This window comes from Pinus tabuliformis, chromosome 5_2 (assembly GCF_031772625.1).
Source record: "Pinus tabuliformis cultivar Carrire ecotype Pingquan chromosome 5_2, CPIR1, whole genome shotgun sequence".
NCBI lineage: Eukaryota > Viridiplantae > Streptophyta > Pinopsida > Pinales > Pinaceae > Pinus > Pinus tabuliformis.
In genome coordinates this window covers 549,705,516-549,777,604 of record NC_142306.1, presented here as the reverse complement: position 1 = coordinate 549,777,604, position 72,089 = coordinate 549,705,516, and the positions used below count along the sequence as shown (strand labels likewise).

At 40.3% G+C, this 72,089-nt stretch overlaps 1 protein-coding gene and 1 long non-coding RNA gene across 2 annotated transcripts; one reads left to right on the top strand and one right to left on the bottom strand.

Annotated features, from left to right (window-relative positions):
- Positions 1-37,013: 37,013 nt before the first annotated feature.
- Positions 37,014-39,497, top strand: LOC149160117 (putative ubiquitin-conjugating enzyme E2 23). Its single transcript, XM_089436625.1, has 5 exons — positions 37,014-37,935; positions 38,055-38,124; positions 38,264-38,403; positions 38,516-38,827; positions 38,921-39,497. The coding sequence occupies exons 1-5, from the start codon at positions 37,771-37,773 to the stop codon at positions 39,209-39,211; spliced, it is 978 nt and encodes a 325-aa protein (XP_089292751.1). The 5' UTR covers positions 37,014-37,770; the 3' UTR covers positions 39,212-39,497.
- Positions 39,498-39,751: 254 nt separating this feature from the next.
- LOC149160116 (uncharacterized) lies at positions 39,752-40,609 on the bottom strand. The gene is made up of 2 exons (XR_016261778.1): positions 40,145-40,609; positions 39,752-39,978 (listed from the first exon to the last, which is right to left on the bottom strand). It is a non-coding gene; the product is annotated as an uncharacterized LOC149160116 (long non-coding RNA).
- Positions 40,610-72,089: the final 31,480 nt, after the last annotated feature.

Below are 72,089 nucleotides of genomic sequence, written 5' to 3'. Positions count from 1 at the left end.
TGGACCAGTTAAACGAACTAGATGAAATGAGACAAGATGCAATTCTAAGGACCGATCTAGTTCAGCACCAAAGAAGGAAATGGCATGATCGACATATCAAAGAAAAGAAGTTTCAAAAAGGTGATTGGGCACTCTTGTTTGATTCAAAATTTAAGGACTTCAAAGGAAAATTTCAAACTCATTGGCTTGGGCCATATGAGATTGATGAAGTCTTTAATAATGGAGCAGTTAGAGTGAAGACTATTGATGAACTTCAAACTCCCTTTATTGTGAATGGCCACCGGTTGAAAGTTTACCACAAGCCACTCTCAAAAGAGGAGTTTGTTAAGTTATTCCAAAGCGATTCTGAAATGAGGCTGGTGGAGAAGAATTCTTCTCCCCCATCAGCCTAATCTCTGTTTCTTTCAAATTCAATGAAAAAAAAAAAAGAAAAAAAAAATATAAATGTATGAGCCTGAAAACCAATCTCTGATTGGCAGTCTCATGCAGAAAACATGAGGTGAAAATCAGGGTCACCTGACACCTCATGTTTTCCATCTCTCTCTCTTTCATCTCATTCCATTTATTCCATCTCACCATTTCCTTCCATCTCACCATCCTCACTCCACCTCACTGCTTTCCACCCACTCATTCATTCATTCATTCCATCTCATTTCATTAATAAAGTTTTTTTTGGCAACTAAAGTATTTTATGCAGCTGGAAGACTTCATTACAGTTCCTGCAGCTATTTGACAATTCTGCAGCCGTTTAGCCTTTCTGCAGCCTTCTGCACCTGCACAAGAAACACAGTCCGTCTGAAGAAAATATGTACAGTTCAAAATCATCAAAGACAAGGAGGAAAGAATCATGTGCTAGCAATAAAGTTAACAAAAGGTTAGTAGCAAATTATCAGAAGCCAAATCAAATGCGGATCTGTCCGAGGTATGTTTAAAATTTTAAACCTATAGTTATTTCATTACGCGGAATTTTCTGGATTATGTCTTGTTGGCCACTAATTGTAATGATTACCCATTTTCTTTTCCCATGCGACCACAACTCTACGAATCCTCCACGTCTATCAGCTCATAATACCCATGATTTTTGAAATCACATATGGCTGTTTCTGTCATTAAGGTCTCGTACCCTAATGACGTAACCTACCGTATTACGTCTCTCAGTTCTCATCCCGCAGCCATGTGTCAATCCACAGCCGGAATCGGAGAATATAGCCGTTCCATTCATCATCTCGAAACCCTCTGCGCTCATAACACTCCATTCCTCGCTATCATCTCCCTTATTCCGTTTCACTCACTACGATTACCTCCATAAACCATACTCTGTCTTTCCCTCTGCTGTATAGCCAGTAAACGTGTGATACAGTTGTATTACGACTGCTAATCACCGTTTCACTGTGTTCACGTTGTTATCCACCACTTAACTCTGATTCAAGCCGTGAATTCTCGGTGTCTGAGGCTGTTGATGCACCCATATATCCTCTGTTCCACAAAGTCTGAACAGGAACCGAGGAATTACTGTGTAAAGTCACCATCAAAGTCGTGTTTTAAGCAGAGCTGAGGAGTCGATGGGAAAACTTTTAAGAGCTGAACCAGAAGGTTCGAAATTCTTGGAGGCATACCCTCAGGTTGAGGAAGCATTGCAAAAAGCCAATTGGCTACAATGCATCAAGAAGTTCAAGGGCTACCACAAAGAAGTAACAAAAACCTTTGCAAGGTCATTTCAGGATAAAAACAGTCAAGTAGAGGTGGGTGATTTAACATTTGCAGTCAGTGAAGGAAGCATAGCAAGGGCTACATCTCTTCCACAAACCGGTGAGCGTTGGTTCAAAAACCGGGCAGTCCAGGATCAACAATGGAAGCGGATTTTTAAAAACCCAGGTATGAATACAAGTGTTTTCACCAAAGGAATCCCTATCTCTCATGTTAAAGAAGAATGGAAAGATCTACTGTTATTAGTGCAAAAGTTTTTTACATGTGAAGGGAGATTTGGGGTTTTATACGTCTATCATGGGAAAATTATGCAGCAATTTCAAGGAGAACATGATATAAATCTTCCCTACTTCCTATTCCAAAGCCTTAGGAAGATGTGTTCCATGGCTCAAAAGAATCCACGAAACATAGAAGCTTACCTCTGTCACCATAGTCTTGTTAAGTTATTGATAGAAGAACAATTAAAAGAAAAACAAGACACATGGGAGAAATTCCTTGTAAGGAACCATTTTGAAGAACCTGGAGAATCTTCTATACCTAGGAAAAGCAGAAGGAAGAGAAAAGAAAGTATCTCTGAGACTGTTCAAGGACAAACTGTAGAGGAAATAGAAGTATATCATCCTGAACCTGAGATTGAACCTACTGAAGACAATGCTCAAGAGATTATCTCAGAAACCCTCGCTGAACTTGCCAAAGAAGCTGCCAAAAAGAGAAGAGAAGATAAAAAGAAACAGAAACAAGACAAAGGAAAATCCGTAATTCAAGAAATTGATCAGACTCCAGAGCATTCTAGTGATGAAGAAAAAGATAGCCAGCCCTTAGCACAAAGGGTAGCTAAACTCCATGAGAAAATTGCCCTCTCCAAGAAAGTAAAAGTACAGAAACCAAGGAAAAAGGCACAAAAAGAAACACAGAGTGCTGCCACTATAAGAAGGAGTAGTAGATTGTAGAATAAAAGGAAAGCCACAAGGACACTCTTCGTTGATCTAAGCACACCTGAGAAGGGTGCTACAAAAACAGACCTTGAGGATAGTCCACAACGTGAGGCAGCTACTCCTCCAAGGGAGGACAGTCCATTTCAGCCGGAGTTTGAAACTGAAATTGAGCATGCACCCAGTCCAAGAAAATCACCAATGATTGATCCAGCGCAGCAAGAAGCATACAACTATTTTGAAACATTGGAGCAGAACACTGCTGGCCCAAGTAATGTCATACCTCATGAGCAGCAAATAGACTTACTCAAGCAAGAGATCTATGAACTTGAGGTGCTAAACCATCACATAAAACAGAGAAATGAAGAAATGAAGCAGCAAGCTGATATTGCCAAAGCAATCCAAGATAACACCTTTCTTCACATGAGCATGTGGCAGAAGAAACACAGCAGACTCAAGAAGAGATGTAGAAGGCTGAACAGAGCCTTAATCAATTTGAAATTCAGATGCATGTTCAAGAGACCAAAGGTTAATGTTTCCACACAAAGGAAGAGGAGGAGTTTGGATGTCTTAGCTGAGGCATCCCAGCAGGTGGATTGAATTGTGTTTTCATTGCATGAGGACATGCAATACCCTCGGAGTGGGGGTATGTAGAGCCTCTATTCTACACCTACTTGTCTACCATTTTCCTCAGTTTTTCCTTATCTTTCCTTCACTTTTGCCTCATTTTCACTATAAAACCACCCAGATCATTACAGTAAGTGTCATTAAGAATGATCGAGCAAGTTTTGCTAATGGATGACTATTTGTTTAGATTTTGACTTATTTGCAGGAATCCCGCAGCTATCTGATGATCCTGCAGCTATCTGAAGATCCTGCAGCCTTTTTGTTAAACGCAATGTTCCACGTGTCGGTTTGCTAGATGAGCCACATGGGCACTTAGGTATCAACGTGCTCGAGGTTCCTGTCCCATTTTTCCAGCCATCCACGTCATCTTTACCCATGGTCAAAGTTGGTCAAGTTACGGTCAACTCAAGGCTGTTTAACGGTGATTGTGAGCTGCTTGGTCACGTCATCTTAAACGGTGACTTGTCCACGTTCTACAGGTGGCAGGGGACATGATCCAACATGGGATTCATTACCCATGACGACAGAACCACTAAACTCATCCACGCAGCCGTATGAAGTGTCAAGGGACCATAAATATGCATGACAGTTTGTTGTTTTTCAGTTAATTAGCTGTACGAGTAGGCTATCTTAGAAACCTCTATAAATAGCTGCGTCTGTGTACGCTCATTAGACTTTTATCAGTTGTAATTTTCTGAACTTGTGTTAAATTTAAGAGCATTGTGAACTCTGTTTTTTAGTGCTATCCTAGCACTCTGTTTTGTATACTTTTTGCAAATGGAGGAATAGACATAGCACCGTTTTGAAGTTTCCAGATCTTTGAGTTTTCTTGTGGCTGAATGGACAGAGGGCCCCTGCTCATCTCAGCCTCTGTAAAGTATTTTATGTGCAGTATTTCTTTATTTTCTTATTCATTTCCTTAAGCATGTATAGTTTCATTTACTTGTTTTCCTTTCTTTCAAGCTGATCAGTGTTATTTCTTTGCAGGTTTCTTTTAGCCCGGGATTTATTTTTATGTGTGTGTGTTTGCTTTACAAACTAATGGTATTTGAAGTTGACAAATTCAAGTGCTGCCCTTGTTTTTATAGCTGATTTTTAATCTTATTTCTCAAAGAGCTGCTAACACATGAATGATCTTCATCATAAACTGTTATCTTTTAAGATCAGAATATCACTAACTTGCAGCTAGTTTTGAGTGCTTTCTAGACTGTTCTTTCACTACTTTCTAACCATACTTTGCATAGTACATATGGCTGAAGTAGAGAGTTAGGAAGAGAAAAATACTACCACTAGTCTTTAAAGTAAAGTTTTGATTTTAAGTGCTTCTTAGACTATTCTTTCACTACTTTCTAATCATACTTTGCATAGTACATATGGCTGAAGTAGAGAATTAGAAAGAGCAAACCGTTATCATTAGTCTTTCAAGCCGATTTTTCTCACTTTTCTAATTCAACTTAAGCTACTTTCTATCCGTGCTTTACACAGTACATGTGCTTTGAAGCATCGAGTTAGAGAGAGATAATCTTTATTTTTGGGTTTTAAAAGTGACTTTCTTTTCTTTTATTAGCAGCAGCTTGAACGGTGTCTAGTGCCATTGGAAGTGGTCATTTGCTTTCTTATTTCAAGTCATTTCAGTTCACTTATTCCTTTCAAGCATTTCCTTTCAAGCAAGTAGTTAGAGATCACTAAACACACACTTTCACTCATTTAGGATTCACTCTACACACACACCATCACTCACTTGTTTATAAATTATCACTCCATCTTAGGAACATAATTAACCACAACAACACCCCAACGATAAGAAAAACTCTAAGAGGTTACTTAAGTACATATAGTACACCTTCACTTCATCAGCTTACGAGCCCCGGGTTGACAATAAATACTAGCAATTTAGATCACACTAAATTGACTAAACAAGTAGATTAGTTCTTTCCTGCTTTTATTTCAATTCTGCATTTTCATTTCAGCAAGATAGTTAGTTGTAGATCAATCTGTTTCAGTTTTTGCAGGTACCAGAAAAAAAAACAAAAGCAATCAAAAGTCTTTCCATTTCATGCCTCGTAGGAATCGAGATAAAACAGGCAAATTCTTACCCAACACCCCCACCACATCACTGAGTCACCATTCTCTCTTCTGTGGCGACAGTGATCCAGAAGAATCTATAGGTGAACCTCCTGAGATATACGAAGATCCTATAGTAGAAGAAGAGTTAGAGACCACTCCATCTGAAGCTATGGCTGACCATAGGGGAGAAGATGAGAGAATAGAAGGTGCCTTCCCCATCCGAGAGACCAATGGAGACATGAAAATAAAGAACATTAGCCCCTCCGCTTTACCTCACTTCCATGGGCTGACTACTGAAGATCCTGATACCTTCCTGTTTGAGTTTTCTGTCCTTTGTCGAACCTATGACTATACTGAAGATGAGCAGAAGCTGAAACTCTTCCCCTCAACCCTTAAGGATGCAGCATTACGTTGGTTCATGGGCTTACCTGGGAACAGCATCACCACTTGGGATCAGATGCAGCAAGCTTTCAATACCAAGTACAGGGACTACTGTAGGTCTAAGAAAACCAAGGGAGAAATTTTTCGGATGACCATGGAAAATGATGAGTCCTTAGAGGATTACGAGGAAAGGTTCCAACTTAGCTATAAACGGGCCAGGTGCACACTTGACCCTGAATCCCTCAAGTTGGTTCTGCTCCGAGGAGTCCCGGAAGACATCTTAGATACCCTTCACATGCTAGCTGGAGAGATATTTACCAACTACCTTATGAGGACATAAAGACTGTGTTTAGAAACCACTCTAGGGCAGACCGAAAAAGAGGTAGAGGAAACCTCCTCTCAGCTGGTATTCCTTTCTCCAAACATGAGTTTGCAAATCATTTAGAGGATCTCAAGAGTGAGGTGAGACAGACCATTGCCATGCAACTTGATACATTCCGAATCCAGAAGAAGAAAGAAGAAGCTGAGAGGGCCTTGGCTATCTTCTGCCCTAGGTGTACGATGAAACATCCCAAGAACGAATGCCCATTACATTCGGTTGAAGTATGTTTTGTTTGTGAGGAGGACCACCCCACAAACCAATGTCCAACCTTACCTGGGCTTAAGGCCATGTACCAAGGGACAGAAGCACCCACTGAACCTCTCTATTTCCTCAACCAAAGGAGGCCACAAGGACCTAGACTTTACCAACAGGGGATGCAAGGGACACCCCAAGCTTATTACAACCCCAACCAATCTACTCCTATGCCTTCCTGGGGTCCCCCTGCTCATCCTTCCTGATCTATGCCTCCTCCATGGTCTTACCCACCTCAGTACCATACTCAACCCACTACTCAGTCTTATCACTCACATGCCCAGCCACAGCCTCAGTGGAATGCACCTCAATCGGGGTGGAGGCCCCAGTACAATACTCCTCCCACCATTTTGCCTCCACCACCAGTTCAACCACAACTATTACCTCTTGCTCCTCCAAGGCAACCCCAAATGCCTGCTCAACCGAACCCGAACCCCAACAACAGACAGGCCCAGCAGGTATATACTGGGGAAACATCATGTCCTACCTATGCTGTGGAGATCCAGGTGATCAATCTGCGATCGGGAAAGACTCTTCTGAATCACCAACCTCCTCCCCCAGAGGACAAGGAAGATAAACAGGAAAGTGAACCAAAGGCCATTCCACCCTTTCCTGAGAGACTAACAGCCACCACACAACCCAACCCAGAGGAGGATGAGCTTCTGGGAGATCTCAAACAGTTGTGTGTGAAAATACCACTTCTCCAAGCCATCAATGATGTACCGATATACAACAAACTGGTTAAGGAAAAGTGTTTCAGACACCCAGGCAAGCGAAAGAGAGATGCTTCAACCATCAATGTCATAGGACAACTGTCTGATCTTATGGTGGGACAAGTCATCTGCCCAAAGTATCTAGATCCTGGGAGTCCTGTAGTAGATGTCCACATCAATGGCACCATCATACCTCACACCTTGATTGATCTGGGGGCTGCCATTAATGTGATGACCAGGGATACCATGCTGAAACTCAATCTTCAGGGTTCCTTGAGAAAGACCTCGACAGTCTTACAACTAGCAGATCACTCCACCGTGACTCCCGAAGGGATTGTAGAGGATGTCTTGGTCTCTGTTGACTCTTGGGAATGCCCTGCAGATTTCTTGGTTCTGCAACCAAAGGCAAAGCTTACTGGATACCCTCTTATTTTGGGAAGGCCTTGGTTAGCCACTGCAGATGCTTACATAAGCTGCTGTGCAGGAAACATGACCATCAAAAATGGTCCTATGTCCAAGCAGCTAGTCCTATACCCTCCTGCCCAACCCTCATTAGAGCATGACTTACCACTTTGGTTGGAGGAAGGGGAAGAAGACGAGGTGTATTCATCACCTTTGTGCACCCTAGACACCGCTAGGGGAGATCCCCCAACCGAGGATGATTTGATTGAGACCTTGATCTAGAATCCACCTCCCAGTGCACTGTCCTTAGAGGAATTGGTGGAGGATGCCCAAGCCAGCACCTTAGTGGACCTTTGTGCGACCAACCCTGTCACTCCCAGAGTCAAAACTGTGGAGTTCGGCCCTGAGAGAACGTTAAAGATCAGCTCCTCCCTATCTCCTTCCCAGGAAAAGGAGTTGTGTAGTCTGTTGGCCAGTCATCTAGATGCTTTTGCTTGGAGCTATAAGGAGATGAAAGGAGTCCATCCTTCGGTCTGTACCCATCACATCTACATCAAAGAGGACTGTAAACCAGTTAGGCAACCCCAGAGGAGAATGAATCCAGCCCTTAAGGACATCGTCAAGGAAGAATTGTAGAAACTATTGGATGCCGGATTCATTTACCCCATCTCATATAGCGAATGTGTGTCCCCCCTGGTGTTGGTTCCCAAGAAAAATGGGAAGTGGAGAATCTGTGTGAACTACCGAGAACTGAACAAAACTACCAAGAAAGACCATTTTCCTCTACCTTTCATAGATCAAGTGTTGGATGGACTGGCGGGAAAGAAGTTTTTCTCTTTCCTGGATGGGTTTAGCGGGTACAACTAGATCCAGATCAGCCCGGAAGACCAAGATAAGACCACCTTCACTTGTCCTTGGGGTACCTTTGCTTACCGAGTTCTTCCCTTTGGACTATGCAATGCTCTTGCCACCTTCCAGAGAGCCGTCTTGAGCATTTTTTCTGAGCTGGTCCATGATGCGGTGGAAATCTATATGGATGACTTCACTCCTTATGGGTCCAACTTCCAGGAAGCATTGTCCAATCTGGGAAAAGTCCTAACCAAATGCATTGAGATGAACCTGTCCCTTAGCCCTAAAAAGTGTGAATTCTTGATGACTGAAGGGACCGTGCTAGGCCATACCATTTCTTGCCAAGGGTTACAAGTGGATCCTAACAAAATTGCTCTTATCAAGAAGGTTCCACCTCCTCAGAAGGTAAGAGATGTTCGAAGTTTCTTAGGATTAGCAGGGTATTATCGGAGATTCATTAAAGACTTCAGCAAGCTAGCCTCGTCATTGTTTGGCCTCTTAGCAAAAGATGTGGAGTTTAAATGGACTGTCGATTGTCAGAGGGCTCTAAATGAATTAAAGGACAAGTTGGTGTCTGCCCCAATCTTGAGAGGTCCAAACTGGGCCCTACCTTTCCACATCCACACTGATGCCTTGAACAAAGCCATAGGGGCAGCCTTAGGACAAGTTGAACAAAAACTTCCATATGCCATTTACTTTGTTAGCAAAAACTTATCCAAGGCAGAACTGAACTACACTGTAACCGAGAAAGAATTCTTGGCCGTGGTCCATGCACTGAACAAGTTCCGACATTATATCATCGGTTATCAAACATTTGTACATACTGATCATGCTGCAATTAGATATTTAATGAATAAACCAGATGTGAATGCTCGTATTATTAGATGGTTACTTTTGTTGCAGCAGTTTGATTTGACTATCGTTGACAAACCAGGTAAAGAAAATGTTGTTGCTGACTTTTTGTCTAGATTGGATTTATCTGCAGATGAGGATGGAACAGTGGATGACCAGATGCCCGATGAACATCTGTTTTCTATTTCAATACTCTCTCCATGGTTTGCTGATATAGCAAACTACCTTGTTTCAGCACAGTTCCCTCCGCACCTATCCTCGAGAGAGAAGAGCAGAATCATCAGAAAAAGTGCCTCATTCACTTGGATCGGGGGCAACCTGTTCAAGCTTGGCCCTGATCAGATCTTAAGGCGTTGTGTAAGGGAGGAGGAAGTATTTGATATCCTCCTCACCTGTCATGATGGGCCTTGTGGAGGACATTTTGCAGCAAAGAGGACTGCCTTCAAAATCCTGCAGGCAGGCTACTATTGGCCCACGCTTCATCAAGATGTCAGAAGGTATATCAGCCAATGTGACCGATGCCAAAGGATGGGGAAACCGACTCCGAGGGATGAAATGCCTCTCCAACCTCAAGTGACTCTTGACCCATTTGAGAAGTGGTGTATGGACTTTGTGGGTCCAATCAATCCTCCTTCGAGGCAGAGATCTTACATCATTGTGTACACAGACTACCTGACAAAGTGGGCAGAAACCAAGGCAATCAAAGCAGCAACAGAAGAAAAGGTCGCTGAGTTCTGAAGAGAAAACATCTTCTACAAATTTGGCTACCCAAGAGAGCTAGTCACTGATCAAGGAAGCCAGTTCACCTCCAACATAATTGAAGACCTACTAGCTCATCACAAAATCAAGCATAGGACTTCCACCCCCTATCATCCTCAAGCAAATGGGCAGGTGGAAGTCACCAATAGAGCATTGGAAGGGATCTTGACTAAGGTGGTGAGCAGCAGTAGGAAAGATTGGGCAGATCGCCTGGTTGAGGCCACATGGGCTTACAACACCACTTGGAAGACCACAACCGGCTTCACTCCTTATGAGCTGGTCTATGGGAAGAGAGCTTTGCTGTCAATTGAATTCGAGTACAACACTTTGAGGATGGCAGCTCAGTTGGACCTAGATCTCAGCCATGCCCAACAAGAAAGGTTATTGCAGCTGAATGGATTGGACGAGCACCGAATGCAGGCCCTTCTTCACTCAGAAGTGGTTCAACTTCAGAAGAAGGTGTGGCATGACCAACACCTCAATGACAAGAAATTTCAGCCGGGAGATAGGGCACTGTTGTATGATTCCAGGCATAAAGATTTCAAGGGAAAGCTGAGAACCAGATGGCTAAGACCATATGCAGTGGAAAAATGTAATGACAATGGATCTGTACTTATTCGGACCATTGATGAGGAGGCCATCCCTATGCTTGTCAATGGGCATCGGTTGAAGATCTACAGAAAGCCTCTGTCAAGGCAAGAATTCATCAAAACGGTGGAAAAATCAGTGCTGGTCATAGAGAAGGGTTCTGCCTCTGTTTTGGGCACACCCTAAAGATCTTAAAAAAAAAAAAAAAAAAAAAAAGAGAAAAAATAAATAAATAAAAATAAAGATCCTTGGGTGAAAACCTTTCTGAGGCGCCCAAGGCAGATGGTAGGGGTGAAAACCTCATTGAGGCACCCCTGCTGTCTTTCAAAAAAAAAAAGAAGGTTTGAAAAAGACCCTTGAGTGAAAACCTCTCTGAGGCGCTCAAGGCAGATAGTAAGGGTGAAAACCTCATCGAGGCACCCCTGCTGTCTTCCAAAAAAAAAAAAAGAGAAAAAAAACAATAAACAAAAAAAACAGGGACAGCAAGTTCACAATGTGGCAATGCATGCAGGTTGCAGGTATTCTATGAAGGAAGAGAGGTCCCCCAACTCAAAGACAAGGGTCCTTATTATGCTACCAGGTGACCTCACCAGCACCCCCTCCGGAAACACTCATCTTCTCCAAGGTATGGGCACGATTTGATCACAGTTTAGTCTTCTACAGGAAGCTACAAAATTTCTACAGGAAGTTCTGTATTTCTACAGGAAACTTCCTGTAGGAGTTTTGGACGGCCCATAACTGATTATGTGGGGAAATCTAACGACCGAGGTCCGGCATGGAGGCATGCAAGCTACTATTTTCTCCATCACACACTGCTGTCACCTCCTTCTACCACCCCAGTCGCCATGCAATGGAGATACCTGCACAATCAAAACAGATCATTGAATTATCAGAGGAAGCGCTTCTCAAATGAAGAAAGATGCAGAGATACCATGCAATACTTATCCAAGGGCCCTGCGTTTATGGCTGAGATGCCACCGTCTCCACTGTTCAGCATGCACCCGAGGAGGAAAAACTGCTACAGGACTTCCTACAGGAATCCCGTAGCAGTTCATCCAGCTAGAGTATACACCATTAAATCGTCTGCAACATGCAATAATAGAGCAGGCACATGCACCACCCGCAGCCAGGTAACAAGCATCGTAACCATCAGCAGCCTGCGGAAAGGAAGGACCTCCGGGCCTATGCAAATAGCAGCAACAAGCAAATCTAATCATCATCGTCCTGAAGCCTGGAAAATCATGTCGCGGCCGCACAAGTAAATGCCTCGCCCTTTCTTTCGTCGAATTACATGAATAATACTTTAAAAGTTTGCAAGTGTGAAATGAATGGGTTGAGCAGTCGTATGGCCATTCGACTGGCCACGTCGACCAGTCAGATGGTCTAGTCGGATGGTAAAATGGTGGTCGTGGCAAGAAGAACGGGTAGTGGACACGTGAGAACCGTCCAGTCGGGGAGAAGTGCGTTGTAACAGAAATGACGGCGGCGGATCTATGGAGAATGATGCGGCAGTCAGGGAACTCGCAGTAGAATGATTATGTGACGTCGTCCAACGGTCCGGCAGGGACAACTCACCCCCGCGCCACGAATTCCGCCGGATTCAAATCTATCGGCTAGATCGCCACCCCACGCATTTATCATCAGCCGTTTAGAAGTCGAGTGAGAGTCCGAATTTATCTGAAGCTCGTCACTCCAAGTCTTCGGCTTGTTCGAGCATCTGGTAGCGGCACAGAAGGAGCAGAACCACTGCAGTGCTCTTCAGAACCCGTGCGCTGTTTCTACAGGAAAGCTACGCTACAGGAAGCTCACTGCCACGAGGAAAATTGGGCTCTTCACGTCAAAGGTGGCGAATTGGAAAAGGTAAGCCTGACCTGTGCCTCCCATGCAATTGGTTTCGAGGGTGGTGGAGTCGACGTGCTACAGTCTGATCATAAAAATTGCAAGTATTGTCTTCCGTTTGCATGAATTGTCGTCGAAGTGTATGTAAGGTTTTCTACAGGAGGTGATTTTTAAGGCTCATCTGTAGATAGTCTTCGCGAATTGTGTGCGTGGCTCTGTCCCAAAAGGCTAGTTTTTGAATACGCACCCGCCACCTCCAGCTAACAGAGCAGGTTTTCACCATGCCGGGTGGATTCATCAGAAAAGAACCGACCGACTCAAAGAAACTAAGGGAGAACCCTGAAGTGGTAGAGCTGTTCACTCGCGTGCAATGGATGTCGTTTTGCGACAAATTGCAAGGATATGATGATGAGGTGGCAGAGGAGTTCTTGCGAGCTCTGAAACCAAAATCCAAAACACTGGCCACTGTCAATTTCAGGGGTTTGAGTCTCAGACTCACCCCACAATTCATCAGCCGAGTCACTGAGCTCCCAATGGGGGTACCGTGGGACAAGGAGGAGAGGAAATTAGGCCAGAAAGCTAAGAAGGAATTCTTTCCACCAGAGGAGCAATTCTCAGAGGATAAGAACGGGGTTCGCAGAACTAGCTTACTGCCACTTTGGAGCGAGGTCAGCCTCCAAATTATGAAATACATCACATGCGAAGGTCGGTTCAGCATTGTGTATGGGTACCATTTCCGGCTACTCACTGAATTGAGACATCAGATGGACCTACCTGCAGAAAACAAACTAAGTATTCCCTACTTTCTACTGCAGTCTATGACAGAATGTGCCACCAAGTTGAGAGAAGGCACACCAGACCAGGTAGCCCACCATGGGCTCATTAAGCTCCTCGTGGAGGATGCACTTCACACATACAAAGTCCCTCTCTCGTGGGAAGCCTTCCGAAATCTGACTAAGGATGGCGATATAAAAATGTTGACCGAAGAGCTTGGTTCCTCCAGCAGCGAGGAGAAGGAGTCAGTACCCACAGAGAAGAAAGAAAAAGGCCAAAGACCCACGGCCAAAGTACCGAAGAAAGAGCAAAAGGAGAAACAAGAGAAAAAGGTTGCCAAAGAGAAGGATGACACACCCATATTAACGCCCAGAGAGAAAAGATTACAAAGTAGGGTGGACAGGACTGAGCCAGTCCATGTCAGTAAAGGCACCTCGACAGCAGCCTCGACCAAGTCAAAAAGCAAAACACACTCAGCAAAACAAACTAAAACGGTGCCACCTGTTTCTACAGGAAAACCAAAACCGGCTTCTACAGGAAGCCAGAAATCAGCTGATAAAGGGCCTTCTACAGGAAGCCCTGAAAAAGGAAAACCCAAGGGAAAGAAAGCCGACATTCTTGCAAGGGAGACAGCAGCCGTGTTGGCCGCCCTTAGTACACCTCCTAAGCCGAAGGAAAAGAGAAAGAGGGAGATCCCTCTGTATTTTAAATCCCAGAGAAGTGTAAGAATAAAAACAGGCAGGCCACAACCTCCGTCAAGCAGCCCAATTACTATAGAGGATACCCCTACTTCGCCCAGGGAGAGGTCCCCCTCAAAGATATCAGTCACCTATGAGAGGGGGAGCCCGAAAACAACTACTTGGAAAGAGAGGTTGGACCAGTTGGCTTCAAAAGCCCGGCTACAGAATGCTGAGACTGCTCTACAGGAAACCTTAGCCCGGCTTAAGGAGAGAGGATGGAGGGAGAAGCACCCTCATCACCACCGAGGGAAGACGAAGTAGAGCCACCAAGAGAAGAAGAGAAAGAGCATATTCCGGAGCCTAGTCCTCAGCCAAGTCTGAGCTCATTTTATAATTTCTTGGAAGCTGGAAAAATTATACCACAAAAATTCACTATGCCACTTTTCTTTGCGTTGGAGGAAGAAAGAGTGAGAACGCACACGTGGATGAAAATAGCTAAGTCAAAAGGCATGGCAGATATAGGCCCCTTGGAGGAACAACTCAAGGAGGCATGGAAGGAGTTAGCTATGGCCAAACACGTGGCAAATTGCCAGCGGGTGTTCCTACAGGAAGAGAATGAAAAACTTAGACTGCAGCTACAGGAGCTGAGGAAAGGAACGGGCACATCCTCAGGGGACATCACAGCAGAACAGCAAGGCAGAGAAAGACTGCAAGTCGGTCTTGGGGAGCCAACCTCGCATCTACAGGAAACAGAACTGCAAGCACAAATTGAGATACAAGCTCTCAAACAGCAGTTGCAGCAGAAAGAGGCACAATTGGCCTGCATGGCCAGTTGGGCCATGGATGCTATACAATGCAGACAGCCGGCCAAATCCTATGGGCTGTACCTGAGAGACCAATGGCTACAATTTCAGATTAATACATTAGCACAAAGGGGTATCTCTCAGCTCCAAGACCCGCAACAGTTCACTGAATTATGCAATACCAGTTCATCAGAGGATAAGGCCAAACTATCGGAGTTCTATCTCCATAATTTGGCCCTTCCTAATGTGACTTCATGGGATCCCAACACGGTCTTAGGGGATATGCAGTTAATGGCATTTGCCTCATGGTTGAACCATGAAGACAAAAGAGCAGCAGAAGTCAAAGCGGTCATGAACCGAGAGCTGAACGAGCCATTACTAATTAGAGCAGAGCCAGGGGATCCAACTGCATTAATATCGGCACACCAACACTTATCCACCGACCCTCAAGCTTCACTGAAATATATGGATCAGCAGGCCCAGGCCATAGCGCATTTCGAGGATATGGAGAGACTGTTAGGGGACAACTGTGTTCAAGCTTGCACCCGCCGATGGAACACATTGGCCCACAGTCTAAAGATCAGAGAATATCACACTCCAACTCGAATGAGGGAAGCTCTAGTACGGGTGCCCCTCTATAAGAAATCCATTCAGAACCTCCAGGCCAGCTGGATTGGCCTCAAGCTAAGCCCACCTCTACTGTTAGGATTGATGGAAGGCAGCACAGAGAAAGATGAGCATGAACAGTGGGAAGAGGTGGAAAGAAAGGCTGGGTTCCATGTCAGGAAAGAGGACACTACTGCAGAAGTTTGGGATGTGAGGGTGGCAGTAAAGGCAATGAAGGACGAGGAGCTGGATTAGTTGCTCAAGGATGAGCAATCATTTTCGCTGGGGGGTGATGATGAGCCCCAAATTTGGTAACATTTTGGGCTCATTTGGCCTAACTACCCTTGCTCAACCCTTCATTTTTCATGACTTATGCATCATTTTTTAGTATATTTATGTCATTTGTACGAATGAGGGCAGTCACTATTCCTAGGTGGCTAACACGTGTTTATTTCAGGTTTTTTGACATTTAATGAAGCAAAACCATGCAGATGAGGGCTAGGAGACAGCCAAGATGGGATTGAGATTTTGTAGGAAGGTTGTCCACAGCATTGAATGGCCTTCCTCGTGATCTTCACCCCCAACTCCGAGCTTCAACAGCCACCACCACCGAGTTAGAAGGCAGCCAAACGGATTTTGAGGAAGCAGCGGATCACTCTTAGTTTGGTCAGCCAAATCCCACTAATTTAGGAGGCCAGCTTGGCCCTCGTAATGTATAAATGATGAGACTGTAGCCTTCGAAAAGGACTTTTGAAACCTTGTTGCATATTCTGGATTATGAGCTATTAGCTCTGTTTTGCTCTTTTGTAAGCCATTTTTGGCATGTTATTGGACTTATGATTATTATCTTTTAATGGAAAGCAGACAGATTTGAGTTCAGTTATGAGTTCTTAAAGGAGCCATAGCTCTCGGGGTTGGGCCCAACCTGAGAGCCTAAGGCCTCCTTCCTTTGTATCGTTACCTTTCTTTCAGCATTGTGTTGCTTTTCCTTTACATGCATTTGGAAACGCAGTTAGCTGAGTTGAATTTCTTGGTGTGGTTAAGTAGGTTAGTTTTATGAACAAGAGTTGCTTCAGTAGTTTAGAATAGAGTAAGGAGATTGGAGTTAATAATAGTTCCAAAAAGGGTTGACTGCACACTCCTTTTCACCTCTGCTTAGGGGCTGGAATTGCAGACAGTGCCACCCACCAAAAACAGTGTTTTACATGTTCATGCAATCTTTGATACAATGTTTTTGCTGTAATAGTTGTCCATGCGTTCAGATCTTGTGGAGTGATTCTTTGCTTCAGTACCATGCATGATTTTCCTTAGCAATAACGTTGTTGTTCATTGGTTTTATTAAACAGTTAGAATAGGATCATGATATTTCGGTTATGTGCAGGACGTGGATGATTTGTTTCGTTTACACTGTGTAGTACTACTCCCTCACTCCCTTATCCTTCTAAGCGCCTAGGCCATCTACTCATCTCCCAGTTAGACCACTTACCTTCCAACTCTTCTATTACCCTTGTTATTCTACCTTTTTCGACCTTCCATTCCCTCTACCCTCCTTTAGACCAACCAGCTTTGCACACCCACTCTTCATCTCATCTCTGTGTCATTGAGTCACTACAAACTCCTCCCCTACCTCCCTATCCATCCATGCAGCCTCTTCCACTCATCCATCACCCAAAAATCCGATTATAGGACATCCTGTAGGAATTATTGAACTTCCTGTAGAAATTCTGAACATCCTGTAGAACCCCTGCAGACTTCCTGTAGAAGCTCATAAACATGGTTGCTTGGCATCCAGACTTTATGAAACTCTCTGGAAGGATGTTAGGAACTCCTTAGACCCTCTCTGAGCCTTCCTGACCTCTTCCAAGCATTTCTCCCCTTGACCGACCCCTGCACAGTAAAGACCCAGTTAGAAGCACATGCATAATAATTCCAACAACTTGAGCAAAAATACAAAAATATGTTCTCTTCAGATGAAAGTAGTCTAGACACATGCATCTCACCTTAATAGAAGTAATGGCATCACTTTCAGTAGTTTGCATTCTCACCGTTGCATCAGTAGGACTAGCTGGTAGAATTAGGGTTTGCTAGGGTTTTCATTTCTTGTTGGCTTTCAGTTCATTTTTGCAAAGTAGGTTAATTTCCTTTGAGTTAGCTTTCGTTCATCGGTTAAAAAGCTTATTTTGAGAGCTCATAGAAGTTGGCTTGAGCCCCAGCGGACTTGTGCCAGCTGACCAAGTGACAGCTGCGACAAGAGCTAGTACTTGTGCATACAGCACCGTCGCTTCCAAGTTTGTTACGAACTACCGGGTTGATAAAATTAGAGAAGAAAGCTCTAGGAGTTGTAGCATTATTGCTACAATACTAGAGCCCACCAGCCGTGCGGGCAGCTGGTGGCTAGTTGATTCCAGCCCGACTAGTGGCTGGTTGATTCCGGGAATCAAACGGAATCAACCAGCTACAAGATGGCCGCCCGAGTGGCGGCTGATTGATTCTGGGAATCAACCAGTCACCAGCTGGCCGCCCTGGTGGTGGCTGGTTGATTTCGGGAATTAACCAGCCACCAGCTGGGCGGGCGGTTGGTGGGTGGGTGAAGCCGGGTGGGCGGAAGGTGGCTGGTTGATTCCCGGAATCAACCAGCCGCCCGCCCGGCTAGTGACTGGTTGATTTCAAGAATCAACCAGCCACCAGCGGGGTGGCTAGCTGGTGGCTGGCTGATTCCGGGAATCAACCAGTTGTCGGCCACCGGTTGGTGGATGGTTGAATCCGAAAATCAACCAACCACCAGCTGGCCACCCTGCTGGTGGCTGGTTGATTCCGGGAATCAACTAGTCACCAGCCGCCCACCTGGGTGGTGGCCCGCCCGGCTGGTGGCTGGGTGAAGCCGAGCGGGTGGCTGGTGGCTGGTTGATTCCCGGAATCAACTAGCCACCAGCCGGGCGGCCAGCTGGTGGCTGGTTAATTTTCGGAATCAACCATCCACCAACCGATGGCCGCCGACTGGTTGATTCCCGGAATCAACCAGCTAGCCACCCCGCCGGTGGCTAGTTGATTCTCGAAATCACCTAGTCACTAGCCGGGCGGGCGGCTGGTGGCTGGTTGATTCTCGAAATCACCTAGTCACTAGCCGGGCGGCTAGCTGGTGGCTTGTTGATTCCCGGAATCAACCAGCCACCACCCGGGCGGCCAACTGGTGGCTGGTTGATTCACGAAATCAACCAGCCACCACCCGGGCGGCCATCTGGTGGTTGGTTGATTTCGAGAATCAACCAAGCACCCGCCGGGCAAGCGGCTAGTGGCTGGTTGATTCTCGAAATCAACCAGCCCCCAACCGGGGGGGAATAAACCAGCCACCAGCCGCCCGCCTGGCTGGTGCCTGGTTGATTCCCGAAATCACCCACCCACCACATGGCCGCCCGGCTGGTGCCTGGTCGATTCCGGGAATCAACCAGCCACCAGCCGGGCGGGCAGCCGGGCCGACGGCTAGCTGGTGGTTGGTTGATTCCCCGAATCAACCAGTGGCCGGCTGGTTGATTCCCGGAATCAACCAGCGGTCGGCTATTGCTGGTTGATTCTCAGAATCAACCAGTCACCAGCCGGGCGGGCGACTAGTGGCTGGTTGATTCTCGAAATCAACCAGTCACCACTGGGGGGGGCAGCTCGTGGCTGGTTGATTCCCGAAATCAACCAGCCACCAGCCGCATCAACCCGGAATCACCCAGCCACCAGCCGGGCGGGCGGCTGGTGGCTTGGTGATTCCGGGAATCAACTAGCCAGCAGTTGGCCGCCCAGCTGGTGGCTGGGTGAAGCCGGGCAGGCGGCTGGTGGCTGGTTGATTTCGGGAATCAATGAGCCACCAGCCGCCTGGTTGATTCTGAGAATCAACCAGCCACCAGCCGGGCAGGCCGCCGGCTAGTGGCTGGGTGAAGCGGGGTAGGGGGCTGGTTGATTTCGGGAATCAATGAGCCACCAGCCGCCTGGTTGATTCCGGGAATCAACCAGCCACCAGCCGGGAGGGCGGTTGGTGGCTGGTTGATTCCCAGAATCAACCAGCTAGGTGGCTGGCTGGTGGCTAGTTGATTCTAGGCGGCTGGTGGCTGGTTGATTCCGGGAATCAACCAGCCACCAACTAGCCATCGCCCGGCTGGTGGCTGGTTGATTCCCGGAATCACCCAACCACCAGTCGGCCGCCCGGCTGGTGGCTGGTTGATTCCGGGAATCAACCAGCCACCAGCCGCCCGCCCGGCTTCACCCAGCCACTAGCCGGGCAGTGAAGCCGGGCGGGCGGCTGGTGGCTGGTTGATTCCGAGAATCAACCAGCCACCAACTGTCCGCCCGGCTGGTGACTGGTTGATTCCGAGAAGCAACCAGCGACCAGCCGGCCACTTGGCTGGTTGATTCCGGGAATCAATCAGCCGGCCACTTGGCTGGTCCATTCCGGGAATCAACTATCCGACCACTTGGCTGGTTGATTCCCAGAATCAACCAGCCACCAACCGCCCGCCCGGCTGGTGGCTGGGTGAAGTTAGGCGAGCAACTGGTGGCTAGTTAATTCTGGAAATCACCTAACCACCAGCCGAGCCGCTGGTTGGTGGCTGGTTGATCCTGGAATCAACCAGCCACCACCCGGGGGCCCGGCCAGTGGCTGGGTGATTCTGAGAATCAACCAGCCACCAGCCGGGCAGCCAGCTGGTGGCTGTTTGATTTCTAGAATCAAACAGCCACCAGCTGGCCGCCCGGCTGGTGGCTGGTTGATTCTCGGAATCAACCAGCCACCAGCCGAGTGGGCGGCTTGTGGCTCATTAATTCCTGGAATCAACCAGCCACCAGTTGAGCTTGCTAGTGGCAAGTTGATTCCGGGAATCAACCAGCCGCCTGCTGGCCACCAGGTTGGTCGCTGGTTGATTCCGGGAATCAACCAGCCTCCCGTTGGCCGCCCGGCTGGTGGTTGGTTGATTCCGGGAATCAACCAGCCACCAGCCGCCTGCCCGGCTTCACCCAGCCACCCGCCGCCCGCCCAGCTGGTGGCTGGGTGATTCTGTGTTGATGTGGCAAGTGGCTGGGTGGTTCCGGGAATCAACCAGCCACCAGCCGCCCGCTGGTTGATTCCGGGAATCAACCAGCCACCAGCCAGCCGGCGGCCCGGCTGCCCGCCCGGCTGGTGGCTGGTTGATTCCCGAAATCAACCAGCCACCAGCCGGGCGGCCATCTGGTGGCTGGGTGATTTCGGGAATCAACTAGGCACCAGCCGGGCGGGCGGCTGGTGGCTGGTTGATTCCCGCCCGGCTGGTGGCTAGTTGATTCCGAGAATCAACCAGCCACTAGCCGCCCACCCGGCGGGTGCTTGGTTGATTCCCGGAATCAACCAGCCACCAAATGGCCGCTCGGGTGGTGGCTGGTTGATTCCCGGAATCAACCAGCCACCTGCTGGCCGCCGCTGTGGTGGATAGTTGATTCCGGGAATCAACCAGCCACCAGCCGGGCAACCAGTCGCCCGCCCGGCTGGTGGCTGGTTGATTCCGGGAATCAAGCAGCCACTAACTTGGCGGCCATCTGGTGGCTGGGTGATTTCGGGAGTTAACCAGGCACCAGATGGGCCGGCGGCTGGTGGCTAGTTGATTCCAGCCCGGCTGGTGGCTGGTTGATTCCGGGAATCAACCAGCCACCAAATGGGCGCGCGGGTGGTGGCTGGTTGATTCCGTGGGCGCGCGGGTGGTGGCTGGTTAGAATCAACCAGCCACCAACTGGCCGCCCCGGTGGTGGCTGGTTTATTCCGGGAATCAACCAGCCACCAGCCGGGCGGCCAGCTGGTGGCTGGTTGATTCCGGGAATCAACCAGCCACAAGCTGGCCGCCCGGCTGGTGGCTAGTTGATTCTGGGAATCAACCAGCCACCAGCCGCCCGCCCGGCTTCACCCAGCCACCAGCCGGGCGGGCGGCTGGTGGCTGGTTGATTCCGGGAATCAACCAGCCACCAGCCGGGTGGTGGCTGGGTGAAGCCGGGCGGGCGGCTGGTGGCTGGTTGATTCCCGAAATCAACCAGCCACCAGTCGGGCGGCCAGCTGGTGGCTGGTTGATTCTCGGAATCAACCATCCACCATCCGGTGGCCGCCGACTGGTTGATTCCTGGAATCAACCAGCCACCAGCGCCTGCTAGTGGCTAGTTGATTCCGGGAATAAACCAGCCAGCAGCTAACCGCCCGGCTGGTGGGAATCAACCAGCCACCAGCCGGGTGGAGCCACCAGCCGGGCGGGCGGCTGGTGGCTGGGTGATTCCCGGAATCAAGCAGCCACCAGCCGCCCGCCCGGCTAGTGGCTGGGTGATTTCGGGAATCAACCAGTCACCAGCCGCCCGCCCGGCTGCTGCACCACCCTGGCGGCCCGCCTGCCCACCCGGCTAGTGGCTGGGTGATTCTGGGAATCACCCAGCCACAAGTCGCCTGCCCGGCTGGTGGCTGGGTGATTCCCAGAATCACCCAGCCACAAGCCGGGCGGAGGGAATCACCCAGCCACCAGCTAGGCGGTCGGGCGGGCCGCTGGGGTGGCGCGGCCTAGGCTGGCGCCACCCCGGTGGCCCGCCTGCCTGCTTGGCTGGTGGCTGGGCCGGGCGGGCTGCTGGTGGCTGGGTGATTCCTGGAATCACCCAGCCACCAATCGGGCGGGTGCGAGCAATTGGTCCCTGAGCGATTCACGAAATCGCCCAGCCACCAACCAGCCGGGCAGGCGGGGTGGCGCGAATCACCCAGCCACCAGCCGGGCGGGCAGGTGGGCCGCCGGGGTGGCCCGGCCTGGGCTGGCGCCACCCTGGTGGCCCGCCCGCTCGCCCGGCTAATGGCTGGGCGATTCCGGGAATCACCCAACCACCAGCTGAGCGGGCGGCTAGGCCACCGGGGTGGCACAGCTTTGGCTGGCGCCACCCCGACGGCCTCGGGAATTGCCCAGCCACCAGCCTCCCGCCCGGCTGGTGGATGGGCGATTCCGGAAATCACCCAGCCATCGGGCGGGCGGGCCGTCGTGGTGGCGCGACCTAGGCTGGCACTACACCGACTGCCCGCCTGCCTGCCCGCCTGGTGGCTGGTCGATTTCGGGAATCACCCAGTCACCAGTCGTGCCACCCCGGCGGCCTGCCCGCCCGCCCAGCTAGTGGCTGGTCGATTCCCAGAATTTCCCAGCCAGCAGCCGGGTGGGCAGGCTGGCCACTGGGGTGGCGCGGCCTGGGCTGGCGCCACCCTGGTGGCCCGCCCGCCCACCCGGATGGTGGCTGGGCAATTCCTGGAATCATTTTTCTTTTCTATCTAGCATGTTATGGTTGAAAACATGTTTAATTTATACTTAAGAAAGAAAAATGATATCCTACCAAAAACATTAATGCGTTTTTTTCCTCATAAACAACTTTGTTTGGCACATAAAAATTTGGTTTTACTAGCAGTTTTTAAAAAGTTTGAAAATTGACCCTAAAAAAAAATCATTGTTCCAGTATCATCACTTTCGTTTTGAAGCTATATTTTGCACGAAAATTTTGTAGTAAATTTCGTAGTCACTGCCATTTTTAAAACATGTTCAAAATTGACCTCTAAAAAATAAAATCATCGTTACAGTATACACACTTTTCATTTTTAGCATTGTTTTTGATGTTTTTTCGGGGTTTTTTGGCCAGAGTTCCCGTTTTGAATTTATAGTTCCCGTTTCAAAGTTTACATTGTTTCATGGAAGCCTCGACGAGCTGAGGTGTCAATATTGTTGATCTTGTAATGTTTATCAATGATGGTCAGATGCAGTTACGTTTTAAATGGAGGTCAAGTGACAACTGAAAGATGTGGTGGTGAGAGAGCGGTGTTTGTGAGATTCCAGAGTGGATGTGAGCATTGATGAAGACCAGTCATACATAGATTATTCTTCTTGTTGTAATATGTGTTTTCATTGTTTTCCATGTAAGCATTAATAGAGGGTGTTGGAGGTAATGCTTCCATGTGTTGTTGTGAGTTGTCTTAGTGATAGATCCACTTTCTTAGGATCTAGATTCGTCGAAGTCTGTGATCTATGTCCTATATATTTGTAACAATTTTGATAAATAAAAATATAAAGTGATTTGTGTGTCATAATGTGCTCTATATTTTTCTAAAAATAGATGAAACCAGATTGTTTTTAATGGATTTCTTCAAAATGTAAACTTTAAGAGTAATTAGGCATTTGGCCAAATAGATTTGCACCAAAGATTTTAATAACAAGTCTATAATTCGAATCTAATGGACAATCAAAAGAAATTCTCAGTCATTGAGCGATGAGTCATGTTAGTTTTCAAGAGTGTCGGTTGAAATGAGTACGGCGGGAATTGAAATGAAACAAGACAACCGTTCAATTCCAATTGGCCTAATGAATTTGCTTGAAATCAAATCAAATCAAATCTTATTTATTCATTTATTAAAATTCCAAAATTCCTCAAACTTATATCCATGAAATAGTTACCTCTGTAATTATTTGAATAGTAATGAAAAGCATATATTTTAATTTATTAACATACCATTTTTAAGTATGATTTTTTTTCCAAAAATATAAACAAATCATTTTAAATATTTTGTTGGTCATTTGTAAAGGTAATAAGAATAATTTTGAAATACCTATTTTAAAATGACTAGTTGTTTATTGTTTGTTATCCAATTTAAGGGTCGCAACCAAGCCAAACACTAAATTGGTGTATGAAGCCCTCTTGTTTGTGGGCCAAGGGACCCACCAAATTGGTGTATGAGACCCTCTTCTTTGTGGGACAAGGGACCCACCTCTGGCAATGATTTGACCACTAAGTGTACAAAGGCATACATACTCTACCCCTTTGGTTTTGAACTTGTAACCTCTTAAGAAGAGATACATGCTCTTAACTATTAGACCAACTCAAGCTGTATAAATGTTGTGAACCTAAATATAAGTAATAAAGTTATTATATTAATTATAAAAGTTAAATTATAAGTTATATATATTGTGATGTTGTAAGTTATTATATTAATTATAAAAGTTAAATTATAAGTTATATATATTGTGATGTTGTATATGAAGTAATATTTAAATGATATTATTTATTTAATATTTTTTTAAATGAGCAATTATTGTTAGTTCTTAATTAATTTTCAAAAGTAATGTTATTGTGATATATAAATTAAAATTAAGTAAAAATAATTTTAATAACTGGTATAAAATAAAAAATTTAAATAAGCGGCTTAAAATAATTTTTTTAGGCTACTTCTTGTAAAATAAAACTTTGAAATCAACGCTACCGACTACACTCTTTTCTTCATGTCACATTGTTCCATAACATGATTTTAATAACTAATATTATGCAACCTAAATTCCATAATCCAACGTCAAATAAAAAGTAAATGTCAATTCGTTTATTTTTTAAACATAAAATAATAGTATAACAAAATTATTAAAATAATAATAAATTATAATATATAGAAATAAAATTAAAAATAAAATAAAAGAAGAGGATTTTTTTATTAAATAATTTTCTTTTAAACACAAGTAAAATTTACCTTAAAAATACATTTAAAAAATGTTATAAATTTTAATTATAAAAAATCTAAAAAAAATTCATAACCTTTAATAATAATTAAAAAATAAATAATTAATATATATATATATATATATATCAAACTAAAGAGAAGTGAAATATTTGTAAGTTTTATTATTATTATTATTCACACATATAAGAGTTTGGAGATGATGGTAGTGGCAATTCTCACTTGGGAGACATGGTTCGCGAATGTAGTCACTCTAGGAGATGATGGAGGAAGAGGTCATTAGCTTCCTCCTTCATGACATGGCCAAATGTTGACTAGTTGGACAAGGACCTTTCACAGCACATCACGTGAATGATCGCAAAAATGGAAACAAATGAGATAATAAATACTTGTGATGGAAACTCAGTAGCCATGAATATGTTCGGTCATCATTTGAGGCACTAGGAAGACGTTTTATGTGTTGTGGAGGAAAAAATCATTGATTTAGATTTTCGTCTGGTTCAATCTCAGTCGGCTTTGCATGCTTTGGATGGAGCTCTGGGAATTTAGTTCCATCCTCCACTCCCACCTTTGGCTTCCTCCAACTCCCCGTACAACTCGAGCTCCTCTTCTTTGAGTCCATCGTACTTGATCTTTCAAGGTGTAAATTTGCCAATCCTAAGAAATTGGGGTCTCTACAAAGGAGAGAGAAACAAACAGAAAAACTAGGTACATCAAGCTATGAAGTGAAGGAGTGAGCCACTGCCAACATGGTAGCTTTGGCAGAACAATCCAATACTAGAGACACCACAATGAGATGCCAGCATAGGCAGAGGAATGCATGTTCAATGGGAAATACCACCATGGTTGTTCGAAGGTCAAGACGATCCCTTAAGTAATTGTAATTCACAATATGAACTAGCTCGCTATGAAAAGCATTCCTAGTCTATTATTTTATTGATTTTCTTGCACACTAGTATGGTCTTTTGTGTTAAAAATTGGTCTCACGACACTCAGGGAGACCATCTGGTTTCCCACCTAAGGGCATATCTCTCCCAAGCTCACTCTAGGTAAGAGAGGTCTTTTTGTTTCCTGAACAAGCTCATTCCCACCTAAGGGCATATCACTCCCAAGCTCGCTTTAGGTTAGAGGTTCTTTTTGTTTCGTGAAAAAGCTCAATTTAGAAACAGTCCACCAATGTTTTTACATGACTATACTCTATGCAAATTTTTAGTAATCTAATGAAAATTAACTTGCCTAATGTATATACCATATGACAAATACATGTTGTTAATACTATCAACATCTATCATGTCACTTTTTAAAATTGAATGTATGTGGGGAAGATTTCATTCCTTCCTCCCAACCACTTTAACATCGTAAAAAATATTATTATTATTATTATTTTAATATAATTTATTATGTTCTATTTATTTTTAATTTTTTTCATAGTTATTAATTTAAAATTTAAAATGTATTTTTAATTTGATTTTTTCCTTTTTTAATGTTTTCATCTGTAATAATAATGTTTGTAATAATAATGTTTTTTAAGATTATGATTTTAAAATTAATGTAATTTTAAATTTGTAAAATGAAGGAGGTGGCCTTAATTAATATATGACTCTTGATTTTTGGATTTTATTTGCAATAACACTAGTTGTTAATACTATGGTTTTAAAAAATGTAATTTTAATGTTTAAAAATTTGGATGAAAGGAGTAACTATGAGTAGAACTACTTTTTTATACCTTAATAAAACAGAAATTATTTTAAATTCTTAAAATTTTATTTTTATGTCAAAAAATATAAATTAAAAGAAACATTTCAAAATCACTATAATTTTGTGAAAATTAAAACTTTTTTGTATCATTCACTTAACCATTGTATATTAAAACTTATTTGTATCATTCACTTAACAACTGTATACTAAAATAATGTAGCATGTAGTGTTACTTTTTTATTTGCTAGTTGATTTTAAGATTATAGTTTTAATATTAGAAGAAGGACATTGTTGGTATCAGCACCTTTAGATTAGAGTTTGATGTTACTAATAACATCACTTTTTCATTTATGGGTTAATTTTAGTATTTTTTGGACATCTTATTTTTAAGTCATAATTTTCATCAAACTAACATCTACACTATAATCTTACTTCCATACATACCTTGTTTGCAATTTAACCTCATAATTAAATCACTCTGTTTGCAATTTAAAAAAAAAAAACCATAACTCAATTGTCATCCAACCATGAAAATAGCCATAATTAATTACTTTCTATATAAATATATATTATGTTATAATTTATTAATTAAAAAAACTTTTCCATTTTAAATAGCATATCAATACTTTATAAAGAAAAAGAAAAGATCCCATTATCTATATATATATTAATGAACTCTTATTAGCACCAGTGTATATTTAGTGTTTTTCCCAATTTTAATTATTTAAATAATTTTAAAATCAAAGTGTTATTTAATAGAATAAACTATAATTTGAACTTAAAAATTATTCTAATTTATTTAATAATGGAAGATTTTAACTTAAAAGAAATTGAATTTTCCCATTTATTCACTTGCCTTTAAGTTGCTACCTGATCGATAATAATTGATTGCTTCTATTCGGTTGTTGACATCAGACCGCGGTCATATTGTTGACATCATCATTTTGGCATCAGGTCCACAGCCGCCTGATTAGTTCGACCGACAATCATTAGATCAATTATTGGATCTAGAGCGTTGAGTTGTCGAGATAACCAAAGTTTTCGCGGAAACAACCCAAATTTAAAGGCGGTTTTATGGGTTTGTGGATTGTTTCGATAACCTTGGGTAAAGTTCAAACCCCCTCTGCATACCTCACCTCCGTTTCCGAACAAACCGCGCAAGAATCGAGAATTCGATCAACTTTGATTTGATGGAACAACAAATTCAGAAAAAGGACCAGATAAAAGTTGATCCGTGAGCAGCACAAACTGTTGCATAGTGTACAGAATTTAGAGATATTTTGGAGTCTAAAAAAATTGACGAGAGATCGAACAAGGACCATTCACCAACCGGTGATCTCCCCACGAAAACTTCGCTGCTTTGGCCTCTTTCAAAAGCACAAACGTCAAAATTATTAAATTAGTAATTGTTTTTAAAGGTGTAAAGTATATTTGGAAAATAGAAGATTTAGGAAGATCATCTTGCCATGAATATAGTTCATTGTTAAATGCATGCAGATAAGGTCTCCGAAATTTTCTATAAAATTTTCATGAGAGCTCGTTGTCGGAAGAGCTTGATCAACATTTTGTGTCTATAACAAAGTTCCTCGTCTTATGTTGAGTAATTGAAGTTGGTTCAGTGAAAAGATGAGCAGACGAAGGTTCGAGGTGTAATGTCATAAGATTTTCATGGGCTCGACAATAGAAGAGTTGGGTAGGATCAAGAACTTGTGTCTGGAGCAAAGCTTCTTGTCATGTTTTTTGTAATTCAGGTCGGTTAAGCAAAAGCAGAAACACACAATGGATAGAGTCACAAGGCCCTAAAATTTGCTTGAGCTCGGCATAGGAAGTGTTTGTGAAGAAAATCATTGATGTCCAAAGTAAAGCTTGTGGTCCTAATTTATGTAATCCAAAGTTGGTAAACAAAGGTTTGAGTTGCAAGCCCACAAGATTTTCAAGAACTCGGTAGCGAAAGATCTTTTCAAAAAATGTTTGTATCCAGAGCAAATATCCTCGTCTTCAGTTATGTATTTCAAGTCAGTTAAGGGACAGGAGCAGCAGACAAAGCTTTGAGTTGCAGGGTTTCCACTGTTCAGAGTGCCACGTCGAGAACCCCAACATAAACGTCGATCATGGCTTGTGGCCATTTGAAGCCTCAGTGAAACTAGAGGACTCCCATCAATAGCCAGATGGTGATCCTCGTCCGGGGATTTCGGTCCAATAACAGAAAGACGAGACCCAAGCTTCGGAAGAAAACCATGGCGGGCACTATTCAAAATGTCACATATAAAAAAATGGTTTGATGGAGGAAGACGAAAATGGATGTATCTTATTGATTAGGATGAATAGTGTTTACCCAGCTCAACCTTGGAGAGAGACACCTTCAATATAATTACAATGTAAAACAATCAAATATTGATCTATTAATTCCACTTTGATTTTTATTATTTGTCCAAATACATTTTTCATAGTTGAATATGATTTTCATTCACTACACATACACAACCCAAGACAAAGGCATTTATCAAAAGTAGATCTCTTCTTCCTTAACAAGCATCAATGAGATATTTCATGTGGCTGAATTTTGCTTACATACGATGCCACTGCATGCAAAAATCTCATTCCAATAATTCATTTCAGGTGGCCAATTTTTTTGGATTCAATAATAATATTGCATAAAAAATGATAAAAAAAAACTAAACCAATATCTTAAATATTATAAACTTTTCTCATTTTAAAATAATAATATTGTTGTAGTTTATAACAAAAGAAAAAACAAATTTTAAAACTCTTCAAAACAATAAATAATACACATACATTATATCATAATTATCCATTAAATCTCCCATTCAATTCCGAAGTCCAAAAAATTATAGATAAAAAATGACATAATAAAAACATATAATCTCTATCTATATATCTATCAACATTGCTATAATTTTTATTGATTTTTTTCGATCATATAAAACTCTGCATTTCATACAGTCAACTACAATTTGTAATTTCCATTTTTCATAATATATTTCATACCATCAATGATTGATTATTCTATTCAATTCAAAGTGTGTATATGAACTGGTCTCAAGTCATCTCCAACTTGTAGTCACTTGGAGATTTAACTTCTACTTGTCTTGTGCACACTGAATGAGATTCCCCATCATAAATGTAATTGTTATGTGAATTGGTTAATTATTAATTAGTTGGATTTGAGATATTTAGTCGAACTAAAATAGTAACAAGTTTAATGTTTGGTTGAGAGACTGGATCAATAAAGTGATTATGTGATTAAAATATAATTTCTATCTTCAACCAATAATTGATATATTTATATGTGTGTTTAACGTAATGTAAATTGAGTTTTTTGGCATGCAATTTGTTCTCCAAATTAGTATCAGAGCCAATGGTTCTATGGGTAACTCCCTTAAGGGAGAGCCCAAGTATCTATGAGAGAGACATGAGAGTTATATTAGTGATGTATATTAAATTGGCATATATGTGAAAACTTGTATATGCGAGCTATGGATGCATTGAGCTGCTTCAGTTTGTACATCATGAGAGGATTCCTTTGGAGTTTTTTTGTGGCTCTACTTGGTGGGTCGGTGGAAAAGAGGAATTGTGGCTCATTAAGGTTACCTAAATCGCATACACTCAATCAACTACAAACGTCTATTTTACAACACAGTCTGGTAATGGCTATGTGCAGATCTGGGATTCTAATACACATTTGAGGTCTTTGGCAACAATTAGCCCAAACACAATAGCAGGAAATGTTGACTCCATCAACATCAATATCATATACTTGAAAGGGAGTAAAGTGGGCTTCAACCTAGAAGCAAACTAGTCAATGCTCTATGTAGGTACGTTAAGGTCGTGAGGCTAGAGTCGAGGTTCAAATCAACTCAATCGACATTGAAGCTCGAGGAGGTTGCGAAGCTGTTTCGATTCAGGTAAAGAAGAAAGGCGACTTCAAGGTGAAGTTGTATGGGTCCAAGTAGGACTGTGACCCCTGGAATTTCCCTTGAAATCAATGCCATCTACTGAGGAAGTAGCAATAGTGTGTTGACAGAGAAACCCACATGAACAAAGGACCCATGACTCTCTGTGTTTCCAGAATACTAAGGTTACAACACAAAACCATTTGCAAGATGACCGGGGTTATCACTATCATTTCTTAAATATATTTCTAGTCATATGAATAGATGAACATCAGTTGAATTGAAATCCTTGAGAACATTCATCATAATCAAAATTGTCACCATTTATTGTTAAAGGTTTGGGTGAGGAGGAGTCAATTTCTTCATGTGCAAGTGCTATGTGACTGGGTTGTGATTTTGCCTAGTGCTAGGAAGGCACTATGACTATGAGAAAGAAGTATGCATGTCTTGTAGGAGCAACGAAGGAAAGTTGGGCATATTTTCTCCTCCAATTTAGTAATACCATGGTGGATCATGATGATTCAGAGTACATATCATTGCTTCGTTTCGATGCAAGCTTTGTGTCTATTCAAACTCTAAGTTCTTGTTCTCTTGATTAATAAGAATGACAAACATGCAATATCCATTAACAACTTGGTGGTGGTGTAGTAAAATTACTTTTAGTACTAAAATTTTGTACTATTTTTTGTAAATTAAGTGATGATGAACTCTTAAAATTAGAGAAAGAGATCATTTTGTAAAAGTGGCTCTAGATACATTCAATATCTAGATGAATTTCCTATACAACTAGTGATTACAACGGTTGACACCCATGTGTCTCAATAGATGGAAGCTCGTCCATAGAATGACTAGAAGTTTAGTTTTGCAAATAGGTAATTGATTGTGTCTAAAACTATTATTTAAAGAGATTGAGTGGAAGTAAAACTTGATATGGATTGTTGTCCAAATAGTTTTCCAGTTGTGGATCTAGGGAAGGATCCCTCATTTGTTGAAGACATGAGAGTGGTCATCTAGTGATATTCTGCGACAACTTGGGACTTTGTTCATTAATTGACTTTGGGAGATTTGTGATTCAGTAGTCCAAGAGTGGAACATGGGAATCCAACTTTATGAATACACCTTTACGAGGGTTATGAGACAACTTGATGGAGTTCACTCGATGTGATTCTGAAGATATTTAGAGAAGCTAATGAAGACTTTGCAGACAAGAAGATAAAATACAAGTACTCGTTAAGGGAGGAAGATTTAGCTCCAATTTTTGTTGTGCACATTGAATGAGATTCCTCATCATAAATGTAATTGTTATGAGTTTGTTACTTGTTAATTAGTTGGATATGAGATATTTAGTCAAACTAAAATAGTTCCTAGTTTAGTGTTTGGATGAGATATTTGCTCAACTGAGTGATTGTGTTGTTAAGATAGAATTTATATCTTCAACGGATAATTGATGTATTTATATGTGTGTTTAACCTAATGTAAAATGGGATTTTTGGTGTGCAATTTAGTTTCCAAATTAACATCCCATAATTAACAATTCATTTTCCTTTTCACATTTGTGAAATTTTATTGCAATTATTGGTTATCCCTTTAGTTTTACAAATGAGTTCCAAGACAAGGGTAGTACCAAAATGAAACTCACATGTACATAAGAATGACACAGGCTGTTCTGAGACAGAAGAATAAAAACCTTTTCAAAGTACAAGAATGAAAGCATATAGACACAGTTCTCATCCTGTAAGAAATACATCAAGCATGTATCCCAAAAATTTTAAATATGATGTAAAGAAATTAAAATCCTCTAAAATTTTAACTATCAAAAAATTAGATTTTGAATAATCTTAATTATTAAAAAAATAATTTTTTAACACATATATCATTTGGAATTTTATATTTATATCTATTTTAGTACCATGTTTCACACTTACATAGCAATATGAACCCCATAAGGAAAGTTCCTCATCTAATTAAACTGGAAAATAAATTATAGAATAATATTGAATGCAACATTAAGACAAAATGAATTCATTGACTAAAATAAAAGCTTTTTGCAAGGAGATATGGTTAAACCCATCTCTCCAATATGTAAACTTGATTTTAAAATAGAGTTTATTGATCTGTGAAAACGAAAAAATTACACATTTATGGTATATTTAACAAATTCAATTCACTTTTACAGACCTTGTTCTACACTTTTACATCAGAAATGCCAGAGGAAATAACCAAACACCACAATTTAATTTTAAATACCAATGAACAGTTCATTGACCCTTGGAATGAAATGGGTAATCCTAATCCAGCTTCAAACTACTCATCCTTACCAACCCCTCCCATATGACCACTAATGAGACAAATATCTACTCCTAACGCCAAATTAATCATATTAGAATTGGTTAGCCCAACTAGGCTCACTACCCACCCTAGGCATGCTAGCCCGCTTCTTGGCACACACATCTACTTTGAAGTTGGCCTTGCATATTTTCCCATCACTATTAACAAGAGGCATTGGCATCAACTTAGTCAAAGGATGTTCAAAGCTTTGGAATCCACTTGATGTAGAGAAGTAACAACCTACAAAGGGAAATGTAACAACTAATATTACATCATAAGCTCTACACCTACCATTCAGCGACACTTTGATGTGTCAGATAACTAAAAAAAATAGATAAGCTCTAATTCAACAGTCCTATATATTACCGGGGGGAATGGAGCAAAAGATTCTCCAAATCCTTCTTAAAAGACATTTGGCTCATCAGATAAGACAAGGTAATCATTAATTGTAGTGCCCCAAAAGAAAGGCACTGAACCATTAGCATCCTGGCAACACAAATAGTTATTGGTCAAAAGCCAAGAAACCCACCATTTCAAGGAATGTTTAATATGTTATATGAAACAAAATATGTTCAAATAAATACTCAGGCACCATTTTTTTATTTTAAATTTGGAAGTGTGGTCTATGATTAGTCATATGAGCATATGAGTAGACTTTTAAGGGAAACTAGTGCCAATTTCCCATCTTATTATAAATAACTAATCTTCCCCTTTCCCTCTCCCAAAATAAATAAATTAGATAAAATCTATGAGAAAATAACTTAAATTTATTTGCAAAAGTAGGGATGTGGGAAAATCTTGGAAATTTGATTCAGTGCATTTCCTAAGGAATATAACTATTAAACTAGAATTTTAGAAGTTTTCAGCAAAGAGAGATATTTACCAGCCAAACTCCTATATCATGTACTCTATTAGAAAATTGAGTTGAAAATGTTCTCCCAAGACTGTAGAATTTAGAGCAATCGATTATAACATAATGTCATGCTGAAAGATCGGAATTAAATTTGGATCATTATACTGTTTGAAGTCATGATGTTCCTATTTTGCTGCATCAAGTTGCAAAAGAAATTGGATTGGCCCTTTATAATTAGTCATAATGGGTGAAGCATGTATTCTAATGATGGTCATAAGGACAACCACCAATTAAATATTTCTTTAGGTTACAGTATTGCTTTAGGGAAGGTCAAATTTACTATGGCCTATATGTATCAGCCATGATCAGTCAAGGGAAAATTTCATATGATCTTACCATGCGTAGAAATTTTCCTATAATCTTACAAGGAACTATGATACCTGATTGAAAGTCATGAATTTAGTAGGTTCGTTTACAAAAGTCCATAAGCTAACAATAGATATGACACTCATCACAAGAAAAAAGAATAAGTAATATATAAATTAAAGGAGGTGACATATACCTCTACTTTCTCCAATTCAAAAACAGAGTATAGAAGTTCAACTGTCACTACATTTTAAAAATATCCACATTGGAAAAGTTGATGCCTTCAAAACACTAGATCTAGAGCGCAGGTTAGTGGACGCTACAAAATGTTGTTGCCACACTGTTTCCAGTTTAGGATGGAACCTAAAGCCACGAATTCACTGAAGTTTGGGAAATTCTCCACTTTACCCATAGGCCATAAGCTAATTGGAAAGTCATACTTTGTGTTGGGGTTGGTAATTTGAATTTCTTAAAACATTCCTATCAAAGGGGTTTTATAAGCAAAGCAAATCAAAGGGAGTTTGCAGTGTGAGCAGGACACATGTACAGTCTATTGAAATGGTAAATCTATGAACTAAATCAAACAAACAAGGGATTATATTTTTTTAAAGAAATTCATGTAGGATGAAGAAAATTGATTCCGTGGAAAAGATTACGAAAGGAGAAATATTTGAAACCCTCAAATTTAGTCTATTATATATTGAGAGGGTAAAAAAGTTGAAATGTGTGCAAATTATTGTGTTGTTTATAAAGGTAATATGGATAATTTTGAAGGTATATCTCAGAAGATATATCTATTCTATATGACCAGAATCTATCAAAATCTCTATAGTATTACGGTCGATCAAAAACATGATTGATCCATATAAAAGTCATTAGGAAAATTACCTGTCATGATTGGACCACCTATAAATGATATAGTTTAATTAAGAGACAAATGTTTTTTGGTATAAATATGGCAATACAATTTATAGCAAGATTGTGATTTCTTGTTATTTAAAATACACTTTTAAATGCATAAATGGATTCAATGCCTTGAATAACCCTCGAAGTGCTCGTTCTTTTCCAGTTAAACAACTTAAAATAATCATTTCTAAAAATATACTCTGGATTTTGAACAAAATTAACAATGCTTGTAAAATGGTCATTTTGTCTATTACTTAGACTATGTCGTTATAATCTAGCATAGTTATATAAATTAAATATTTGGTAAATTCCAATGAGCATTAGTGAATAATAAATATCAAACACTTCCTTCATTCTAAATCTCAAATTGCTAAAACTTAAAAAATACATACTTGAATTAACTAAATTATAATTTTATTAAAATAATAATAATAATTATCATTAATGATAACAAGATTTAATATAAAAGTTAAATATACATACATTTTCTTTTAAAAAGACATGTAACAAAAATCTTAACCATGGAGATTCTTAAGTTATAATTAGGCTTTGTTAGAATACCATGGGTCAACGCCATGGCTTATCAATTTCACTACTCCTTTCACTATGCCCAAAAAAACATGGCTCATTTCATATGACAATTATTCATATACATTTTTTAATTAATGAATTTAATTAAATGTGCAAAAAATGCATAACTAGTTTGGAAATAAATCTTAGCCTTTGATTTGTGTTTATTACTAAAAATATCTAGAATATTCTATGATGTTAAATCCTTACCATCCATCTAATATTTATTGATAATCAAATTAAAATTTTGGAATGCCTATTTCAAAATAGAAATATGTATAGGTATAATGAATGGTTGTTTGTAAAAGTAATACAACTCAGGTATAGGTAGTAGGCTTAATATCTTTTATTAACTTTATTAAAATTAAAGTGTGGGTTATGTATTTGATGTGATATTTAAAATAATGTTATTTATTTATTTTTAAATAAATTTTTTGAAGTTATTTTTTAGTGATGGTTATTTTTTATTATTTTGAAAAGTTATATTATTGAGAAATTTTTTCCTTTTGGAGTTAAAATTATATATATATATATATATATGATCTTAACATTTTTGTAATGTTGTGAAACAAAACTTTAAAATCATCTATAAAACCAAAAAAAATAATCCTATCAAAAAGATTCATTCAATTTTTTAATGTTTTTTTAATTAAGATTAAAATTGTAATTTGTTTATTAAAATCAATTATAAAATAAAAACTAAAATAAGATTTTTTTTCCAATAATGTTATTAATAAATAGCATTATTGTAATAAAAAAATCCTAAATTCAATTCTCTCATTAAAAATTGGAATCATTATTTCTATTTTTTAAAATTAATTTTGAAAACCAAAATTCTATCATCAAATATTAAATCAAAAATAAATAATATTATTGTAATAAAAAATCTTAAATTCAATTCTCTGATTAAAAATTGGAATCATCATTATTTCTATTTTTTAAGATTAATCTTGAAAACTAAAATTCTATAATCAAAAATAAATTTTATTTTTCCAAAATTCTATAATCAAATATTAAATCAAAAATAAATCTTATTTTTTTTTCAAATTTAAAATTGTATTATTATTTTTATAAACGAAATCATAATAATAATAGACAAAAAAAAAAATTTAAATTAAAATATAAGGGAAAGAAGCGTTCTTTTAAAATAATTTGAAATATATATATATTTTTCAGAACGAAAAAGCATCATAAAAATTATATTGAGAGAATATAAGTTCCAGATTGTACATATAACAACATTTAGAAGCTGTATGATCCTAATTTTTAGGATGCAAAACATATGACAAAAATTCCCAAAAAGAGTATCATACACTAGCAATTGCCCTAAAAAGTGCAAAAAGAGGCCGATAGATTTTTTAAATTAGAAAAATAGTATGGAAATTGGAAAAATGATAAAAAAATGCATTTATAGATATGTATTCAGCTCATAAAAATGAAGGACCCCCATAACAAAAATGAAGGCCAGGATGAGTTTGGATGAGTTTGGCTAGTAATTGAAGGGTGAAATAATCACAAATATTCAAACTAAGAATATTAAATAATCACAAATTAACATAATAATATTGAAACATCATCAACATTGCTCAACATTACAATCATGGCTTATATTATGTTGCTTTGAAAAACATTTACAAACAATCATGCATTCTCCCTAAAATTCAGGTATTTATTGTCAATGGCATGTATGTCAGTGTCCAACATTCTTCAGTTTCTTGCAGACCCATCCTTCAAAGTATTAATCTGTTTCAGAATTAACCTGAATAATAGCACAAAACCACACTAGACAAATCTTGTTCCACCAAGAGTTCCACCACACCACTCAGTCGTGTGAGTCTCTCCCAATTTACATTTGAATAGATCCCAGAACTATAAAAGGTGAATGAATACTGAATATAAGCCATTTTTAGACTTAAGATTTAGCCGACCATTGATTCATCAGATCAACTTTGAACCAATTTAACATGCTTCATAGGGCTTCTAAATAACATCATATGCTTCCAGAAAATGAAGAAAATGGGAATGAAAACACACTACTGTTCAAATAAGTGCACAGACCCTTAGTATTGCAGCCTTTCATGGATATATCGAAGCTCTAAATTTAATTGCTTTTAATTCAATTTCTCATTAAAAAAATTGCATTTAGATCTTAAAAATACTGGAAATTAAGACAACATTACCTAAGACAAATCAGAGCACTGACAAGAAGCAGCCTTCAAACAGCTGATGGCCAGTGTTCATCTGTCCTTAAATTAAAAAACGGCATCTGACGTGTTCTTCAAATCAGAGCAACTTAAAACCAGACAACATGACCATTTGAAATCAAAAGAAAACCCAAACTGACTAAAAATATATCCTTATATTACACAAAAAACTTACTTTAACAGCCGCATTCAAAAACTGGAGGGCATATGGAACAGAAAAGAGAGGAAGATACAGTGCACATGGAACAGAAAGGGGAGGAAAATACAGTGCATAGTTTGCCCAGTAGCAGTTGTCATGACCTAGGTCACTTCAAACAGTTTGATAGTGTAAAGGACCCTATGGATCACTTCTACCACCAAGAAACAAACCAGGTATACATTTATTAAAGGGCATGCTCTTCTCATCCCTTTTTGTGATTTTTGTTGCCAAAAGCAATGTTCTTTTCCATGGTGATGGTGTATGATTGAAGTTTTTAAACTTTTTTTCACAGCATATTAATAAGCGGAATTGGATGAAGAAAGTTCAGCAGGAATGGAACATTCTCCAAGAAAATTTACCAGGTTTTTTAGATGGAAATCATGATGTTTACATAGATTGTTAGGGAATAGATTATAGGAATCGCTTTCTTATCCTCATTCTGTATGCAAACTATTTATTCCTGTCCCATCCTAATACAAAAATTTTGCATTGATTGGACAGATACAATATTTGTGAGAATCTATGAGGATAGGATGGATTTGCTCAGGGCTGTGATTGTTGGAGCAGCTGGGACTCCATATCAGGATGGGCTTTTCTTCTCTGATATTCATTTCCCATCCCAATATCCTGACGTACCACCTGTAAGTACTTAATTAGAACTGTTTGATTTTAAAGTGAATTTGAGATCAAGTTTTGTATTTAACTTCAATATGGAGGTCTCATTTCACTTTATGTTGGTTTTTAATTTTGTAGTTAGTACACTACCATTCTGGTGGCTTATCCTTGAATCCGAATCTGTATGATACTGGGAAAGTGTGTCTGAGCCTTTTAAACACATGGACAGGCAGGGGAAATGAAGTGTGGAATCCGTCATTATCAAACGTTCTACAAGTCCTTGTTTCCATTCAAGGACTGGTACTAAATGCTAATCCTTACTTTAATGAACCTGAATATGACAAACAGTTTGGTTCAGCTAAAGGGGAGAAAGACTCTCTAGCCTACAAAGAAAACTCCTTCCTCCTATCATGCAAGTCAATGTTGTACATACTACGCAGCCCCCCAAAGGTAGAATCTCGGAAGATTTTCAGTTCTAATTATTTTCTTGTTTAACCCTTCTCTTCTGAATCATTTTAAATCGAGTTACTGTCGTTTGTGCAGCATTTTGAAATGTTTGTTAAAGAGCATTTTCAAAAACGCGGTCATTGGATTCTTCGTGCATGTGATGCGTATGTGAAAGGGGCTCAAGTTGGATTACTTTCAGAAGACTGTAGGTTGCCATCAAATGTTGAAGCAGAGTGTGACAATAAGAGTACTACTTCTGCTGGCTTCAAGCTTATGTTGCTTAAAATTGTTCCTAAACTTATTTCAGCCTTTAGCGAAATTGGAGTAGATTGCCAAGCATTTCAGGAGTCAATAGCCAAAGAATCCAAGGGACTAGGTGGACTGTGAGGGCATGTATTAATGATGAACAAATTCCATTAAAAATCTGATGCTCTGGATTATTTCAAAGGCATTCTGTGGTTTTCTAAAACTCTCAATTGCTTAGAAATTTGCAGATATGGACATAAATCCAATTCCAATATCAATTTACCATGTCCAATAATCTCAAGAATACAAATGATAAGAAACCATCATTACAGCCACCATAATAAAGAAATAAACTACACCTTGAGTCACAGGAAACAATATTTTGCAAAGAGAATAACAAAAAAATGCGCCCTGAACAATTATTCAGAAAACTGAGGAACTGTAAGTAACTGTAATTCTTATCCTTAAACTTTCATCTTTTTCTGTTATAAATGTGATGGTGGTTAAATGAATGTATAAGATTTTTAAGATTTAGCCGCACTTCCGAAAAATCCACAATTGTTCGCACACAGAAGAGGCCCTTCGGGAGGCTGGCAGCCAGTCTCATCGTGATCTCTTTTCTTGCTTTCTTGAGCCATTATCTCTAAATAATTTAATGAAAACTGAGAATAGGAAGATGTATTTGTTAAAAAAATAATCCAATTACTGGATCTGTAGCGATCGCATTCAAGCGTTAAAACTTCAATTCCACGGTGTTAATCCGCCTCGGCATTTAAAGACTCAGGGAAACACAACAGGGTTCTGAAATAGAACTTATCAGAGATGCCTTTAAGAGATGGCAGTTTCGTCTGTTAATTCTGCCTTTCTTCAGTTTAGCACCTTAATTCCACCTGCTGTTTAGACCTGACCTGATTTTGACATAAAAAAGTTGGAAAAGAAATTTTAAAGCAGTGAAAACTGAGCAAAAAAAAATTAAATTAACGCACTATGGATCACAGAATACATGCGCATCCTCAGTAGGGCAACAATTCCAGATTTTCGTTCCCTTTTTGCAAGTAAACGAAACTGCAACACCTTCAATAGGATCCGGATTCCCTTGAACTAAGCCTCAAAATCTCCAGTTCCGCAACGGTTCTACAGGTTGCTGGCGTGTTCTGATCCGATTCAGCTGTTTTATGCCTAAAAACTGCTAAAGACGGCTGTTCCGCTCCAAACTTGGTACAGTCGGAAGGATATTAGAAAAGCTACCAGGTCCATCCTAGACGCATCCACGCCGAATGAATAAAATCTCCTCCTTTCAGAAAACCCTCACGGATCTAAACAAATCCAGCCGTATATGCAGGTAACGAGGTGTCGTAAAAACCGGCTAAGGGCTAAGTCGTTTCCTGAACAAACACGGGAAAAAATGCCCACTCCGCCAGCTGTCACATGAGAATGAAGGCTGAACAAAGACGAAGCTAATTGTCAGGTCGCCAGGTGTCAGCGCGAGAATGAAAAGGACGACGAAAGGTCCCTTTCAAAGGAAGGCCTATCGGCCTAATAATTCAATACCATGCTTATGCAACACATACTAGATCTATTCAGATAAGAGAAACTAGATCAGGGATGCCACTGGGCATCAATATATCATGACATGATCAAAACATATAGAGGCAAAAGATGATAATAAGGAAAAGACATAGAAAGGGTCAGCAGCCAGGAATGGAGAAATCCTGGATGAGCCAGGAATTCTCGTCGAGAGTAACCTTCAGGGACCAGGACCCTGTCCCGAGAAGCAAACCCTCCTTTGACAGAGAGTCCGCTTGCTGATTTTGATCGCGACAGATGTGCTGAATTGAGCTGTCTTTCATGAGACCCCAGTAAAACTTGATCATGTCCAACCAGCCTGCTAGGTGGGGGCATCTGATGTGGCTAGAACCCATGACATGATCAATCACAGATTTTGAATCACCAAAGGTAGAAATAGATTGGATATCAAAAAAAGTGCAAAAAGCAAGAAGCCCTGCAAGGGCTCGCACCTCCGCTAAGCTATTCGAGCCCCTTCCTCCATTCCATGAAATACAGTATTGCATATTCTTGTCCATAATGATGTGGACCCCGCACCCACAAATTTTTTGTTGTTCTGCACCACCAAAAAATGCCCTTGGAGTCTCTAAGCGGGAGCATATATGTGCAGTACTGTGACCTTTCTGCATTTTGGGCAGATTTTTTGGAATAGAATCATAGACCGAGATGATATGCTGCAATATAGACATGAGAGGGGACTTTGATTCCTTGAATATCTTGTTGTTTCGTCATTTCCAAGCACACCATAGAAAGATAATAATCAAAGGTCTCCATGCTTCTTTTTGTGTGCTCCACCACTCAAACGCTGCCTGAGTGGAACTAAAAGCAATGAGAGGGAAACCAAATAGGTTTTCCAAAACTTGCCAGATTTGTAGCACAGATTGACATTGGAAAAACATGTGAGAGTCACACATCGCGCATCTGCTCGGCCCGTGCCAATTCCTCTTTCTCAAATTCTCCCATGTCAAATTTTTTTTGTAGAACAAAAGCCACGAGAAAAAAATTGATTTCAGAGGGCAGCCTTACTTCCACAAGAGCGGAGGAAAAATCGAACTGCAGCATAGGGCCTTAGGAATATTCAGGTTAGAGTAGATGTCTTTTACTTGTACAACCAATTTTGCATTAGGAACTACAAAATATATATATATGAGAAGTGTTTTTGAAATAATTTGTTTTTAGACGCATTTTGAACTTAATTGGATTAAATTTAATAAAAATTCTATAATTAAATATTAAATTAACAATACGCATAACAAATCGTTCCTTTTTAAATTTAAAATTGTATTATTGTCTTTATAAACAAAATCACAATAATGGATATATATTAAATACGCAAGTTCTCAAATTTTTACAATATTGTTTAAATTTTATCTTAATTAGATAAAATTTAATAAAAAATCTATAAGTAAATATTAAATAAACAATAATTCCTACCTATAACAAATCTTTCCTTTTTAAATTTAAAATTGTATTATTTTCTTTATAAACAAAATCACAATATGTATATATATTAAATACCTAAGTTCTCAAACTTTTACAATATTGTTTAAATTTTATTTTATTTTTTTTAATGTGTTTGTTATGTATTTGTTTTTTTAAATGATGATTATAAAGCTTTATAAATATTGATGTGATTTATTGTTAAAGGAGAATAGTTTGAGTGGTAGTTAATATGTTTAATTTTCTTTTCACATGAGTTTTATTTTTGTGAGAATAGTTTGAGTGGGAGTTAATATGTTTAATTATTTTTGTGTGTGGTGAAAAATTGAAGATGTTGAAAATAGTGACAAGTAATTCCTATAAGTCCAAAAGGGTAGGAAAATTTGAATATCTTAGATATTGAGGTGAATAGTGGCATCCATTGTTATTTGATTTGGAACCTTATTGAGAACAATCATCCAAAGTTACTAATTCACCAGTTACTATTAAAAAAAAAAAAATTGCTCTATTGGACCTTAAGAATGTAAGAGGTTACTTGGAATTCTTTGAAATTTTATTTTTACCCTTGAAAAGTAATAAGAGAAGCCTTCCAAAATCACCATAGCGTTGTTGGCTTAAAAGGTCAAGAAGGCTGGTACTGTGACAAATATTATGAAAATTAGATCAAATGCAAGTAATAATAAGATGGACAATCTAAAAAGTAGTTCATTTCATATTCAACCTTCTTAATGTTGCAAAGATGGAAAACTCTTTCATCCCATGGTGTTTTGGGAATTGAACAACACCCAGTTCCACTCTTACTCTTAGCTCATGAGACTTTGTTCTTATTTTAACAATGTTTATTTTCTTCTTAGGATTAGTCAAGATAAAGATATATTTTTTATTTTCAATATTGGCGTCAATAACCTCTTTATAATATCCCAGTTTCCTTTTTCTCTCTAAGTCTTTATCACCTCATTATTTTTTCTTAAACTTTGGTGTAATAATATTTTTAATATTATCCTTGTTCTACAAAATGATTTCCTCTTTATAATATCCCAGTTTCCTTTTTCTCTCTAAGTCTTTATCACCTCATTATTTTTTCTTAAACTTCAGTGTAATAATATTTTTAATATTATCCTTGTTCTACAAAATGATTTCCTCTTTTACCCCTCAATGGTCGAGATAGGACTAGGCATAATTATACCATTCATACTTGAGCTTTGTGTTCTTCAACTTCGTGTTCTTCAACTTTGTCTTATACATAAGATATGTGGTCATATTCATTCTTTGAAAAGGGGGAAATGACTTCTTCAAATAGGAGGATAAGATATGGAGTTTTTATTTAATATTGAGATTGTATGTTATAAATTATTTTTAGATTTGTTGTATCTCCATTCATGACTTTCTTGAGATTTTGCAACCCTAATCCTCACATCCATATAAATAATATGAATGACAAGAGTTTCAAAGGGGAGTTTTCTTAATCCCATATCCAAATATTTGTTAAGTTACAATGGTTTTCAAGCCCATAATAATCTTTCTCATTTCCATTTATTTTTTTTCTGAATGCTATAATTTCAATTGAGCTTGTGATGAATATTGATTCCAAAATATTTGTATGAAGTAACTTCCTCCAAGTTATTTTTGTCATATATAAAAGTATCATATGTGATCTTTCTAGATTTAGTTATCATGGCTTTAAGTTGTCAGTATTAATAGATATACCTATCTTGGAGGATTCTTGGTTGTTTTCCAAGATCATAATGACTCCTTGCCAAAAATATTTAGCATAAAGAAGAAGAGTTACAACTATACCAGTGAGGGCAGGCCTAACACAATCAACCTACTCCAAAAACTCTTTTAGCTTATAAAATATATGCCTAAAAAGGTAGGGAGATAAAGGACACACTTTACTTTTGATTTAATTTTCAATTACTTTTAAAATTTTGATATTAATTTTTTATGGTTTTCAATTTCAATTTTCCTTTATTTTTATCTACTTGTAATTATTTTTATCTTTTCTAACTTAAAATTTGTGTTTTTTATTTTTATTTCAATTTATTTTTATATTTTAAATTTATTGTCTTATTTTTTTCTTTTCTTGTTATGATTTTGTTTACAACAATAAGAATATTTTATATCAATTTTAAAACTATTATAATTTAAAATCCAAAAAAATAGAAGACCTCTTTTTGATGAATTGAAGAGTTAGGGGTGACAGAAGCAAGGGGGCGTGGGTGATTATTCATCTTGAGAATAATATGGAAATCAACTTTTCTTGGGAATTGGGAGAGGTGACAAATAATGGCATTGAAGCTTGTGCTCTCTATCATGAAATAAGAAAGAAGTGAAATTAGACATCCAACAGATAATAGTGATTGGGGATTCACTTATCATTATATCTAGGATTCTAAATAGATCTCTTCTTAACGATCTCAAAGTTGCTCAAATTATCAAAAGGATATTTAACATGCTCTGCCTCATCCCTAAAAAGCAATACTTCCATGTCTTAAGAGGGAACAACTTGGTAGCAGATGAAATGGCCAATCTTGGAGCTACTCTCCCCAAAGGAGAATTAGTCTACCAAGGGAAGATCCAAAGGGCCCCTCTTCCCTAATGAAATATATGAATCATATTGGGTGCTATTTTGTAACTACAAGTGAGCCTAATAAGGAGGGCATCCCTTGACACCTCATAGCTCTACATGAGGCATGCATGTGGCATATATTGTACAAGTCATCTCATATATTCTTAAGCTTGCAATATAAACACCATAATCACAATCGGGTTAAAGGTGGAAACTGTGTGTATAATCCCACTTGTTCATTCATGATGGATAGTCACCCCCAATCACCTCACTAGACTTCGAACAAGAAAAAATGGAAGAATGATCAATAGAAGTGGAATGGTACTCCTCAGGAGACAACTACCCCCAGAATAATTTTAGAAACAAAGGAAAGTATTGGTGCCTTTGATTCATATAGGTGGTGGACGAAGTTCGAAGGAAGTGCTCATAAAAAAGGTATGGTTTATAAAAAAGAAATTGGATTTCCTTCTCCCTTTCTTTGTTAGTTTGAATCGACACCCCCTCTAGAGCAATCATATTAAAGTTCTCGTCTTGTTCTTATCATCTTAGTACTCTATATCTTTATGCTCTTGTCTTTGTATTCTCAAGTTCTCCTACGCCATGTAGAGGCTCAAAATGGTTAACAATTTCCTTTAGTTTGTCTTGGTCCTCTTCATAAATTTTGTTTCCCTTCTTGATGGTCTAGAAACTGACTCTCTGGGTCTCATTCTCTTCTCATCGTGCCACTAGGAAGTTTTTCTTCTGTCTACCCCTCGGGTGGCTAACTTCTCTTTCCCTATCTTAAGCCTCTCTGGATCCAAAATTGAAATGGTCAACTGAAAATTGTTGTTTCTTATCATACTAATGTTTATAATCTTTACAACTAATGGAGGGACAGTGCTCAAGCTACCCTCACCAAGATTCAATACTCTTATACACATGGTTGAGTCTCCTATGAACATTAGAATCTGTGTGCCCTCTCACTATTTGCAAGTAACTATAATGACTTAGAAATTTCTCTAGATGACCACAATAAAGATCATTGTTCTAGATCAGTTATCCAGGAAACGTATTTCACTCTGGAAGGAATCCATTTCTATCAATTATGGTCTTATGGATTGATGCTTAATGTTAAATTATGGCTTTCCCCTTTGGATGATCTCTATAGTTAGTTGGAGAAGAATCACCAAGAAACATGAAGACAAAATCATCCCCAAATATCAATAGTTATATAACCAGACTCTGCCAACTTCATGAACTATAAATTTTGTTTCCTAGTTGATCATTTTTGGTGTGTTTACAAGGGTTGTAAGGATATTAACAAATCAGAAGGCTTAAATATGATGTATGTAGAAAATAGATATTGGGTACAATAAAAAATTGTATCTTTGAGACCAATCTCACTAAATAAATATGACATGTGACTCACATGAGTCTTATGCTTAGGCTTCTTTTAATAAAAAATCGTTGGTTATTGTTAAAAAAAACTAAGAGTTGATTTTTGAATTTTAGTTTCAATGATACTAGTTGTCAAGGCTATGGTTTAAAAAGATGCATTTTCAACCTCTAAAAAAAGGGAGGGAAGGAGTCACTATTAGTAGCACCAATTTTTCTTTGGCGGGGTTTATTTGAAGATTTTGGTTACAACAATACTAGGTTTTTGTTGTTGTCGTTGTTGTTTTTTCCTCAAGAAAAAATTGTAACTTTATTTAAAAGATGAAAATTACATTATGTATGTGCCCATATGTGCACTCAAAAAGTTTCCATTAAGCTGGCCATGACCTATCAATAAGTAAGGATTGTTAAGCCCTTATATGTACATCATACAACGTATGAAAAGTAATAAGTATCTATTGAAGATATATAACCAAAAATATATAGTTGTCCATCATTAGTTTAAATTGTTCCATGCATTTTACAATAGATACAAAATATCAAAACCAAAACAAAACAACATCATTATGGATACATTTGCATGCCCTCTATGAAGGATCAATGGTAAAACTCATGCGACTGTCCATTTATCTACTCTGTGATTTTCCAAGTTCCCATATGTTGAAGAAAGTGTAACTAGGTTCAGTCTTCATAATGACACATTTCAATGTAGATGATGTAAATTGTATCTAGAAAAAATATTTTGTGAATTTAAGTCATGGGTTTCATGCTAAAAAAATGTATTTGTTTTAGTAGCTCTCATTATGAGCTCTAGGCTAGGTGATAAGTTTGTGTCATTGATGTAAATATTTACACTTAAAGATGTACAATGTATGACTCCAAGATCAAGGGCAGAATCATGGTGCAAGACTCCTTCCAAGTTAAGATCAAAAGGCTAGCAATTAACCCCTCCACACGAATATGGAAGAAGCAATGTGTTTTCGGCATAAATATATATATTTATATTTGAGTGTTCACGTCGGCTTAGAGGCATGTTATGTTGGCCTAATGAACAACCCTCATACGCTATAAATATAGACCTCTTCTCATCTATTCAAGCACATCATCACAAGATCAATTGAGTCTCACTCCATGTGAAGAAGTCTATCCAAGAGTGCGAAGTAAGGGAGTTGTAGAAGAAGTCTATCCACAATCGTAGAGAAGCCTGTCCATAGCCACAGAAGTCTGTCACATGTGCAAGGGTAGGGCATCACTCAATCTACCCTCATCATCAAGGAAAATAATCGGTCTTGGGTCTATCTTAAAGGCAGATTTATGGGAAGAAGAACGACTGTCGAAGCAAGGGTTTAGGAGGGCTAGAAGAGCCCTAAACCCTCCACATGTGCGAAGGTACTGGTCACCATTAGGGCTGTGTTACAGTCCCATGACATCTTCATGATTAGAGCTGATTTGAAGCCTAAAGGATTCGGTTGTATGCCTAGAAGAAATCTACTAGCCTAGTGAAGCAAGGAGAAGGTTTCTAGACCAAGTGGATCACCCACACGTGGGAAGGAAAGTGTCATCTTCAGATCTGCTGCTAGGGTTTCTAAACAGTCTTCTTGAAGAGAGCAGATCATCTTGTTGAAAGCAAGCGTTGAAGAGATCTACTAGGCTAGTGGATTAATTTTGGACAAAGGAAGCTTGGAAGGAGAAGAGGAAGGAAGAAGGAAGTCAGATCATCCATCCATGAGAGCAGATCTGATCCATGGGACAACAGGTCAAAGAATTGCAGTAGCAGAATGATCTAGCCTTGATCTTGGAGTCACATTGGTAAGAAGGGTCTTGTATTGGTCTTGGAAATTTTGTCAAGTGAAGATATCATAAGAAGAATTACCGTGGGTTTTTCCTCTCAAATTTGGAGAGGTTTTGCCCTGGATGCTGCCTATATCTTATGTTACTATTATTTTATTTATCATGCATGATAGTTTGTTGATGAAATTAATAATCAGATTATATCCTCAAGGATAAGGCAAGCAGATCTGGAGTTCCCTAGCATTCAAGGGTAGTCAAGCTTCCTCAAGCTCCTTCAAGGCAACCATCTAAAGTCAAGCTTCAAGGATCATTACATCAAGTAAGTATCTTATTGATTTGAACAAATCTAATCTTGAAAAAGGATGTCTTCTTGCAAGGAAAGCAATAAGTTAGTTGGAGTTTCCAACTTCCTTGCTTGGAAGAAGAGAATTAATCTCACTTTGAAAGAACAAGAAGTTATTGATTATGTACAAAAGAAAATTGATGCTCCTTCTGATAGTCAAGAACTAGCTAAGCATAACAAGAATGAAGTGAGAGCTCAAAAGATTCTCATAGAATCTATCAAGGACTCTTTGATTCCTTATGTAGCCAAGCTTGAAACAGCCAAAGAGATCTATGACAAACTGATAGATTTATTCTCCGTCAGCACCACAGGAGAAGGGATATCTCTAAAGAATGAGTTATACAAAATGAATAGCAGCAAAGAAGAAGGTATAACTTCATATTTCATGAGGGTATCTGAAATAAGAGATTAGTTGCAAGAACAAGGAGAAATCATGTCTGATCAAGAGATGACTACGATAGTGTTGAATGCATTACCTGAGGAGTGGGGAAACTTTACAGCAAGCATATGTGCCAAGAAGGAGGCATCCTCACTCAATGATCTATGGGAAATATGCAAAGTGGAAGAAGCTTGATTAAAGGCCATGAAAGATATTTTAGTTGGATCCAAAGAGCAAGCATTTGCTGTCATGTTTAAAAGAAAAGGGAAGTTCGGAAAGTTTGAGAGATCTAATCACCAACAACATCCCAAGAAAGACATGTCAAAGATTCAATGCTTTGAATGTCACGAATATGGACACTACCAACGAGATTGTCCCATGAGAAAGAAGAACAGAAAGAGGAAATATGAAGCATCGCATGTCGCTCAGGAAACAAAAGACAATGATAAGAAGTCAAAGAAGGAGGAGCTTGAGGATCTTTACTATCATTAAAAGATAACCTCCTATTTTCTTTTATAGGTCTTAGTTAGCATAGCATGTTGTGATTCATGAACATTCTTATGTGTTGTTTAAGTAACTCTTTTAAAGAATGAACTGATTATGGATTTGGTAACATCCATGGATGAACTATTGATGAACATTTGATGAATGAGGATATGTTGAATCCTCTGGAAATATTGTTAATGGTTATGATTAATGTACATTGTATTTCTTTATGTAAGGATTCTAGGTAGAAATGAAATTGTTATGTGTAGGAAATTCTAAGATGAGAACATCTTGGTTCTCCGAATCTTTGAAGAATTTCTACAGGCAAATATCCTCTGTAAAGAATCCAGGTCAATGGTACTTATCAACTACATTGCAGGTCAAAGATCCCTCAAGAAGTCCACTGTAAGAATCATGATATGATTCAAGACAAATGAGGTATGTGTATTTTTTTTAATATTATAATATCATGTCACATGGTTGCAGGTAGCATGGATCAAGCATGATCAAGAGAAAAAGGATCTCCTCCTCTAAAAGGTTTAAAGATGAAATCAACATAATATGTCCTCATATGGAGTATGAGGTAGTTGACTACATTTAAGGAACTCTAATTGGAAGCCCCTGGGAATGAAATGTGTAAGGATGATAGAGATCGTGAGATATGTAACCATGATGGAAGCAGTCAACATCCAGAGAATATTGGAGACTTGGATAGAAGTATGAAAAGTTGAAGACCCTTGACTACATATATCTACGTATGTTGGCTTACGGAGTCCTAACCCAGGTTCATAGTTAGTTGCGCTAACCAACAAAACCCTACACTACTGGCCTTTTCAGCAACAACACGTGTAGCATAGGCTGCAGTCTCACCTGAAACAGTATGGGGGGATGCTATAACCACATTTCTGCATCCAGAGAGGAGTGTGATGTATTTTAGTGCCCTAGATCTGCCTTCGCACAGATCTATAAGCCCCTAGGGCTCGGTACTGTAACTCTATTCAAATAGCCTTCAGACCTTCACGGAGGTCTATGATTGGCTTTTGCAATATACCTTTATCAATTGATTTATCTACTTACACACATTAGAGAACAATCCTAGATTAGTGCTCGCGTAGATCTACTTAAGTTCTTTAGAAAACATAATCGAATTCAACACAGTCTTCGTGAAAGTACTTAAGGTGCATTGCGTTCATCTATTAAGACTTATTCAAGTGGATCACGCATCATTAGATCAATATTTCATAAACACATTATTTATCCACAACATATATCGTAAACAGAAGTAAAAAGAGATAAAAAGATATACATAGTGTTTCCTTAGTAATCTTCTTTATTGACCTTCAGTTCAACTTTACAGACTCAAAACTACCCTGCGCACTCAGCTGCAGGGGTTCGCGCACTTAGTTGCGGACTCTACCTAAGCCTCTGCACACTCAGTTGCAGAGCCTTTCTTCTCCTATCTGACCTACTTCCTTGCGCTAACACTCCTCTTCTTTTGACCCATTACATCCATCATTATCTTCGATCATGCCTTAGAATCTCTAAGACACACCTATTTATACCTTTCTTGATACAATCTTGTGGTTTGTAGACCATGGGTGAGTCTCAAAGCCAAATCAAACTTTACACAAAAAAGGGGCTAAAACCCCTTTGACTCCTAATCATCTACGCTCTCCACATCCACCAATCATGGAGACTTTACATCATTTATAGAAAATACATCAAAACTTGAGTTTTTAACCCCAAAACTGACCCAGGGGATCCCATCCCAACAGGCCCCCAACATAAAGATCGTGACTCACCCTCGAGTCACTCAGTTGGCATTGCAATCTTGCTGCAAAGATCCCCCAGCTCCACCTGAACTACTGCAACCTCGGCATCACTCTGCGTGGTTGCTTTCTTGACCTCTTCGACTAATTTCTCTATAGCTGGGCCTTCTACGACCAACCTCGTTGATGCAGGAGCATCCAAGCACCCTTCATTAAAATTGGAATCCAAAGTTGTGAAAGGGAAAACATGAACAATCATTGTAAACCAGGGCAAATTCTATTAAAACAAAGCTAAATTGATGGAATTGATAAGTTTATAGAAGGCTTAATTAAATGTAATTAACTGCCATGTATGTGTATAGAGAGATTTAGGGGATTTGAATGAGCGATTATGGGAGAAACTCATGGATTGTAAACGATCCCTCCATTTTTAATTTCTTATATAAAGACAGACTGTCTTGTGTGTGAGAGAGAAAGAGATATAGGATACAATGTAGCTGAAAGGGAATTTTTGAATCGCGCTGTGAGGCCTTAGCTTGTAATCGAGTTCTATACATATTTGAAATATATGTGGTATTATACATCTGTGTGTTATCTGAGTTTTGTGTGTCTGTCTTTATATATACGTTCTTTACTGTAAGTTAATAGATATATGTGTGTGCGAGTGTAAAGGATGAAGTTCTATGAACTTCACCTTAAATAAAGTATGGCAGAGATAAAGTGTGTTGAACATGAATTCCATCAATAAGCGAATGATGATCGTTGGATTAGAGAACTGATCAACAGAGGAAAAGAGTTTCAATCGAAATTGGAGTTAATGGAGTAACGCAGTGGCACCATCAGATCGTCTAGATCGATGGATAATATTGGGGGAACAAGAGAACACTGACAACAATCGTGAGAACCTGGAGGAACCATCATAGACGTCAGATCGACAGATCCAATGGATCTAGCGGTCATCGCGTGGTAACAAGCGCTGAAGTTTAATTCTAAAATAGACCCGAGAAAGTCATACAAAAGAGTTTAAGTTTCTGAAGGATCAGACCGTTTGTTTAATGGCGATCAGATGCATATCGCGTCGGGAAATGCACGAGACTTAATTCCAAAATCGGACATGATGAGGTCTTATACAATGGGGTTAAAACCTTGTTGAGTTCCGGCCATCCAGATCGTCCGTTGGTTGATTGAAGGGACGGTAATCGCGCTCGAATGTGCGCACATGTTAACACGCTGGGCAGACCCGATATGTTATTAAAGAGGGTTTAATTTTATTTGGGTTCCAGCCATTTTCATTTATAGAAGGACTGATCGTGATTGGTCGAGTTTATTTGAAATACGTTGATTGATAAGGCTTTCGATATATATATATATATATGTAGGCCCATAACCCATAGGTCCACGCACTAATTTTCTAAAGATGTAGCTTTGTTGTGTCAAAGCAGCTGAGCTGTCATCATTTTGGTATCAGAGCAGAATAAGATTCTGCATGCAAAGGAGGTACATTTATGTTAAATATTGGAGAGTTTGTGGTCTTATTCTTGTCGTACAAATAGCGGCAGAAGAAGGTGAGAAGATTTCAACAACCTAGAGCAAGGAGTGCTCATATGGTTCCAGAGAAGAGAACTAGAGAGATGCCAAAAGACTGAGCTTAAAGGAGAGAAGCTTGGTGAGGTATCGTGTAGCAAGAAGGAGTCTTGTTACCACAGAGGTTTTGTTGCAGCGCATGAATGTTTTTATGAAAGATCATAAAGGTAATTCCACAGAGGATGTGGGTAGAATTGCTAAGGGATGGAGAAGCATATGACCAGGAGGTCATAAATTTTTGTAACTCGGGAGTCTGATGCAGGAGCGTCTGAGAACCCTTCATTAAAATTGGAATCCAAAGTTGTGAAATGGAAAACGTGGACAATCATTGTAAATCGGGGCAAATTCTGTTAAAACAGAGCTAAGTCTCTAGAAGGCTTAATTAAATGTAATTAACTGCCATGTATGCGTATAGAGAGATTTAGGGGATTTGAATGAGCGATTGTGGGAGAAACTCATGGATTGTAAGTGATCCCTCCCTTTGTATTTTCTTATATAAAGAGAGTATGTGTTGTGTGAGAGAGAGAGAAAGATATAGGATACAATGTAGCCGAAAGGGAATTTGTGAATCGAGCCGTGAGGCCTTAGCCTATAATCGAGTTCTGTATATATTTGAAATATACGTGTTATTATACATCTGTGTGTTATCTGAGTTTTGTGTGTCTGTGTCTTTATATATACGTTCTTTACGGTAAGTTAATAGATATATGTGTGTGCGAGTGTAAAGGACGAAATTCTATGAACTTCACCTTAAATAGAGTATGGCAAAGATAAAGTGTGTTGAATATGAATTCCATCAATAAGCGAACGATAACCATTGGATTAGAGAACTGATCAATGGAGGAAAAGAGTTTTAATCGAAACTGGAGTCAATGGAGTAACACAATGGCACCATCGGATCATCTAGATCGACGGATAATATTGGTGGAATGAGAGAACCCTGACAAAAATCATGAGAACCTGGAGGAACCATCATAGGCGTCAGATCGACAGATCTGACGGATCTAACTGTCATCGCGTGGTAACAAGCGCTAAAGTTTAATTCTAAAAACAGACCCGAGAAAATCATCCAAAAGAGTTTAAGGTTCTGAATGATCGGACTGTTTGTTTAATGGTGATCAGACGCATATCACGTCAGGAAATGCACTGGACTTAATTCCAAAATCGGATGCAATGAGATATTATACAATGGGGTTAAAATATTGTTGAGTTTTGGCCATCCATACTGTTCGTTGGTTGATTGATCGGACGGTAATCGCGCTCGAATGTGGGCACGGGTTAACACACTGGGCGGACCCGATATTTTATCAAAGAGGGTTTAATTTTATTTGGGTTACAGCTATTTGTGTTGATAGAAGGACCGACCGTGATTGGTCAGGTTTATTTGAAATCCATTGATTGATAAGGCTTCTGATATATATATGTGGGCCCATAACCCATAGATCCACGCACCAATTTTGTAAAGATGTAGCTTTGTTGTGTCAAAGCAACTGAGCTATCATCACTCATTTTCTGTTGCGTCTGTTGCAAGCCCGTTAGATTCTCCTGAATATTGGGCATGACCTAGTAAGCCTCTTGTAACCAAGGTTGCAGCTTGGACTTAAGCAAGGCCTCCTTCTTCCATGTCGCCTCTACCTGTGCGAGAAGTTTCTTCCCCTCCTACAATTTAGCTAGGTTTTGCACTGGTGCAATGAACCACGTCGTTGCCCTGACTTCGTCATACTGCCTCTGCAGCTCCCAGACCTCTGTATTCAGTGTTTGCAGGTTTGGATCTTCCTGCAGAGTTGTCACCAATTCCATTTATTGTTCAAATAATGCTGAATAGTCAGTGACTGAGGCATCCATAGTGGCCATTCCTTCTTTAATGGCAGCTCCGCACTACTCTCAAACCTTGGGTGGAGTCATGGGCTGCAACTTTAACTGCAGCTTGATAATTTTCATATTGAGTTCAAATTGAACTTGGCCAACCTCTGCCTTAGCTTCACGCACATCGGTGGCTAACTTCCTGATCTTCACTTCTGGCTATGAATTTTCTGGGATGTGAAGCTCAAGCACTATTATGCATGCCTCTGTGACTACGGACTCCAGTTGAAAACTCTGTGCCTGCAATGTCTCCTTTTCTTTTAAGGCCTATGTCTTCTCAGCGAAAATCTGCTCACTGTTCACTTGGTATTTATCAATAAGATTGAAAGCGCGTTGCTCTTGAGCTCTCAATTCCTCTGCCACTCCTACATGGAGCACGTGGAGGATCTCGTTGGGGAGCGCTGCTATGTTTAGCCTGATGTTCTTAATTGTGCTTAGGATGACGTGATCATCGGGTATCTCCACACGAATGGACCCATCTGGTAATGCAATTGTTCTAAGGTCTAGGGTCCTTACCAATTCCGCCACTTGACTCATTCCAGGTGCCACGCTCACATGTTCTGTGCTTGCTTGACCGATGCCCACCTATATTCTGTTAGCCTGGATCTGCAGCTTGCACAGATCCTCTTAGACACTCCCCAATGTTTGCATATATTGCTGTCTGAAATGTTGCACTACTTCAGTTGTAGTGTCCCTTATTTTATCCCCGATCTCATCGAGATTTCCCTCTGTCAAGACCATGGGATCACCGTATGACTTGTCTGATTTTTTCTTTTCCCAAGGAGCTTCCTGCTGCCACTTTCCGCACTTCTTCAAAATAAAAGGGGTGCTCTGCCCCTCATCTCGTCTGCCACCTTGTTCGGATAGTTCTTCCTCCTCGATCTTTGCGAAGGTGATGTTCCACTTCTTTCTCACTCGTGCTCCTCCTATTATGCTTGCTCCTTGGCAGCGCACTTTTTCTCCATTCGAGCCTTCTCTACGACTTCTTTCTTTCTTTGTGTGACGAGGTTCTGCACAGCCTGCTTAGTTGCTTCCTTTCTCTTTTGTGTTGTCAAACTATCCGCGCCCTTACTGGTTCCAGCATCTAAGTCTAAGGGGGCATGCCACTCTACTGGCCATCGCGCGATCACCTCTTGTAAATCTGTCTCTGTCACCAAATATGGCAAGTCAAGTCATTTTTGTTGTGGATCCTTCCGTTCTCGAATGTAAACTCTGTGGAAGTCAACTTTGAATGTTGCGTAGGCTGACAGCTGTGTATACAAGGTCGTTGAAAACCTTGGTTGCTGATTAATGGCCATGCAAAGACTCATTTCCATCAGGACCCAAAATATATTTGTCTCTGTGATCCGCGCGGGGTCCTTTGTAGCCCACAAGGAGGCGAACTTTGCTGCCTCCGGTAATCCTTCTTCCAGCGGAGGAAACTAGCTATCCTTCGGTAGTTCCCACGCAACCAACATGATAAACAACATCAACCAAGCATAATGAAATGACTTGGTTTCATCCTAGGCCTCGCGGAAATTCACAAGGAATTCCTAGCACAGGTACCTAGACTAGTTTAACTGCACGCCCTTCGCGCACTGTGTAGCTAGGGAGACTACGGGCATCAGAACTTCATCCACGTGACGCTTCCTCATCACCTTCCCTGCTAAAATTTGGGTGGAAATTTAAACCGTGGGGTCATTGATAAAGGTGATAGAATATCTTCATGCCTTCTTTACGAGGTCGAATTCCTTCTTCATTCTTTCTGCCAGATCTTTTTCTCCTATCTTTCCACCAAACTCCTTGGCCAGATTCAATCCCTCGTATGGCAGATGCATGATTCTGTGGATAAGCATGTCAGTGATGGGGATAGGCCCTCCTAGCCATAAGAACCCATCATGCACCAAAGTGAGAAGTTGGCGCATACAAATTGTGTTGATAGGGGTGCAGTGATAATGGGGCACCCACAATGGATTCAATAATCCTAAATTCTCCACACCATGGATCCATTCCACCATCTCTAGCATGGTGACACCCGACTCTACATAGTAGACGTGCTTCATATATTTATCTGTTGCTAAGTGAGGAAACCTAGCATGATCTACGAGGTCCCAATCTTCCATTTTTAGTAGTGGGATCTGCACAAGCCGCGGACCTTCAAAGGGAACCTACTCAGGCAGAAGGGGCATAGAAATGGAAAATTTGTCTGAATCTAGGTCCTTTGTGACCTTCACCTTCCCTTTGCATGGAGGGATATAGTCAAGTAGCTTTGTGATGGGCTCCACTCCCTCAGCATCTATGTCTTCTGTGCCCTAGCCTTCCTCTGCCTCCAGGTCAACTACCTTCTCGGGCTGCTTGTCTTTCTTTTGCTTCTGTGCTGCAAAATGCTTCTGGGGGACTCACGCACTGGTACTGAATTTTTCTACTTATCCTTCTTTGGTTTAACTGTCTGGGTTTCTCTTACAGGGGTAGGCTTCGGCCTAGGCGACCTCGGCATCGTAGGCATAGGAGCCAGAGCTTCCATACTCACCACTTCCGGGGCGGCTCCCTCAGAGGCAACATCGCCACCAGTGCTCATGGTTTGTGCAGGGCTTAGTTCAAGCATTTTCTCGAGGTTTAACTTATGATTCAACTTCGACAGCTTAGAAAATGCAGGGCTCACAACTAAATCCTCCCAATACGATCAGTTCATAGGAGACAAACAAAAAATCTCAACAAAATCTCTAAGGGCGCAAAGTGTTCTATGTTAGACCAGCGTGTGTAATTTATAGGGGTTTTTGAATTCAAATCTGACCGTTCCCCCCAAATTCTAACAATTAATGTTGTTTTGGCGACAGATCTTCAAAGATTTTGGCCTTAAATACCACCAGCCCGCTCCTCTTAACCGTTTTCTAGCTGTAAAATCATGAACAGTGACTCCAACAGCCACTTTTATGTTGTGTTTCATGACACGTCCCTCCATAGCGCAGCTTCCTGTGTGCAACTTCATAGGGTGTATCTTCATCATTTTCTGCATAGTTTGCCTGCTGTGTAGTCCTTCAATCTTGACAGTGTAGTTTATAGTTCCGTGCTCCCTTGCAACTGCCTGGAGTACTAAGACTGTCTTGCCGATAGTCATCACACAGGATTCCCTGTATATGGCTTCAATCAGCTTCCGTTCACTCTTCTCGGAAAAGGTTCTTCATTCAGCTTCGCGAGCTTAATTGCACCTCCATTTATAATTTCTTTGATAATATAGGGACCCAGCCAATGCATCTGAAATTTCCCCAGAAACTTAGTGAATTTATTATCGTATAACAAGACAAGATCATTTACTTTGAATCTTGATATGTCGATCATGCCATGATTTCTCACATTCCCTTTGTACTTGTTGATGGAATCCAGCCAAGAATCAGTCCTCTTCAAGCTCCATCAGTTGCGCGAGCCGTTCCTCCAAGGCTTCGTGATCTGCCATACCTATGAGAGCTGCTATGCACAGACTAGGCACAATATACTCCATTTCCATTACAGCTTCTACCCCATAAACCAACCTGAACGGTGTTTGTCCCATTAGCTTCTTGCAAGTAGTCTTATACGCCCATAGTACTGTAGGTATGCAGACATCCCAATCATTTTGTTACGCGTTGCATATCTTCGTTAGTGTGTTCCCCAAAATCTTGTTGAAGGCTTCAACAGTTCCATTGGCATTTGGGTGATATGGTGTACTCTTCTAATGGTAGACATGGAATTCCTCTATTAACACATTGATTGTTTCATTCAAAAAGTGCGTACCTCAGTCGCTCATCAACACTTCCGGGCAGCCAAATCTAGTTAATACATACTCAAACAAAAACTTTTTTGTTGTAGCTCATGTACAATCCTTAACCGGTTGTGCCTCTGCCCATCTGGTTAGATACTCTGTTGTGGTGATGATGTAGTGCACACCAGTTTTCTTCCCTGGGGGCTGAATTGGCCCAACAAAATCAATTGCCCATTTTTCAAATGGCTACAATTATACTTGAGATTGTAATGGTGATTCATCCCTTCATGATGGTATGCCCATTCTCTGACACACATCACATGCCTTACAATACGCTTTGGAATCCTTATGCAGCGTTGGCCACCATAGACGTGCACGCAAAACCTTTTGCGCAGTCACTTTTCTTGCATACTGTCCTTCCATAGCCCCTCCATGAGCTTCAAAGAGAATGTTATTTCTCTCAAAATCTGGCACATATCTTCACAATATCTCATCTGCACCCATCTTATACAGATGTCCCACAATTACTGAAAAGTCTACCACATGCACTACGAGTTCCTTATTCTGCTGACCTGTATACCCTTCTGGTGCCATCCCCATAGTTAAAAAGTGAATAATATCATAAAAAGTGATTGTCTGCTATGCACACCACGAAGAGCTACGCATCTGGAAACCCTTCCTCCAAATTGGTAGGCTCCTCTCCTGTTTCGATCCGCGACAGATGGTCAGGTCCTGCATTTAACCTTCCTGGCTTCACAATTACTTCAAAGTCATACTCCTGGAATAGTAGCAACCATATGCAGATCTTCCCCCCCAACACAAGCTTATTGACTAGGTATTTCAAGGCAGAATGATCTGTGTACATCTTGAAATTCCCTCCTAACAGATAGTGCCTAAATTTCTGTAGTGTGTACACCATGACCAATTCGTCGCACTCAGTCATTGAATAATTCTTCTCAGCCTTCGATAATTTCCTACTCGTCAAGGTGATAGGGTGGTCCATTTCTCCTTCACCGGCCTACGTTAACACTGCACCCAACATAATGCAAGAGGCATCCACATGTACGCTAATTTTTTTTTCCAATCAGGGAATACCAAGATCGAAGCAGTGACCATATTTTCTTTCAATACATCCAAGTTGTGCTGACATTCTTCATCTCAACAGAATGTTGCATCCTTCTTTAGCAATTTCTCCATGGGCATGATAATATGAGCATATGCTTTGATAATTTTTTTGTAATATCCTGTATGTCCTAGCATCGCGCACAGCTTCTGTACGCTCCTCGGGGCCTCTAGATTCACTAGCACTGCAATTTTTGCAAGGTCCACTATCAGCCCTTGCTTGCACACCACATGACCTAGCAAAATTCCAAAGGGAACACAGAATATGCATTTCTTCAAATTCAGCACAATCTGATATCTGTGACACATATCCAACATCAGGCACAAACTTGCTACATGGCACTTCACTAAACCAAACATCGTCCAATCATCAAAGTATACTTCCAAGAACTTATGGATGAACTCCTTAAACACTACTATAACTACGTGAGAGAATATTGCAAGTGCATTCTTGAGTCCAAACGGCATCACAGTATACTGGAAACAACCCCATTCTGTTGCGAAGGTTGTTTTTCTCCTATCCCCTGGCATGATCTTGATATGATGATACCCTGAAAACTCATCAATGAATGAGTAAGCCTCCTTCCCTCCAAAATTGTCTAATAATTCATCATTAAACGACATCAGGAATAGATCATGGAAAGAGGCATCATTAAGCTTCCTTAGATCTACGCAAATCCTTATTTCACCTTTCTTTTTCTTCTCCTGAACCACCATCGAGCTCACCTAATTAGATTCCTCCAGAGGTTCTATGATGCTCGCCTCCAACATTTTATCCAACTCATGACGAACCTTTTCCTTGTATTTTGGATTAAGATTATACGTCCTCTTCTTAATAAGCTTCGCGTCCAGCTTCAATGTAATCTTCATGACACCCAAGTCATCTATTATGCCCTTTAGGTCCGAAAACTTGGTAGGAAAAATATCTTGGTACTCGCGGAGTAGCTCAGCAACTTTATCCACAGTGGCATCATCCTAGTAATCCCCAATCTTTACAAACTTCAGTTCTACTTCAGTACCAATGTTTACTTGCTTTGTCTTCAACGACGCAGTGATGTCCGGGTTTTCTATTTGCAGACCTTCGACTTTGCGGTACCCTTCTACTTCTAGGATATTAATATTCCTTGGATCGTCATCGTCTTCTTCAGAAGTCACATTATAGCATTCTAGCGCATGGCGTAGTTGGGTGCTCCAATCTGGCTGGACCCACTCCAATGGTTCTTGCAACGTGCTGAAGATAACTGCCTTAATCTCCTATAGGGATTCATTGATGCTCGTGAATCCATATTCAAAGCTAAAGGTTAATAAGAACCCTTCCCTCATATATCTCACTCCGCGGTGCCATGGTGGAGCTCTGTCTCCAAATACCACTTCATGGGAATTGTATCCAAAGTATGGAAAAATAAGTGTACCCACTCTGGCTGCAGCTCTGTGCCATAAGCTTTAGTCCACTTTGCTAGGTGATTGCACAGATCATACCTCCCATCATATTTCTTAGTCAATTGAGTGTTAGGAAAACCAAACCGCAACGTCATCATCCTTCTGTACTCCCTCCATCCATCAAAGTTATCCTTGTGCGTATCCCACCATCGTGCGGGCGTAATGCGCATTGCCAAATCTAACGCTTGGAAGCGGTGATGCTCAGGGACTTCACGTTCAAATGCATCCAAAAACTTATCCACGTCAGTTAAACCATCATAATAAGGTAAGTTCCTTACCTTCAACGAAATGCAACGCAATGATTTAGTCATCATATTGCATCGCAACGTGGATACTTCATGCAACCAATTCTGCCAATGCTCCAACTCTTCATCTGATGATCCAGGTGGATGTTGGTGGCCACCTACCTATCCCATTTGGACCCCCACAACTGTCTCTTTCAGCTTTTTCAGTTTCCTAAATTGTAGCATAGTTTACTATTTTTAGCAGTTTTTCGGGTCCTGAACTTCCGGAGCCGTTTTGAGGCCCTAAACGACGTTTTTTGGGAAATCTAGGGCAACATGGGTCCATGGAACGTGGATCCATGTTGCCTCCCAAAGTGGTAGTGCTCAGATAGATCTTTCTAACGAGCTATTATACGCATCAAACGGAGATTGTATGCCAAAGTTACGACCCTGGGAAATTGATGTACCAATTTACCTAAACAGAGCTCACAATTTGGCGTTTCATCTTCTAGGGTTAGGTTTCGGGATGTGAAAGGTTTTCCATTGTTTCTCAACAATAAATAGGCCTTCGAGCCTCATTTTAACACAGTTCAGAGGCATGTAGCCACCACATCTCTTCTCAAAGATAAGCTACCATCGCTCTAGCTGGTTTATTTCCATTTTTGGTTGTAAGCATATTTCAGTATTTTCCATTAATGAAATGAAGTATTATTTCCGTTGCATCTTTGTGTATATGGTTATCTCTGTAATTTGTTGCGTTCCTATTTAAATCCGGATCAGTGGTATCAGAGCGGTCTGCTTTTTCTCTGTTTTTCTTTGCATGTCCCCAACAAGGTCGGGATATAAGGAGTTAGGGATTGAACTGGTCGAACCTTTGCAGGACTAGCCTCGCAAATCCCGACAACCTCCCATGGCAGATGATAAGAAAGACGAGGTAGCAGGAGATCCTATCAAAATCTTGCTCGAAGAAGCCCTCGAGCGGCAAAGGAACGCGATGATGGATAGCTTTGCGCAGATCCTTCAGCGGCTACCCAGAGGCGACACATCGGCTTCCAACAGCTACTCTGGAAACACCACACCGTTTAAGGTACAAGTTAATTTTGAAATCCCCAGATTCGAGGGTCAGATAGACGCAGATGCCGTAGATAAATGGTTAAATCTGATAGAGGGTTATTTTTCTGTTCATGAATTTTCGAGTCGGGAAAATATTGTTTTCGCTCTTCTCAAAGCAGCCCCCCACATCAAGGACTGGTGGGAAACCTACTGTGAGCAGAAGGATGAAAGTATAGGCTCACTGTTTTCAGCTGCACCCACTTGGAATGACTTCCGGGATGCCATCAAGGAGCAGTACTACCCTGTCAAAAGCTATGAGGACAAATACATCAAATGGACCACACTGCGGCAGGGACGAGACCAAGATGTGCCAAAGTTCACAAACATTTTTACATCCATTCACACACAATTGGGTATCAAAGATTCTGAGTTGCATCTGGTACTCAAATACCGCGGCTACCTACACAGATACATCCAGGAAGAGATGGAGTTCTTGAACATATCCTCACTCAGCACAGCATACCGATACGTTTTCAAAATCGAGCAAAAGTTCAAACAGAAGAAGTGAGACTTTGGATCTGCAAATCCGAAGCCCAAAGGAAAAAGCCAAGGCGGGGTGACCCAAGACAACCCCTTGAAGCCGCAAGAAAAGAAAAACACCACGAAGCCGAAGAAGGACACAGGAAAGTGGTGTGAGTTCCACAAGAGTCCCACTCATAACACAAGACCAAGCAGTCGCTGGTGGCCGAGTTGAAGGCTTCCGAATCAGATGCATGTTCCGACCCTTAGCCAGAACCTAACAAGGGGAATGGCAAAGGGAAGCAGATCATTGATGCGGAGCCCAGCGCCACTGTTGCCATCGCCAAGATCCAGAAAAATGAGCCCGAAGATCCAGAGGAGGGGGAACGTCTTTTCCACTCACAGATGTGGGTGAAGGGTTCGCCGCTGCAATTCATTATCGATAGTGGCAGCCAAAAGAACCTCATTTCAGCAGAGGTCGTGAAGTGGTTGGGCCTACCGACTACACCACACCCGCAGCTGTACAGTATCAGGTGGTTTCACGAAGGACGAGATCTCAAAGTTCGCCAGCAGTGTCACCTTCCCTATAGCATCAAGCCCTTCACAGACGAAGTATTGTGTGATGTTACACCTCTGGATGTTTGCGATGTACTATTAGACCAACCATACTTGTGGAGGCGACATGCTGTGTATGAGTCAAGGCCTCGCGCTGTCATTATTTCTTTGGATAATTCATTATACAGGATACCGGAGGTAGCCCCACCTACCGCCACCTCTTTGATCACTACTAAGAAAGGCAACAAGCTCATCTCACAGACTAGGAAATTTATTTTCTGTCTGGTTCGCTCCCAAAGTAAGGGGAAGATCGTTGCTACATCCATGACCCCCGCAAAGGGTTCCTCGATGCAGCAGCAGTAGCAAAGGGATACAATCATGACAAGACGCATGAACAATTTCTCCTCACCTACAGGGGTACCACACAAGTTTTAGGTGGGCGACAAAGTTTGATTACATCTGCAGAGAGAACGCCTTACCAGAACCCATCAGAAACTCAGGCGACTCCGACATGGTCCTTACACCAGTACCAAGGCTACGGGCAACAATGCTTTGAAGCACAACATTCCTCCATTCCTTGGCTTGCACCGAGTGTTCAATGTGGACCGTCGTCGACCATGCTTCCCACCATTTCTGGACACATCAGAGATTGCAGAACAACTCAGCAGAGACCCAGCTCAGCAAAAGCTTCCTCATCTTAGGGAGGAACTCAATGCAATGGGGACCATTGCTTCCTAAGGGGGGAGGAATGATCCAGGTGGATGTTGGTGGCCACCCACCTATCCCATTTGGACCCCCACAACTGTCTCTTTCAGCTTTTTCAGTTTCCCAAATTGTAGCACAGTTTACTATTTTTAGTAGTTTTTTAGGTCCTGAACTTCCAGAGCCGTTTTGAGGCCCTAAACGATGTTTTTTGGGAAATATAGGGCAACATGGGTCCATGGACCGATGTTGCCTCCCAAAGTGGTAGTGCTCGGATAGATCTTTCTAATGAGCTATTGTACGCGTCAAACGGAGATCGTATGCCAAAGTTACGACCCCGGGAAATTGATGTACCAATTTACCCAAACGGGGTACACAATTTGGCGTTTCATCTTCTAGGGTTAGGTTTCGGGATGTGAAAGGTTTTCCATTGTTTCTCAACAATAAATAGGCCTTCGAGCCTCATTGTAACACAGTTCAGAGGCATGTAGCCACCACATCTCTTCTCAGAGATAAGCTACCATCGCCCTAGCTGGTTTATTTCCATTTCTGGTTGTAAGCATATTTCAGTATTTTCCATTAATGAAATGAAGTATTATTTCCACTGCATCTTTGTGTATATGGTTATCTCTGTAATTTGTTGCGTTCCTATTTAAATCTGGATCATCTGAATCAAAGGTGCAAGAAATTTCACGATCCCATGTGATCCTACCATTTGTCGTTAGATTGATCTAGTCCTGGTCTCGCATTGTTATTTTATAGATCTGGTCCAGTTCAACCTCACTTTCTTCATAGTCGCAAGCTGGTTCAGTGTAGCACACCCCTTCTGCAGGGTCCAACGGCACTACAACCCGAAGCGATTTCATTTCAAACAACATTGTCCTCTTCTTCAAGTTGATGACCCCATTCATGTCAATGGTCCAATCAATTCTCAGGAGCGTAGGGTAAGGATTACTGTCATCAATGATCTCTATCACTTCAAAGTCAGCGATTGCGCTCGCACCTTCTATTTCAACTGTGACTCTGTAAAATCATCCCATAGGGATGATCTTTTGCTGGTTCGCCATTTCAAGCTGGATTGGAGACCACTGCAGCGCAGGTCTCCCCATTCTTTCCCATGTTTGTTTTGGCAGAACGTTCGCATCGAACCCCAGATCCAAGATGACCTAGTCCTTTTCATAATCTTCGATCTGCCCGATGAGCCTCATCTCGCCCTGTCATTGCCTTATGTTTGCCAAATTTTCTAACTACGCGGTGTCCATCAAGGGAGTTATCTTTGCTAGCGCACTTCTTTATTAGCTCCTGCAGGCCTTTCACAACTTTGCTGTCGCGCAACAGCTTCATGCAAGTCTCCAAGAATGTGGTAAGGACAGAGGGATCAACCTCTGAAGGTGTGCTGGTTTCTTGTACTTTGTTCTAACTTCCTGAGGTGGATGCTTCAGCAAAGCTTTTTTTGGCCTCCATAAATGTTTCCTTCACATGCTCCAGATCAAAACAACCTTCCTTTTCTTGGGCCTTGTGGACCCATCCGTCTTCTTCAGGTTGTTTACCCTTATTATCTCCAGTCGTTATTCCACTCCTTAGCACTATATTCACCCTTTGATCCTCCTCGTGGGGCTTAACTCTCATCATTTGTAAGTTTTGAGTTGTTTGCTGAGGTTGTGCCTTCTTTTCCTGCATCTTAGCTATCAGCACCGGGCATTCTTCTATGGTATGGTCAAACTGGCTGCAGTATTGACATGACGGGTGTGTCTGATTCTAACACTCCCGTGTGTAGTGCCCTGGTGTTCCGCAGTTGTAGCAGATAACCTGTCTACGACCTCTACCAGGTCCTCCTCCTCCTCGGCCTTGTCCTCTTCCCTGATAACCTCCACATGCTCCTTCAGTGCTCTGCTCTGGGGGGGCGAGTTTCTGCTTGCATCTGGTATGTAGGTGTTCTTTCCATCATCAACTCATAGTTGCAATAGTGGCACTCATCATGGCCCACATATTTACAGAAGTCACAAAACAACTATTGGGGTGTCCTAACGAAATTTTGAAGCAAATGACAATTATACGTTGTGTGTTTTCCAGTAACCTGACAAATAATGCACTATAGCACAATCCCCATGCTTGGCCCTGCTAGGGATTTCGTCTTTAGGGGAATGGGTCCCCCTCCTATAATATAATTCGCAAAGATAGGACAGTGGTCTTTATCATGCCCCTGGCTCTTACACTTCAGACACCAGAATTCCATGCTCACCTTTGGTTTAGCCTCCGTGTCTTCTTCAATCTTTACAATTCCAGGCAGAGGCTTTGTAACTGGGAGTGAATCTAATGTACCCCTAAGGTTGCATCCTGAATGGGAATTGCATGCAACCTCATCGTGATTTCCAGGGCTTCTTCCTGAGTTCATATCTTCTGTCATGATAGAGAAATCCTCAGGCGGGGCAGAAGTGAAGTTATAAACCATTTGTGATGCTAACCATTCTTGAGTTGCATGTTAGCTTCCCGAATCACACATTTCAACATTTGATCTAATTCCCAAGGTGCCTCATCAACCCTCATTGTGATTTCCTTAAATCCAACTACTCACTGTGAGTCAGACTTAGGCTTATTAAACTCCTTGTTTAAAACAGCCTTAGTCTCTGCCAGCGTTGCCAGAGGATTATCAGAACAATACTTAATATACCATGTCAGCGCGCAATCCTGTAGAGCGGTAACCAACTGTGCCTTCTTTATATTGTCATCAGTAATTTGTTGCGTTGTCCACACAACATTCGCAATGTTACGAATAAAATATATATAAATATTGTAAAATAATGTAAATGATAATAAGCATAAATAATTATTAGTTAATTAGTAATTAGGTTGAAGAGGCATGTCTAAATGAGACATGACTCTCCATGAAGAGACATTTGCTTGGTATATAAGAAAGCCCCTTGTTCTCATTGTAAATCATTCTTCATAATTTCATATATAATAATATGTGTATCCCCAATGGATATTCTCATATTCCAAGACTTCTGGAGTAATTAATTTGTAGAAGGAACATTGTTCACTTCATTTGCTATCAAAGCAGTTCGGTCCTCTAGGTTGCTTAACCGGTGCACAAAGCTCGTTCTCTGATCCAAGTCCTTAACCATCAAATTCATCAACATCGTTGCCATTAAAAGCGTTTCGCTACTAGTTTCTGGAGATTCTCCATACTACTGTCAGGCCTTTGGCCATTTAAAAGATTCAAAAAAGTAAAAATAAAAATATAGAGAAATAATTTTAAAAAAAGAAGAAAAAAAAGAGTCCACAACGACTGAATTATATTTTCCCTAAACCCATCAATACGAGTTTTGATTTCTTCACAACCATTAATTTTTATCCTTGTACAATTCATTATCATTAAACCCACCTTCCCTGACCAACGCATCCCTGTTCCACAGCCTCGAGATAACCACCGCTGCCCTAACACTGCCTTCTCTGCTGACACCTCTACCTTTGCCCACGCGTTGTACTCATTGTTCCCTTGCCCGTTCCGTTGCCGCATCTCTTAAGCCGATCACAACCCGACATTACCGACAGTCAACCATTATAGCAGTCAACCTACCGTTCGACGTCACTATATGCAGGCCTTCCAGAAAAAATTCCCACTGTTTCGAACCGTCGTGGACCTCGCTCGACCCTCAGTTGACATTAGTTGTTGATTAATAATTATAAAGTTAATAATTATAAAATTTATAATTATTAATTAAATAATTTATAATTTAACTATATTATATAGTTTACCAAAAAAAATCAATATATATTTATATATATAAAAGAAATAGAATTAAAAAAAAGGAATATATAAAAAAAGGGAGATAAAAGAAGTGAAAAAAATATGGAATCTCTAAGTAATGAACAAAAACAATTCCAAAGAGATGTAGAACAAGTAATCAGAATACTTAAGCAACAACAAGCTGAGGAGAGAAAGAGAATGGAATCCCTATTCCATTCTCTACATCCATCATCACTCCCACAGAATGATGTAATCCATTGTACCAAGAAAGTGCAGCTAAAAGATTAAGAGAATGGCAAAATAGCCAAAATTCAGCAAAACAAGAAGTCGTTAGAACACGAACATAAAAATCTTGTGGAAAGAAATAATGGAAAAGGATGAAGAAATTTCTCGTCTCAAGGACCACGTCAAAAAATCATTGGCCCAAGTGATGAAGACTAAGGTCACAAAGAAAGAACTTAAGAAGCACTTATCAGAACAAGAAGATGAAACTTTGCGTTTAAAGAACCTTAATAAAAAATTATTAGAACAAATCAGAGATCTAAAAGATGAAAAGCTTACATTTCAAAACATTGAAAATCAAATTGATAAATCAGAAATCAAAGAACTTTTTCGTTTGAGAAACCATAATCGAAGTCTACTCACTCCAATTAAGAAACTTAAGGAGGATAAGAAAACATTAGAAGACAAGTTCGAACAATTCAATCAAGAAGAAGTGTTGAAATCTCTAGTTGCAATAGTTCAAGTTGAAAATAAGGGAAAAAATACCGATCCAATGAATATGACAACTCAAGAAGACAAGTTAGTTGAAGAAACAACACACTTAGATGTTGCAGTTCAGACAATGAACTTCCCAAGTGAATGTTCCATAACCAACTCAACAACATCTTCGCCAGAAGAAAATATAAAAATTGCCACATGCCCAATAAGGGAAAATCAAACCAAAAAAGTTCCCTATCGGCATCCGAATCATGAGAATAGACAAATCAACCATGCTACGTATCAGTACCATTCAGACCAAAAACAACAAACTGATGTTCCAGAGAATAATGACGTAAAATCAATCCTGTCTTATGCTGACAAGTTACAAAATTCCAGTGATCATAATACTACAAAGAAAATTAATCTAGGATGGTCTGATCCCTTCTCAGTACGACAGTTTTGTTTGTCACTTAGAAGATCATATCAGCTTGTATCAACAAAGATGATTGTTCCCAGAAAGAAAGTCATTTGAAGCCGAAAAAGAGATCAAGCCTTTTTCATTGACAAGCTTTGAGGACAAAGCTTGTTGAGGATGGAGGCAATGTTACGAATAAAATATATATAAATAATGTAAAATAATGTAAATGATAATAAGCATAAATAACTATTAGTTAATTAGTAATTAGGTTGAAGAGGCATGTCTAAATGAGACATGACTCTCCATGAAGAGACAGTTGCTTGGTATATAAGAAAGGCTCTCGTTCTCATTGTAAATCATTCTTCATAATTTTATATATAATAATATTTGTATCCTCAATGATATTCTCATATTCCAAGTCTTCTAGAGTAATTAATTTGTAGAAGGAACATTGTTCACTTCATGCAACAAACTAGAATTGCTATGTATCTTCACTCCCAATTCCTTTGAAGATCGGTAGCTTCATCGTATTCACCATGGCAGATGGTGGTGGTGGATGTGGAGGTGTGGGTGAAGGTGTATGCGGTGGGGGTGGAGGTGGAGGTGAAGTGGATAGCTGATGTATTCGTGGAAAACCCTATGTTATCATCTGAACAATGCTTCACGGCTGAGTTCATTTTGCCCCTTTATCGTCAATCAATGGACTACACTTTGGTCCCGATCCTTCACGATTTCTAAAGAGTCTTCCATTTCGCTTAGCTTTGAACATAAAGGAAATGGAATAACCCGTTTTTCACATAACAACATCTTAATCCAGGTATTCAAATATCTTAGATACATACCTTGCAGTCCTTTGAAAATTTTCCGCTCTGCTTTGTTGTAGCTGACTGAGGAATCAACTGCAAATTTTGTAACGAATCCTCTTATAATTTTATCAAGCCAGTGATCGACAACCCACGTGATCTTGTCTTCAGAGGCCTCTAATCGTCATACTAGTTCTGGAGTCCACACTATTGGTCCATCAAGCTTCCACCTCCCCTAACCACTTGCTAACTTAGCTAACCACTCGTATAATTTGATTGGGAAGGTGCATAAGAAAATTCCTTTTCTCTCCATATACAAATACCTATCCAACCACTGCTCCTTTGATAGGCGCAAATTCCTGTTTTCCTGCACCACGAATTCGTGAATTTTTCTATCCAGACACTTCTCAATTTCTTTCTTCCTCGGGTTCTAGTGATGCGACATCACACATCTCCTTCAAGCAAATATCAGTCCCGAAAATAGAACCATTTGTTGTCTTAGCGGGTCCTAACCCAGGTTCAGAGTTAGTTGCGCCAACCAAAAAAACGCTACACTACTGGACCTTTCGGCAAAAACCCGTGTAGAGCAGGTTGCAGTCTCACTGAAGCAGTATGGGGGGATTCTAGAACCACATTTTTGCATCGAGAGAGGAGTGTGATATCTTTTAGTTCCCTAGATCTGCCTTCACGCAGATCTATAAGCCCCTAGGGCTTGGTACTGCAATTCTATTCAAATAGTCTTAAGACCTTTGTGAAGGTCTATGATTGGCTTTTGTGGACCTTTATGAGTTGAGTTATCCACTTATGCACATTAGAGAACAATCCTAGATTAGTGTTCACACATATCTACTTAATTTCTTTACAAAACATAAAAAAAATTCAACACAGACTTCGCGAAAGTACTTAACATGCATTGTGTTCATCTATTAAGACTTATTCAAGTGGATCACACATCATTAGATCAATATTTCATAAACACATTATTCATCCACAACATATATCATAAACAGAAGTAAACAAAGATAAACATATATACATAGTGTTTCCTTGGTAATCTTCTTTATTGATCTTTAGTTCAACTTTACAGACTCAAAACTACCTTGTGCACTTAGTTGCAAGGGTCCGCACACTCAGCTGCAGAATCTACCTAGGCCTCTGTTCACTCAGCTCCAGAGCCTTTCTTCTCCTATCTAACCTACTTCCTTGTGCTAACACTTCTCTTCTATTGACCCATTACATCCATCACTATCTTCGATCACGCCTTAGACTCTCTAAGACACACCTATTTATACCTTTTTTCATAAAATCCCATGGTCCGCAGACCATGGGTGGGTCTCAAATCCAACTCAAACTTTACATAAACAAGGGGCTAAAACCCCTTTGACTCCTAATCATCTACGCGCTCTGCATCCACAAATCACAGAGAATTTACATCATTTATAGAAAATGCATCAAAGATTGGGTTTTTAACCCCAAAACTAACCTAGGGGATCCCATCCAACAACGGAGATGTGTCAACATGTATGTAGGATGTTGATATCTACAAGGAGATGTCACTGGAAAAAGGCCATCACCAAAAAAAGGTAATATGTGATTTCATTTTGGTTTTTGACTTTTTGGATAAGTTTGGGCATGTATGTAGGGCCTTGGTAAGAAGAGTTGTGAAGGATGTCACAACTATGTACCTCAAGATATAGAGAAATCACGCTGAAAGAAAGGTGGAGCTAGATGGCCCTATGAAGGAAGCCCCAGATGCAAATCCAAGGAGGATGCTTTCCAGGAAAGAAGGAATGACATGATGAAGGAAAGTGATGGATGGTTGAACCCTACATATGAAGAAATTGATGACATCAAGCTGTTGGATCATCAGTCAACTAGAAGACCCTATAAAGCATTGATGATAGAGTTCCTGTTTAAGAGGGAGCTCTGGAAGATTCCTATGAGTAAAGGAACATGAGTAAGTTTCTGAGCAAAGAGAAACTTGGAACTCATCCCTGGTTAAGAGGGAGAGTTAGACACAACATTCTTGTCTTCAGTTTGGAAGAAAGAATGGAGGATTGTATAATCATCTGGCATCCGACACTCTTTGAGGATGTGGTAGGGCATCCAAGACAAGAGTGGGCAAGAGAACAAATATTCTTGAGGGTTGGGAACCCAAGATGAGAATAGTCCTAGTAGGGCATACTCAGATAACACCTAGGTGGGTATGATCCTAAAAGAGACAATGATGATATGTGTCTATCAGTCATTGGTCTCACCAACATTGTGCTCTGATCTGATTGAGAGATAGAGCTATTAGTCAAGGCCTTTCTATATGGAAACAATGTTGGTTGGAATGATGCTATAACAGATGGATTGCAAATCCAATCTTCTTATGAGAATTATTATGTGAACTTTAAAAATTGTCCAAGGACCATGTATGTATGAATACCTCCCTAGTTAAGAGGGAGTGTTGAAGAAAGTGTAACTAGGTTCGGTCTTCATAATGACACATTCCAATGTAAATGATGTAAATTGTATCTAGCAAAAATATTTTGTGAATTTGAGTCATGGGTTTCATGCTAAAAAATGTATTTGTTTTAGTAGCTCTCATTATGAGCTCTAGGCTAGGTGATAGGTTTGTGTCATTGATGTAAATGTTTACACTTAAAGATGTACAATGTATGACTCCAAGATCAAAGGCAGAATCATGGTGCAAGACTCCTTCCAAGTCAAGATCAAAGGCTAGCAATTAACCCCTCCAAACGAATATGGAAGAAGCAATGTATTTGTTGGGTTGTGTTATATTCTTTCCATGTAGTTAACAGGGGGTTTGAGGAGCACTTGTAACCCCACTTTATGGGGTCCG

Coding starts and splice junctions, on each gene's coding strand:
- LOC149160117 (XM_089436625.1), top strand. CDS start 37,771: ATGGAACAGAAAAGAGAGGAAGATACAGTGCACATGGAACAGAAAGGG. Junction 37,936..38,054: donor ACCACCAAGAAACAAACCAG/GTATACATTTAT, acceptor TTTTTTTCACAG/CATATTAATAAGCGGAATTG. Junction 38,404..38,515: donor AATATCCTGACGTACCACCT/GTAAGTACTTAA, acceptor TTAATTTTGTAG/TTAGTACACTACCATTCTGG.